This window comes from Arachis ipaensis, chromosome B7, assembly GCF_059453495.1.
Source record: "Arachis ipaensis isolate K30076 ecotype BB chromosome B7, ASM5945349v1, whole genome shotgun sequence".
NCBI classification, from domain to species: domain Eukaryota; kingdom Viridiplantae; phylum Streptophyta; class Magnoliopsida; order Fabales; family Fabaceae; genus Arachis; species Arachis ipaensis.
The window spans coordinates 22511703-22583791 of record NC_142442.1 but is presented as its reverse complement, the minus strand read 5'-3'; the positions used below and the strand labels follow the sequence as shown (position 1 = coordinate 22583791).

At 37.0% G+C, this 72089-nt stretch overlaps 2 non-coding genes across 2 annotated transcripts; one reads left to right on the top strand and one right to left on the bottom strand.

The window, feature by feature from the left end:
• Positions 1-39623: 39623 nt before the first annotated feature.
• Positions 39624-39731, bottom strand: LOC148550572 (small nucleolar RNA R71). Its single transcript, XR_015893113.1, has one exon. It is a non-coding gene; the product is annotated as a small nucleolar RNA R71 (small nucleolar RNA).
• A 28203-nt stretch (positions 39732-67934) lies between these two features.
• LOC148550571 (small nucleolar RNA R71) lies at positions 67935-68042 on the top strand. Its single transcript, XR_015893166.1, has one exon. It is a non-coding gene; the product is annotated as a small nucleolar RNA R71 (small nucleolar RNA).
• Positions 68043-72089: the final 4047 nt, after the last annotated feature.

Below are 72089 nucleotides of genomic sequence, written 5' to 3'. Positions count from 1 at the left end.
TATACACAATAAGCTTAGTCAAAATAATGAAATTTTCCAAGGCTTTCTATCTATAGGGCACCAATTGATTTGAGTGGAAAACTTTTCATAGAACTTGCTTGAATTATATATTTTGTGGAACATGATTTATGAGCTAAGAACACAAGCTTGTGAGATTTGAGCCTAACGGTGTGGTTACATCTTATAACCACTTATTTTTCCTTCTTGTGTGCATTATTCTCTTCCTATGATTGTAATCTTTGATTTGTTTGATTCTTTATATCCATTATTTTGTGTATTCATGCAGTTATATGATTGAGGCCATCATTTTATTAGCTCACTTACCCAAATAGCCTTACCTTTTATCTTCCTTTGTTAGCCAAATTTGAGCCTACGCTTAACCCACTTATTCTTATTTTAGCACATTACAAGCCTTTAAGCGAAAAACAATAATTGTCCCTTAATTTGGATCTTTGATTAGCTTAGGCTAGTGTGTGTGAGTATCATTCAAGTGTGGGAACCTTGGGACATTGGGTGAATAAAAGGGTAGTTTTGTAATGTTATTGGAAATATTGGGAATTGGGTACATACTCATGTATTGATCAAATGTAAAACCTTATGCATTGAGGTTCTTGTATATAAAAAGAAAAAAAATAAGAAAAACAAAAGAAAAAGAAAAGAAAAATAATATGGAAAATAAAAAAAAATAGAAAAAAAAGAAGAAAAAAATAATAAAAGGGGACAAAATGCCCCAAGGCAAGGTCCAATAAAATCAATGCATAAGTGTTGTGAAATGAAAAAGAAAATGCATGAGTATGTGAAAAAGTGAAGAATGGGTAGCTAGATTAGAACTTAATTGTATAGGATGTCATAGGTTAGGTGGGAAGTTTAAGCTTATCAAAGATTCAAATTTCAAGCTCACTTGACCAAATATGCATCCTACCTTGACCCTAGCCCCATTACAACCAATGAAAAGACCTCATGATACTTGTATGCATGCATGAAATAAATGTTGATTGTTAGAAGAAAAACAAATCTTGGAAAGCATGAAATAGAGGAGAATTGAGTGAATCAACCCTAACACTTGAGCGAATAGAGTGCAAACACATCCGGTGAGGGTTTGATGCTCAATTACATGTTTTCACCTATGATCATCATTCTTCATGCAAGTTTGTAAAAATATTTAATAACTCAATTCAATTGTGGATTAGACTTGCTAGTCCTTAGCCCTTGTGCATATATGTTTCTTGGGAATTGATTTATTTTGACCAAGCACTTGCATTCATTTAGATAGTTGCATATAAGTAGATTGCATTTAGTTAGTTTCCATTGAATAAATGCCATACCCTTACTTCATTCTTAGTTTAAGCATGAGGACATGCTTGGTTTAAGTGTGGGGAGGTTGACAAACCCCAATTTGACGGTTTGTTTTGTATTGATTTTTGGGGATTTTATCACCTTTTACCTATATTTATTCAAGAAATAGCATGGTTTTGTATATTCTCCTTTAATTGTGCTTGAATGTGAAAACATGCTTTTTAGGACTCAAAATAGCTAAATTTAATTCACCTTGATTCTATTAGATGCCTTGATATGTTTGTTAAGTGATTTAAGGTTTAGGAGGCAAAGATTGGATCAAGGGAATGAAGAAAGAAAGCATGAAAAGTTGGAGAACTCATGAAGAAATGGAAGAACCGGAAAGCTGTCAAGCCGACCTCTTCGCACTTAATCGGCCATAACTTGAGCTACAGAGGTCCAAATGATGCGGTTCCAGTTGGGTTGGAAAGCTAACATCCGGGGCTTCGAAACAATATAAGATTTGCTATGGTTGAACCGCGCATGGTGACGCGTACGCGCATAGTACGCGCACGCGCCGTTGCTGCCACCTGGTTCACTTAAAACAAAACGTGGCCAGCGAATTCTAAAGCCTTGTGGGCCCAATCCAACTCATTTCTGATGCTATTTAAGCCAAGGATTGAAGGGGGAATGAATATACTTTTCATACTTTAGATGTTAGTTATCATTAGTTTAGTTTTAGCTTAGTTTAGTAGTGAGAATTAGTTTCTAGAGAGAGAAGCTCTCACTTCTCTCTAGAATTAGGATTAGGTTTAGTTCAATAACCTTAGATCTAGATTTTAATTCATGCTTTCATCTCCTTCTACCTTTCAATTCCTTGTTGTTACATTCATTCTTCTTCTATTCTTTTGTTGTAATTTCCTTTATGTTGTTCTTATGTTTTGTTGTAGATCTACTTTTGCTCCTTCTATTTTCTTTCAATTCAATTAGAGGTAATTCATAATAATTGTGTTCCTTTTGATTGTTGTTGTTAATTCATTGCCATAATTGTTGTTAGATTCTATTTTTGTTATCAATTTACTTTGCTTTTCTTTTATGCCTTCCAAGTGTTTGATGAAATGCTTGGTTGGATTTTAGTATAGATTTTGTTCCTCTTGGCTATGGTAGAGTAATTAGTGACGCTTGAGTTATCTAATGTCTTTGTTGATTGATAATTAGAAGTTGCTAATTGATTTAGATACCACTAAAGCTAGTCTTTCCCTTGGGAGTTGGCTAGGACTTGTGGAATCAAGTTGATTCATCCACTTGACTTTCCTCCATTATTAGAGGTTAACTAAGTGGTAGCAATGGACAATTGTGGTCACAATCGAGGAGGATAACTAGGATAGGACTTCTAATTCTCACAACCTTGCCAAGTGCTTTTTAGTTGTTAGTTTATTTTCATTGTCATTTACATTTCATGTCTCTTATCCCAAACCCCAAAATACAATCCATAACCAATAACAAGACACTTCATTGTAATTCCTAGGGAGAACGACCCGAGGTTTAAATACTTCGGTTTATAGAATTTAGGGGTTTGTTACTTGTGACAAACAAATTTTTGTATGAAAGGATTATTATTGGATTAGAAGCTATACTTTACAACGAGATTTTATTTGAGAAATTCTATACCATCAAAAATCCATTCGTCACCCTTCCACCGGGATTTCAGTTTCCCAGGGAATAGCCTGAGCCTAGAGTTAAACAACAGAACTTTCTGTCCTGGTTCAAAGACTCTAGATGACAGCTTTCTGTCATGCCACCTTTTTGCTTTCTCTTTGTAAAGCTTGGCATTTTCGAAAGCAGTGAGTCTGAATTCCTCTAGCTCATTCAGCTGGAGCAATCTTTTTTCTCCAGCTAATTTGGCATCAAAGTTTAAGAATCTGGTTGCCTAGTAGGCCTTATGCTTCAGTTCCACGAGCAGATGAAAGGCCTTACCATACACAAGCTGGTATGGAGAGGTCCCTATAGGAGTCTTGAATGCTGTTCTATAAGCCCACAGAGCATCATCCAAGCTTCTTGCCCAATCCTTTCTACGGGTACTTACAGTTCGTTCCATGATTCCTTTTAGTTCTCTATTAGAGACTTCAGCTTGCCCGTTTGTCTGTGGATGATATGGAGTTGCCACCTTGTGACTAATTCCATACCGGACTATAGCAGAGTAAAGTTGTTTGTTGCAGAAGTGAGTGCCCCCATCACTAATTAGTGCTCTAGGGACACCAAATCTATTGAAGATATTTTTCTAGAGGAACTTCAGCACTGTCTTAGTATCATTAGTGGGTGTGACAATGGCCTCTACCCATTTGGATACATAGTCTACTGCCACCAGAATATAAGTGTTTAAGTATGATGGTGGGAAAGGCCCCATGAAGTCAATACCCTATACATCAAACAACTCAATCTCCAAGATTCTTTGTTGAGGCATGGCGTAACCATGAGACAGATTACCAGATCTCTGGCAACTGTCACAGTTACGTACAAACTCTCGGGAATCTCTATAGAGGGTAGGCCAGTAGAAGCCACATTGGAGAACCTTGGTGGCTGTTCGCTCACCTCCGAAATGGCCTCCATATTGTGACCCATGGCAATGCCAAAAGATTTTCTGTGCTTCTTCTCTAGGCACACACCTACGGATTATTCTGTTTGCACATCTCTTAAAGAGATAGGGTTCATCCTACAAGTAGTACTTTGCATCAGTAATTAATTTTTTCTTTTGTTGCCTGCTGTACTCTTTGGGTATGAACCTTGCAGCTTTATAGTTTGTAATGTCTACAAACTATGGTGTTTCCTGAATGGCGAACAAATGCTTATCCGGAAAGGTCTCAGAGATCTCAATAGAGGGAAAGGACGCCCCTTCTACTGGTTCTATCCGGAACAGATGATCAGCCACTTGGTTTTCTGTCCCTTTTCTGTCTCTTATTTCTATATCAAACTCTTGCAGAAGCAACACCCATCTTATGAGCCTCGGTTTTGAATCCTGCTTTGTAAGTAGATATTTAAGAGCAGCATGGTCAGTGTACACAATCACTTTTGATCCTACTAAGTATGATCTAAACTTGTAAATGGCATAAACCACTGCAAGCAATTCTTTTTCTGTGGTTGTGTAATTTTTCTAGGCATCATTTAAAACACGGCTAGCATAATAAATGACATGCAGAAGCTTGTCATGCCTCTGCCCCCAATACTACACCAATGGCATGGTCACTGGCATCACACATTAGTTCGAATGGTAATGTCCAGTCTGGTGTAGAAATAACTGGTGCTGTGACCAGCTTAGCTTTTAGAATTTCGAACGCTTGCAGACACTCTGTGCCAAACACAAATGGCGTGTCAGCAGCTAGCAGATTGCTCAGAGGTTTTGCAATTTTTGAAAAATCCTTTATAAACCTCCTATAGAATCATGCATGCCACAGAAAGCTTCTGATTGCCTTGACATTGGCATGTGGTGGTAATTTTTCAATTACCTCTACCTTAGCTTGATCCACCTCTATTCCCTTGTTCGAAATCTTATGCCCAAGGACAATCCCTTCAGTCACCATAAAGTGACATTTTTCCCAGTTTAAAACCAGGTTAGTCTCTTTGCATCTTTTCAGAACCAGTGTCAGGTGATCAAGACAGGAGCTGAATGAGTCTCCATATACTGAGAAGTCATCCATGAAGACTTCCAGAAATTTTTCTACCATATCAGAGAAAATAGAGAGCATGTATCTCTGAAAGGTTGCAGATGTATTACACAACCCAAATGGCATCCTTCTGTAGGCAAATACTCCAGATAGACATGTGAATGCTGTTTTCTCTTGATCCTGGGGATCTACTGCAATTTGGTTGTAGCCTGAATAGCCATCCAAAAAGCAGTAATAATCATGACTTGCTAGTCTTTCTAGCATCTGGTCTATAAATGGTAAAGAAAAATGATCCTTTCTGGTGGCTGTATTGAGCCTTCTGTAGTCAATACACATGCGCCACCCTGTAACTGTTCTTGTAGGAACCAGTTCATTTTTTTCATTATGAACCACTGTCATGCCTCCCTTTTTGGGGACAACTTGGACAGGGCTCACCCAGGGGCTATCAGAAATAGGATAAATAATCCCAGCCTCCAGTAACTTGGTGACCTCTTTTTGCACCACTTTCTTCATGGCTGGATTTAGCCGCCTCTGTGGTTGAACCACTGGCTTAGCATCGTCCTCCAATAGGATCTTGTGCATGCATCTTGCTGGGCTGATGCCCTTAAGATCACTTATGGACCACCCAAGAGCTGTCTTGTGTGTCCTTAGCACTTGAAGTAGCGCTTCCTCTTCCATGGGATTTAAAGCAGAGCTTATGATCACCGAAAAAGTGTCACCTTCTCCTAGAAATACATATTTCAGGGATGGTGGTAATGATTTGAGCTCGGATTTAGGAGATTTTTCCTCTTCCTGAGGGAGTTTCAGAGGCTCTTTCAATTCCTCTGATTCCTCCAGATCAGGCTGAACATCTTTAAAGATGTCTTCCAGCTCTGATTCGAGACTCTCAGCCATGCTCATCTCCTCTACTAAAGAGTCAATAAGATCAACTTTCATGCAGTATTTTGGTGTATCTGGATGCTGCATGGCTTTGACAGCATTTAACTTAAACTCATCCTCATTGACTCTCAGGGTTACTTTCCCCTTTTGGACATCAATGAGAGTTTGTCCAATTGCTAGGAAAGGTCTTCCTAGAATAAGAGTAGCACTCTTGTGCTCCTCTATTTCCAGCACTACAAAGTCAGTGGAAAAGGCGAATGGCCCAACCCTGACAATCATGTCTTCAATCACGCCTGATGGGTATTTAATGGAGCCATCAGCAAGTTGGAGACATATCCGAGTTGGTTTGACTTCTTCAGTTAAACCAAGCTTTCTAATAGTGGATGCAGGTATTAGGTTGATACTTGCCCCAAGATCACATAAAGCTGTCTTGGTGCAATTACCCTCTAATATGCATCGTATCATAAAGCTCCCGGGATCTTTAAGCTTTTCTGGGAAGCTTTTCAGAATGACTGCACTGCATTCTTCAGTGAGGAGAACTCTTTCAGTTTCTCTCCAATCCTTCTTATGACTCAAGATCTCTTTCATGAACTTGGCATAAGAGGGTATTTGCTCAAGTGCCTCTGCAAACGGAATCTTTATTTCAAGAGTCCTGAGATAGTCTGCAAAGCGGGCAAATTGCTTATCCTGCTCCTCTTGGCGGAGTTTTTGAGGATAAGGCATCTTGGCTTTGTATTCCTCAACCTTATTTGCTGCAGGTTTATTTCCTACAGAGGTGGTTGGAGAAGCCTTTTTAGAGGGGTTGCTACTAGCACTTGTGTGTGTCTGATCCCTCACTGGCGTTTGAATGCCAGGGTTAGAAGCTGGATTGGCGTTGGACGCCAACTTCTTACCTGTTTCTGGCGTTTGAACGCCAGCACTGAGCTTCCATTGGGCGTTTGACGCCAGCTCCTTGCCTGTTTTTGGCGTTTGAACGCCAGAACTGCGCGTGGGTTGGGCGTTAAACGCCAACCTTGCATCCTTTTCTGGCGTCTGAACGCCAGAGTTATTCCTCTCTGGGCTCTTACTGTCCTCAGAGGGATTTTGGATAATATTTTGCTCATCCTCTGTCAGTTGTTCTTTTCTTGGCTTTCTGCTGCTCTGAAGTGAGGCATTTAATGTTTTTCCACTTCTTAATTGAACTGCTTGGCACTCTTCTGTTATCTATTTTGATAACTGCTGTTTTGTCTGATTCAATTGTGCTTCCATATTTTTATTAGCATTTTTATTGTCTTGTATCATCTCCTTGAATTCTGCTAGCTGTTTTGTTAGAAAACACAATTGTTGATTGAGTTCAGCAACTTGTTCTGGAGGACCAAGTTCAGTAGACACTGCTTTGGCTTCTTCTTTTATGGAGGACCCACTACTTATGTATAGATGCTGATTTCTAGCAACTATATCAATAAGCTCTTGAGCCTTTTCAATAATTTTTCTCATGTGTATAGATCCACCAGCTGAGTGGTCTAGAGATGTCTGAGCTCTTTCTGTAAGCCCATAGTAGAAGATGTCTAATTGCACTCACTCTGAAAACATTTCAAAGGGGCATTTCCTTAGCATCCCTCTGTACCTCTCCCAGGCATTATAAAGGGATTCATCATCCTCTTGTTTAAAGCCTTGGATGTCCCGCTTTAGCTGTGTCATCCTTTTTGGAGGGAAATATTGATTCAGGAATTTGTTTGATAACTGTTTCCATGTTCTTATGCTTGCTGTGGGTTGGTTATTTAACCACATTTTAGCTTGATCTTTTACAGCAAACGGAAACAGTAACAGCCTGTATACATCTTGATCTACCTCCTTGTCACGTACTGTGTCAGCAATTTCCAAGAATTATGCCAGAAACTCAGTAGGTTCTTCTTGTGGAAGACCGGAATACTGGCAATTTTGCTGCACCATGACAATGAGCTGAGGATTTAGCTCAAAACTGCTTGCCTTGATAGGAGGTATACAGATACTACTCCCGTATGCAGCAGTAATGGGGTTAGCATATGACCCCAGAGTCTTTCTGGACTGTTCATTTCCACTTTTGTCCATGATGGAGAAAGGGAGATGATGCGGATTGCAAATAAAATATTTTTTTTGAAAACCGAAATTAAAATAAAATAAGTAAAAAATTGACTAAAATTTCAAAAATTTGAAGAAAAAGAAATAAAAGAAAATTGAAAACTAAATTAATTAATTAAAAATATTTGAAAAAGATGTGGCTGAGAATTTTCGAAAAAGAAATGAAGAGAGAGAAATTGGTTAGGAAGTTTTAAAAAAGGTATGTCTTAAAATTAAAGATACTTGTAAAAAAATAAAATAAAATAAAAAAGAAAAGATATGAAAAAGATTTGATTTTAAGATTTGAGATTAGAAAAGATAAGATAAGCTAGGTAAGAGAAGATAAGGAATTTAAATTAAAAAGTTTTGAAATTTGAATTTTGAAATTTGAATTTTGAAATTTGATTTTTGAATTTTGGAAGTTGAAATTTGAAATTTGAAATAAGATAAGATAAGATTTTGAAAAAGATATGATTTTTTGAAAAAGATTTGAATTTTGAAGTTTTAAAACTAAGATAAGATAAAATAAAAAAAATTAAAATAAAATCTGAAATTTTAAAAGGAAAATTCAAAAAATCAATTAAAATAAAGGAAAAAGATATTTTTGAATTCAATGAGGAAAGAGAAAAACAATAAAAAGACAAAACTTAAAATTTTTAGATCTAATGCTCCTTATTTTCGAAAATTTGAAGGAAAAACGCCAAGGAACACCAAACATAAAAATTTTAAGATCAAAACGCAAGAAAGACTCAAGAACACCTTGAAGATTCACAAGAACACGAAGAACAAAAATTCAAAGACTCAAAGGACTCAAGAACATAAAAAAAGAACACCAAACTTAAAACTTTTAGAAAACTAAAAATAAGTTTTCGAAAATAATAAAAAAAATAATAAGAGAACACCAAACTTAAAAGTTTGACATGAGATTTAATCAAAGAAAAATTTTTTTTTTTTTTGAAAAAGTTTTAAAAGGAAAATTCCCAATTACCAAGAACATAAACACAACGCTCTAGCCAATTGAGTTATAAATTTAAAGTGTTTTAATAAAGGTCTTTAATGTATAAAATATTTTATTATTTTTTTTGGATACTAATAATTCGAAAATGCACAAGAAAAACAAGAAAAATCACAAAACAAAAAAAACTAAAGATCAAACAAGGAAAATAAACAAGAACAACTTGAAGATTAAGATAGAACAATGAACACAAATTCGAAAATTTAAAAGAAAATAAAAACATGCAATTGACACCAAACTTAAAATATGAAACTAAACTCAAACAGAAAAACTTAATTATCAGTTTATAAAATTTTTGAAAAAATTAAAAAGAGAAAATAAGGATTTAAAAAAAAATTCAACCAAAAACAATAATAGAATACTCTAAACCAAAAAGAAAAATTTTTCCTAATCTAAGCAACAAAATAAACCGTCAGTTGTCCAAACTCGAACAATCCCCGGCAACGGCACTAAAAACTTGGTGCACGAATTGTAAATCACACTTTTCACAACTCGTACCACTAACCAGCAAGTGCACTGGGTCGTCCAAGTAATACCTTACGTGAGTAAGGGTCGAATCCCACGGAGATTGTTGGCTTGAAGCAATCTATGGTTATCTTGTAATTCTTAGTCAGGATATCAATTATAATTATCAGTTTGGATTGCGAAAAATAAAAGAGCATGAATTAAATACTTGTTATGTAGTAATGGAGAATATGTTGGAGTTTTGGAGATGCTTTGTCTTCTGAATCTCTGCTTTCCCCCTGTCTTCTTCTTCACGCACGCAAGGTTCCTCCTATGGCAAGCTGTGTGTTGGTGGATCACCGTTGTCAATGGCTACCATCCGTCCTCTCAGTGAAAATGGTCCAGGTGCGCTGTCACCGCACAACTAATCATCTGTCGGTTCTCACTCATGCTGGAATAGGATCCATTGATCCTTTTGCGTCTGTCACTATGCCCAACCCTTGTGAGTTTGAAGCTCGTCACAGTCATTCAATCCTTGAATCCTACTCGGAATACCACAGACAAGGTTTAGACTTTTCAGATTCTCAAGAATGCTGCCAATGGATTCTAGCTTATACCACGAAGATTCTGATTAAGGAATCCAAGAGATACTCATTCAATCGAAGGTAGAACGGAGGTGGTTGTCAGGCACGCATTCATAGGTTGAGAATGGTGATGAATGTCACGGATCATCACATCCATCATATTGAAGTGCGAATGAACATCTTAGATAGAAACAAGCGTGTTTGAATAGAAAACAGAAATAATTGCATTAATTCATGAGACACAGCAGAGCTCCTCACCCCAACAATGGAGTTTAGAGACTCATGCCGTCAAAGAGTACAAAGTTTAGATCTAAAAATGTCATGAAGTGCAAAATAAATCTCTAAAAGTTGTTTAAATATTAAACTAGTAACCTAGGTTTACAGTAAATGAGTAAACTAAGATAGATAGTGCATAATTCCACTTCTGGGGCCCACTTGGTGTGCGCTGGGACTGAGACTTGAGCTTTACACGTGCCTAGGCTGTTTCTAGAGTTAAACGCCAGGTTGTAACCTGTTTCTGGTGTTTAACTCCAACTTGTAACCTGTTTCTGGCGTTTAATGCCAGAATGCAACATAGATCTGGCGTTGAACGCCAGTTTATGTCATCTATCCTTGAGCAAAGTATGAACTATTATATATTGCTGGAAAGCTCTGAATGTCTACTTTCCAACGCAATTGAGAGCGTGCCAATTGGAATCCTGTAGCTCCAAAAAATCCACTTTGAGTGCAGGGAGGTCAGAATCCAACAGCATCTGCAGTCCTTTTTCAGCCTCTGAATCAGATTTTTGCTCAGGTCCCTCAATTTCAGCCAGAAAATACCTGAAATCACAGAAAAATACACAAACTCATATTAAAGTCCAGAAATGTGATTTTTATTTAAAAACTAATAAAAATATAATAAAAAGTGACTAAAACATATTAAAAGCTACCTAAAAACAATGCCAAAAAGCGTATAAACTATCCGCTCATCAAGCGCCCACAACTTGCTGACAGCCTACTCCATCCTGCAAAAAGGAGACATCACGTATCAATAGGAGATATAAGGAGAAGGAATATCTATATATCTATATGAAGTTACATCTGTACACTAGCGTGACCCTAAAATTCTCTAGCACAAGTACGTTTAGGCTTATAGGTCGTAATGTAAATAGATTTTTTTTTTGTTGGATCTTGACCTAGTGAATTATTTTGATTTGAAGAAAATATTTAAAGAGTTTGGCTACCATGCATACAAGAAGATGTATTGGTATGATCCAAAAACTCTTAATATGGAAGTAGACTTACATCCTATATATGGAGACAAGAAAATTAGAGAGATGTGTAACAAGAAAACATACTTGTGTTAGGAAATTCTAATATGGCTTAAACATATTTGTATTGTTATGATTATATTTGCACTTGTTGTGATTATATTTTCATTATTTATGTTTATATTGTTGTGATTATATTTGTATTACTGTGATTATATTTGTAGTTTTGTGACATAATTGCATACCTGGCACTCACTACAAGAAAAATGCTGAATATCATCAGATTTAGTGTCGGATTTAGCGTCGGACATTAGCGGCGAATTTACTGGCAGATTTTGGGTCGAATACAAGGTAGCTTAGATTTTCCAAAAATGTTTACCGTCGAATTTTATATTCCAACTATGATTAGTGGCGCGAAATATGATTTTGTTGGCACTACAATTACCTATGAGTTTACTGTCGATTTTAGCCGACGGTAAATGGATTTAATGAAATGCTGCATTTCACCAATTTACCCTCGGATTAATCTGACGGTAAATCCGACAGTAAAGTGGTATAAGATTCAAATGCGAACCCTTCCTCCCTCACTTGTCCAAGTTCACTCTTTCTCTCTCCTCTGGCTCTCTCTCTCTCTCTCTCTCTCTCTCTCTCTCTCTCTCTCTCTCTCTCATGTTCCACTGTTGGTGGAGGTGCTGCCGTCATGTCGGCATCGCTGTCACTGCCAAAGCCTCTGGTGTTACCATCGCTGGATGTTGTCACCCATAGAGCTGTTAGTAACGGCTTGAGAGGTTTATTTAATTTTTATAATTTATAAAATCGCAAATCAAATCCAACCTAAATCACTTAAAATTGGATCAGATCGGATTGAATTTTTTTAAAAAAATTATCTAATCCAAACCACACCGCAAATAAAATTAGTGTTCTGATCGGATGAATTTTTGACTCAAAACTAGGCCTGGCAGCATAGACCCTACCCGCGGATACCCAACCCGATCCGCTGTGAGTAAAGTTAGACGCAGAGCGGGTTGGCTATAATTTTGATGTAGGACATAAATAAAAAATTTATAATTTATTGATATAGAATTATAGATTATGTATTTATGTATCTATTATTTGAGCCAACTCGTGAGCTTTTGGTGAGCCGAGTTTGAGCTTAAGAAATAGGCTCGATTGTTAATGAGTCAAGCCATGAGCCAAGCTCAATTTTTGTGAGCCGAGCTTGAGCTTGGTCTAACTCGACTCAACTCGGCTCACTTCCAGCCCTAGATGTCGGCATCACTGTCACTGCCAAAGCCTCTGATGTTACCATCGCTGGATGTTGTCACCCATGGAGCTGTTAGTAACGGCTGGAGAGGTTTATTTAATTTTTATAATTTATAAAATCGCAAATCAAATCCAACCTAAATCACTTGAAATTGGATCAGATCGGATTGAATTTTTTTAAAAAAAATTATCTAATCCAAACCACACTGCAAATAAAATTAGTGTTCTGATCGGATGAATTTTTGACTCAAAACTAGGCCTGGCAGCATAAATCCTACCCGCGGATACCCAACCCGATCCGCTGCGAGTAAGGTTAGACGCGGAGCGGGTTGGCTGCAGAGCGAATAGGGTAGGGTTGAGCCATAACCCTACCCGCACCACATATATATATGTGTGTGTGTGTGTGTGTGTGTGTGTGTGTGTGTGTGTGTGTGTGTGTAATATTAACACTTTTATTTCTATAAAATTCATTTATCATTTAATGAGATATAAATACAAATTTAACAACCCTACTTGGCCTCAATCCATTCATATTGCAAACCCTATTTCACATCCCTCAGCGGCTCAGCCCCTCAAGAACCCTAATCAATATAAATCTCTCTGCAATCTGACCGCATCTACCTCCACACTCGTCGCTGCGCTACTCATCTTACCCGCGTCTGCATCAACTCACGTTGCCGACGGTGTTGCAGTCTCCCTTCACTCTCGTCGCTGGCTCTACTGCACCGTACCCACGTCGCTAGCTTGCTCGCGTGCTTCGTTCTCCATTCAACTTGCTCGCGTTGTGTTGTTGACTCTGCTGCACCCTACCCTGTGCTTCGTTCCTCCGTTCAGCGCCAACTCGTGCTGAAACTCTGAAAGTATATTTATCTGCCTTCAAAATTGAAATTCAATTATTATTTAATTTGATTTTAATTTTATTTTAATTAGATATTTGATTATGTAATTTGATTTTTATTTGTGTTTATGCTTGTATGATTTTAAATAACCTTGTGATTGAAAATTTTTATTTGGACTTGTTGGAACAGATGCTGAGAATTTTTTTAAGTTTATATGAAGATGAATGAATTAGAGATTTTGGCTTATGAAAATTCTCAATAAATAGAGATAAATAAACAAATTAATGTTAAATTTCGTTAAGTTCATATATGTAGATTTTAATTTGATTTTAATTTTAATTTGAGTTCATAGTTTAATGGTGTTTAAGTACATATGCAGATTTTAATGATTTTAATTTGACTTCATGGCTTTATGTTGTTTCGTTTATATACATATAAATTATTTGTCATCAATTTTTATTTCTCTAAAAAATTTATTTAAACTTTAAGAAATTAGAGAGAGGAATTTATTGGTAAGTGTTGTTTCTGTTTCTGTTACATTAATATATTTGTATATCTATAGAAAGCGCATTTGAACATGTTATATTTGTATATATTTGTAGGAAATTCACTTCGAAATGTTAAGTACCAACATGGATATAGTGGCATAAGATGTGGTTGCAGAAGAACAACAACAAAAATCCCCGGTAAAAACAACCGCTAATTTTGTTCTAGATGAGTCCACTTCAATTGAAAATAGCAACAAATCAAGCTTGAAGAGTGTTTATTGACAATAATTTAGTCACTTTCAAGAGAAAAAAGAGTAAAAGGCAAAATGCAGCCATTGCAAATTTGTTCTTGGAACTAATCCAAGAAATGGGACTACAAATTTGAAGAATCATGTACTCCACTATTGTAAAAAGATCAAATTAGCAAACTCTAAGCAATCAATAATTGCTTATTCATTGTCTAAACATCCAAGGAGTGGTGCGGATGCTTTTTGTATTTGATCCATCTTATTCAAGAAGGTGTATTTCCAAGGCCATTTTTCATGCATGAGTACCCTTTATCTTTTGTGAAACATGCTGGAATGAAGAAAGTATATACATCAATGCAACCAACCTTTAAGGTGTCTAACCGAAACACAATTAAGAAAGACATTTTTGAAATGTATGAGTTGGATAAGTTTAACATGACTAAGCTAATGGATGGAAATGATAGTCGAGTAGCAGTTACAACTAACGGGTGGACTTCCAACCAAGAAAAAAGATACATGGTTGTTACGACATACTTCATTGATAGTTTATGAATTTTGCAAATGTGCGTATTAAGGTAATCTTCTAAATTATACTTCTAGTATTTGATATGACTTTTAATATTTTTTAAGTAAAATTAATTTTTTAGATAATAATTGAAATATTTTTTTGAATGATTTTCAGTTTTACTTATGTTCCCTCTCCTCATACGAGTGAAGTGCTCTCTAATGTATTAATAAAAATTTTGTTAAAATGGAATATAGATAGAAAATTGTCAACTATTATATTAGATAATTGCTCTACTAATGATGCTATGGTTGATGAGTTGTTGGGGCGTTTAGAGTCAAAATATTTGTTGTTGGGATTCCATGTTGCATATGTGTTGTGGTGCTCATATCTTGAAGCTAATTGTGAAAGATGCTTTAAATTTAGTTAAGAAAAGTGTGGAAAAAATTCATGGTAGTGTGGTGTATTGAACTTTAACCCATAAGGGTGTGTGGTTGGAAAAATTATAAATAATTTCTAAAAATTTTAAGATAAAAATATCATATTCCCATGTTTGGTTCAAAATTTGAAAAGTTATTCTCAAATAAGTTTGATTTCAGGAAATCAAAATACCATCATTTCAGTTCCCACCTTCCTCCTGGGTTATTTGATTCACATGGAAATAGAATCTGAGTAGCAAAGTAATACTTGAACCACACACCCCCTAAAAGACATGAAACCTTTGTGAGTTGGTGTAGTAAGTCAAATGTTCAATTTACAAAAAAGATAACTTTTGATTGTCCAACTAGATGAAATTCCACTTATGTGATGCTAGATACTACATGGTTGTATCGAAATACGTTTTCTCAATTAAGATAGAAAAATCCTAATTACAAAAGTTTGCCAAGCAATGAGAAGTGGAGCGCCTTGCTAAAGAAATTTATGGTAAATTAAAATTATTTTATGATGTGACAATTATTTTCTGGTACTCAAGTTTCAACAGCCAATATTTATTTTAACAAAGTATGTGATATAAATATTGTCTTGAAAAATGGTCTACTTTTTTAAATCTACTGATTAGTAATATAACATGTAGTATAAAGGTAAAATTTGATAAGTATTGAGAAGAAATTTATGGCATGATAGGTGTTGCTGTCATTCTAAACCCTAGGTATAAGCTTGCTAGGCTTAAGTATAAATTCTCAATGTTATGTCAAAATCAAGATGAGTGCTCAAATAAGATTGAGAGGATCAAACAGATATGCTATGACTTGCTTCATGAGTAACAACAGAATCTGTCTAATTCAAGTAATGCATTTGAGGATTCTACATAAGGGCTACATATCACTACAAAAAAACTTGGTAATTACGACGGTTTTTTAGGGTTATTACGGCGATTTGAACTGCCATTATTACCTTGAATGGCGCTCAAGAAAAACCGCCATAATTTGAAGCGCCATTTGGTTATTACGGCGGTTTTCGAAAAACCGCCACAATTACCTAGTTAAAACGGCGGTTTTTGGGTTGGGTTAAAACGGCGGTTCAAACTGCCGTTATTTCAAGATAAAATGGCATTTTTATCGGTTAAAATGGCGGTTCAAACCGCCGTTATTTACAGGAAAAAACGGCATTTTTGGTTGGTTAAAACGACGTTTATGAACCGCTATTTTTACCTTGACAGAATGGCATTTTTGGTTGGTTAAAATGGCATTTGAAATCGCCATTTTTACCGGATTAAAATGGCATTTTTAGTTGGTTAAAACGGCATTTTGAACTGCCATTTTTACCCTAATAGTGGCATTTTTATTGGTTAAAATGGCGTTTAAAACTGCCATTTTTACCATGTTAAAATGACTTTTTATGTTGTTTAAAATGACAATTACAAGCCGTCGTTTTTACCGGATAAAAGTGACACTTTTTATCGTTTAAAAAGATAGTTTTAACCGTCGTTTTTACCATGTTAAACAAATAATTTTTTGTTTAAAATTTCACAATAACAAGAAATCATAGCCTATAAACACAATATTACGTAATTCATAAATAAAGTATTAAATATAATATAAAATTTTTTAGTATTGAAAATCAAAAGTAATAACTTCAATACAAATAAAATATAAAATATAACATGATTTTTTAATTCTAAATGTCTTCACTTAGATTGGCTCCAATTTCTAACGGGTATCTTCTTTCTAGCTGGCTGACAAACCCCAATTTGAGGGTTTATCTTGTGCTGATTTCAGGGGTTTTATCAATGATTCCACACACTTTCTATATGAAAATACAAGATTTTGCATTCCTTTCCTAGTTTTGCCTCATGAATGAAAACATGCTTATTTCGCACTAAAATAGATACATTTCTAATCTTCTATTGATGCCATTCGATGCCGTGACTTGTGTGTTAAGTGGTTTCAGGATATAGAGTAGGAATGGACTGAAAGAGAGAAGGAAGACGGGTACAAAGGAAGGAAGCATGAGGATTAAGCTTTGGAAATTTCCGCATGGGCGCGTGCGCGCACTTGGCGCGCCCGCGCGGATAGGGCAACGTGAAGCCAAAGCCAAGAGCCGGCTTGAGAAGCGGCTAAGCCAGAATCTTCATGGGTGCGCACGCGTACATCACGCCTCCGCGCACATTACAAGACGTCTCGACGGCGCGTGCGCGTACCTTGCGCGTGCGCGCCGATTTGCGAACATAATTTTTTAAGAAGTCACGTGACTTAGGCGTGGAGGTAGTTAAGGATCCCACTTTTGGGAAACACCTTGGCGGGAAAAGCTTAAGAAGACCAAAGGAGCAAGGGTTAAGGACAATTTTTAGTTCATTTTCTAGATCTAGATATTTTTGGGAGAGGAGAGTTAGTTACACTTTTGGGAGAAGAAGAGGGAGATTCCAAGCTTTTCACTAGGGTTCATCCTCATCTAATTTCTGAATTTTCAATGACTTTTTGGTGAGATCCATTACAATTCTCACTCCACTTTGTTCATGTCATAGATTTTCTTCTCCAATTTCAAGTATTAGATGCAATTGATCAATTCTCATAGATCTAGAATTCAACTTTGTAATTTTGGATTTCGTCCCTATTTTGAGAATTCGATTTTCATTGCTACTCTTTGAGACTTGTTGTTAGATCTTTGTGTTGCAATACTTTCAATTCGAATTTTCTTCTCATTTTACTATGACTTTCCTTCTTGCTCATCACATGTTTGATAAAATGACAACACTAGTTATGGAGTAGAATTTTCACACTTGGCATAGGGTTTGGTCCTTGGAAGAAGTTGAATAGTTGTATCAATAGTTGATTTGGAATTAGGGATTGCTAGTTGGCTTGGAGTGCACTAAAGCTAGATTCCCATAAGGTGAAGCTAGGACTTGTGACTCAAGTTGATTGCTTTCATTTGACCTCCCTCTATACCTAGGGGATAACTAAATGAAGCAAGGCCTAATTGTTGTCAACATTGAATGGACTATAAGGATAGAATTTCTAATGCCAACCCTAAGCCAAGTCTTTTGATAATTGATTGTTTGTTTCTCATTACTTTGCTAAAACCTTCAAAGAATTCCAACAAGGCTTACTAAATCAATAAGATGCACACTTTGGCAATTCCAAGGGAGAACGACTCGGGAGACTAGTACTCTGGGATATAGATTGTAGATTTGTTTGATGAAGGATTTTGCGTCGGTTTAGACTATACTACGATTGATCATTTGATAATTTCTATACCGGCAAAAATTCATTTGTCAAAATGGCGCCGTTGCCGGGGATTTTGCTTAGTGTGCCATGCTATTGTTTTGGATTAAGCGTGTATATATGTACATAGTTGCACTTCATTGTAAACTGCTCAATTGACTAACTCCTCATCGTTACAATGAATTCCATTTCCCCTTCATTGCATGACGCATTCACAACCGAATCCGAGCTTAGCCCCTTTTGATCCGGAAATAGAACGAACTTTGTTTCATATTAGACAAGCTCGGAAGCGGCTAAGATTTGGAAAAGGTGAAGAGGTTTTCACCACCTCAACCACCTTACTAGAAGTGAACATTGAACCGTCACTCAAAGAAGGCATTAATCATACTCCCATCAATCTCACTAACAATTCTTCTTTTATTTTAGGTACTAATACCATGGACGCTCCGAGGAGAGTTACCATCAAGGAAGCGGGTGCACCGGATTATGTCCTTCAACCTTTTCATGTAACTCACCCCAATTTGAATGCGAACTTTGAATTGAAGACCGCTTTGATCAACCTCCTACCCAAGTTTCACGGGCTTCCCGCACAAGACCCTATTCGACATCTCAAGGACTTCCATCGCATATGCTCGACTACTAGACGGGAAGGGTCCGATGAAGTTGCTATATGGTTGTTTGCTTTCCCTTTCTCTCTTGAGGACAAGGCCAAAGAATGGTTCTACACCCTCTCTAGTGAAGTTACCTCCGATTGGGACCTACTTAGAAGGGGGTTCTTGGATAAATTCTTGCCCCCGGAAAAGATGGATAGGCTAAGAAAGGAAATGTCTTGTATTGTGCAAGGTGAGACGGAACCACTCTATGAGTATTGGGAACGGTTTCGCAAACTACTAGATGCATGCCCTAATCACATGATCGACACTCAAGTATTGCTTGGATACATATGTCAAGGGATGCGAGAGCAAGATAGAACCCTCTTGGACACTTCTAGTAATGGTTCTTTGTCCAAATATAAAACCGCGGAGGAGGCATGGCAACTTATTATTGACTTAGCCGAATCCAATCAACATATGAGGCGAAGAGTCAACCGTCCAAGGACCGTGAACGAGGTATCAACTAGTAGTGAAGCCACCGCTCTAACTCAATCCTTGAATGAGATGACATCCGTCTTGAGGCAACTCCAATTGAACCAACAACAACCACAACAACCTCAATCATATCAACAACACCCTCCACCACCTCAACAACACAACCAACAATTGGTCCCTCAAAGAGTATGTGGCATTTGCTCTTGCTACTCTCACTACACGGATGAGTGCCCAAGCCTTCAAGAAGACAACACCTTGGCGGCTACCCATAATTTCTATGACCGCCCTAATCAAGGGTACTACCAAGGAGGTAATCCTAACCAAGGGCACCCTTATCAAGGAGGAGGCTACAACCAAGGAAGTGGACACAATAATCAAAATTGGAAAGACAATCATCAACAAGGGAATAGGGACAACAACAACAATGGAGGAGGTCAAAGATGGAATAACAACTCGCAAAATTTCTCACAAAACCGACCATACAACTTACAAAATCAACCATACACTCAACAAAACCCACAAAGAAACTACCAAACATATCAACCACCACATCAAAGACCACCACCCAACCAATCACAAACTCCTCAACTCACATATGCAACCACCCCCTCCAACCAAGACGAAACACTCCGGACCATTATCCAAGGCCAAAAGGAATTACAAAACAACTTGCTTCCGGCCTCACCGGCCTCACCTCTACACTACAAGCTCTTCTTGCACGCATGGACACACCATCGACCCCCACTCCTCAACCCCCAATCCAAAGTGTCATTCCCTCTCAACCTCAACCAAATCAAAAAGGGGGCATCAATGCCATCACCCTTAGATCCGGTACACAACTAAAAGAGAAGGAAGTAAAGGACCCAAGTCCTATCACAACCGCCCAAGAGGAAGAGAGAATAGATATAGAAGAGGTAGTGGAAGAGGAGACACCACAAGCCATAGTTGAGGATGAAGCCCAACCAACAAGGGAGACAACCAAGGCCAAAAGAACCTTGGAAGAAGAAATTGCTCAACCACTTCCATTTCCAACACTTGCAAAGAAAGCTAAAAAGCGCATAGAACTCGACCCCAAAATGGTAGAAATGTTCAAGAAAGTTGAGGTAACCATCCCTCTCTTTGATGCCATCCATCAAGTTCCTAGATATGCCAAATTCCTCAAAGATTTATGCATAAACAAGGATAGAATTCTTGAATTGGAAACCATCCCATTGGGGAGTTCTATTTCCGCTTTAATGGGAACATTGCCAGAGAAGTGTGATGACCCGGGCCCTTGTATGGTCACTTGCACCGTCAATGGAGTTCAATTTAGAGATTGTATGTGTGACCTCGGAGCATGTGTTAGCATCATGCCGCTCTCCGTTTACCGGGTATTGAAGTTGCCACCACTAAAAAGGTCGACGGCAAGATTTGTCCTAGCGGATAAAAGCATAATAACCGTAGCAGGTGTTGCGGAAGATGTATTGGTGAATATAAAGGGGTTGGTGTTTCCGATTGACTTCTATGTCCTTGAAATGCCGTCAAGCGAAACCGAGAGAGCATCATCTATCCTACTTGGAAGGCCATTCTTGAGAACTTCTAGATTTAAGCTTGATGCTTACTCGGGGAACTACTCATTTGAAATAGATGGGAGAATTGTAAGCTTTAGCCTAGAGGAAGCAATGAAGCATCCACCGGAGAACCACTCTCTATTTCGGTGTGACCCAATCGATAACATAGTAGCCGAAGTGCATCTTGCAAGATTAGATGAGAAGTGCATGGTCGAAGAAGCAAATGAAAAGTCAAGCGAACTAAATACCACACATCATACAAACCATCCGGAAACTCAAACTTCAAGGAATGACAAGAAGATGGAATTGAAGCCACTACCACCTCACTTAAGGTATTCATACCTTGATGAAGCCCAAAAGCTACCCGTGATAATTGCACAAGAGTTAACTCCTCAACAAGAAGAAAAATTGCTGAATGTATTGAGGAAAAACAAAAGGGCAATTGGGTGGAGTTTGGCGGATCTAGTGGGAATAAGCCCCCAAGTATGCGAGCACCGCATATTTCTTGAAAAAGGAGCAAGACCGGTCCGACAACCTCAAAGGAGACTTAACCCAACCATTCTTGAGGTGGTGAAGAAAGAAGTCACTAAGCTACTTGAAGCGGACATCATCTATCCTATCTCGGATAGCGAATGGGTAAGCCCGGTCCAAGTAGTGCCAAAGAAGTCCGGAGTGACAACAATCAAAAACGAAAGTGGTGAACTTATAGAAACAAGAGTGCAGAATTCTTGGAGAGTATGCATAGACTACCGAAGATTGAATGCGACCACAAGAAAATATCACTTTCCACTACCATTTATCGATCAAATGCTTGATCGGTTAGCCAGTAAATCATACTATTGTTTTCTTGATGGCTACTCCGGATACTTCCAAATTCATATTGCTCTAGAAGACCAAGAAAAAACCACATTTACTTGCCCCTTTGGAACGTATGCTTACAAGCGTATGCCATTTGGCCTATGCAATGCACCGGCAACGTTTCAAAGATGCATGATGAGCCTATTTGCGGACTTTCTAGAGCAATCGATGGAAGTTTTCATGGATGATTTTAGTGTGTATGGTGAGTCATTTGAGCATTGCTTAGGTAACCTTGAAAAAGTCTTAGAAAGATGCACCAAAACAAACCTTGTCTTAAATTTTGAAAAATGTCATTTCATGGTCAAACAAGGCATTGTTTTGGGACACATAGTATCAAAGGAAGGCATCTCCGTAGATTCGGCAAAGATAAATGTCATATCCAGTTTACCTTACCCCTCCTCCGAGAGGGAAGTTCGTTCTTTTCTTGGACATGCAGGATTCTACCGGAGATTCATCAAGGACTTTAGCAAGGTGGCCTTACCTCTCTCTCGATTACTACAAAAAGACACCGAATTTGAGATGAGCAAGGAATGTATGGAAGCATATGACAAACTCAAGGTAGCATTGACACAAGCCCCTATTGTACGAGGACCCAATTGGATTCAACCCTTTGAAATCATGTGTGATGCTTCGAATTATGCGATAGGAGCCGCGTTAGCACAACGCGAGGGTAAGATTCCCTATGTCATAGCTTATGCTTCCAAAACATTAGACGGAGCCCAATCCAACTACACTACTACCGAAAAGGAACTCCTAGCTATTGTTTTTGCTTTGGACAAGTTCCGAGCCTATCTTCTTGGTTCCAAGGTAGTAGTGTACTCGGATCACGCGGCACTAAAGTACTTGTTGGAAAAAAAGAAATCAAAACCGAGATTAATTCGTTGGGTGCTCTTATTACAAGAATTTGACTTGGAAATCAAAGATAGGAGCGGTTCCCAAAACCTAGTAGCAGACCATTTAAGTCGCCTTGAACACACAAAAGGCGACACCACTCCTATCAATGATTCCTTTCCTTTAGATGCTTTGCATGCAATCTCGGAAGTGGTTCCTTGGTATGCCCCAATAGCAAACTATTTGGTTTCACGCACTTTCCCTCCCAATCTCGACAAAAACAAAAAGGATAAGCTGAAAAGCGAATCCAAATACTATATTTGGGATGATCCCTATTTGTGGAGGTGTGGAGCGGACCAAATAATGCGACGGTGCATACCTCAAACCGAATTCCAAGCAATCTTGGACGCTTGCCATGCTTCCGAAGGAGGTGGTCACTACGGGCCCCAAAGAACGGCAAGAAAAATCCTTGATTGCGGATTTTGGTGGCCAACTCTTCTCAAAGATGCTTCTCTCTATTGCAAATCTTGTCCCCAATGTATTAGGTTTGGAGATATTTCCAAGAAGGACGAAATTCCCCAACAAAATATGCTTTTTTGCGAAATCTTTGACGTATGGGGAATCGACTTCATGGGACCATTTCCAAATTCCAATGGCTTTCTCTACATCTTGTTAGCCGTCGATTATGTGTCAAAATGGGTGGAGGCAATCCCCACCCGAACGGATGACGCTAATGTTGTGTATTCTTTTGTGAGGAACAATATCATTTGTCGCTTTGGCGCCCCAAGAGCAATCATAAGTGACCAAGGATCCCACTTTTGCAACAAAAGAATAGACGGCCTCATGAGAAAATATGGCATCATCCACAAAGTCGCCATGGCTTACCACCCTCAGACAAACGGCCAAGCCGAAGTCTCTAACCGAGAAATCAAGCATGTGTTAGAAAGGATTGTAAAGCCGAATAGGAAAGATTGGAGCATTAAACTCTCCGATGCACTGTGGGCCTATCGAACGGCTTACAAGACACCCATTGGCATGAGCCCCTTCCGGCTTGTATATGGTAAAGCATGTCACTTACCGGTGGAGATTGAACACAAAGCTTATTGGGCCGTAAAGGAGTGTAATATGAGCTTGGGTGGGGCCGGAGTAGAGAGAAAGCTTCAATTGGCAGAATTAGAATGTTTGAGATTGGAAGCTTACGACAACTCTAGACTTTATAAGGAAAAGTTGAAAGCCATCCATGACAAGAACATTAGGAGAAGAGAATTCCGACCCGGTGAACTAGTCCTTCTCTACAATTCAAGGTTGAGGTTACTACCCGGAAAGCTTAGATCAAGGTGGGATGGGCCCTACCAAGTGAAAAAAGTAGAACCTTATGGAGTCTACCACTTGCGCCACCCATCAAGCCCGGACATCTTCAAGGTAAACGGGCACCGTCTCAAATTGTATCATGGTGAGCAAAGAAAGAACGCCAAGGAATTTGAAGTGTTCCTCTTGCGGGATGCAACTCTTGAACAAACACTATAAGCTACTGAAAGTCCAACTTAAGGACGTTAAACAAAAGTGCTAGGTGGGAGACACCCAACCATGGTAAGATCTTCCTTTGAGATTTGTACATAGACACTTGACTTCATGTTTGTTAGCTAGATTTTAATGACAACTCCCCTTCATTTGTTGACTTCATTGATAGTTTACCAAGTAAAATGCCCTGCTATAGTGCTTAAGTGGCTGTATGGGGGGGTTTTTTTGAAATGTCAAAAGTGGTGTAAACACTTGCAAATTTAGAAAAACCACCCCTCTGCGCATGCGCGCACATGGCGCGTCCGCGCACATGGGCGAAATCTGCCAATCGACGCGCAAGCGCACTGTGCGCGTCCGCGCCGATTGCCTTGCTGCCCTCCTAGTACATCCTACAGAGAGTTAAGCCACTCTCAAGCCTACACTAAGCCACCGGCCCAGCACCTTTGCCGCGTGCGCGCACCTGGCGTGCACGCGTCCATACAAGGCGAGCACGAAATGCGCGCGCGTGCCGCAGCCGCACACGCGCCCTTTTATTCTGCACTCCTCTCTGAGCCACTTCACAGAGAGTTGAGCCCCCTCCAGGCCCTTCTCATGCCTGGGGCACAACCACGTGGACGCGTGCGCGCGCGCGCCAAAAAACGCTGAAGCAATCTCTGGTACTTCGTTCAAAGAGTTATGCCACCCCTGTGCCTCTCCTGTGCCGCCAGCCCAAGCGCATGGACGCGCACGCAAAATGTGCATGCGCGCGCCCCTAGTCCACCTCACTCCCTGCGCGAGCGCGCACCGCGCGCGCACGCGCCGGTGATCGACGCCATCTTTAAAAAGGGCACACTTACCCCTCCATTCTCATTCCACTTCTCTTCTTCTTCCATATCCTTCTCCATCTCACAAGGTATTATACTAGGCTCCCTCTTAGTCCAATAATCTCTTGTGGTTCTTATTCATTTAATTGCACCATCTTTTAGGTAGCTTCTTTCTTCTTTTTTTTTCTCTTCCTTCTTTCTCTAGTTACTTCCTTGGGATGTCTTTGCTCTCTCCTCTCTTTCAATCCAATTCTTCATGGGCATTTGGGTCTCAAACTCACTTACATGAATAGATGAATGGTGTTGCTTAATTTTATTGCAATCAATATGCACTATAATCATTAATAATGGATTGTGGAATGTTACATTGCTCTCATTTTCACATAATCACATACTACTTCAAGAATTCACGCCAAGTGTTCGATGAAAGGCACACTTGAATTTTGGACTCATTGTGACTACCTTGCCTCTCAACCAATCACTTTTGAGTGCATCCCCACTTTCCACAAACCATTCATTCCCATTTTCTTAGCTTGCCTTCCATTTATGGTCCCTAAGGGTGTGTGCTTCTCATGCCTCTTCCTTGCATGCTTAAACTACCCTTGCACCACATGAAAATAATTTGCCTTGCTCTTCACACATTATCCTAGTTACATGTTGCAGCTGTCATGTAACAAAGATACCCATATTCTATGGCATAACTTTTCATTACATAGAGCTCATGTACCTCCACTTCTTTGGGTTTGATATTTTCCCTTTCTTGCTTCCATAGGATGGTCATCAAAAAGAACAAGGGGAAAGGCCCCAAGAAGCCAGCTTCCAATAAAGTGCGCCAAGAACTAACGGCCAGGCCCCTCCTGAAGAAGACCAAGGGCCCCGTTGACGTTCTAGAGAAGGACAACCCTCCTAAGGATTCAAACAAGTTTCCCAACCGTTACTGCGAACTTGTTTACTCCAGAATGATTGAAAGGAATTACCATCCGGAACCCCTCCTAGTCTTACCGGCTCACCTCAGTCCGATTGTGATGCCACACATTGACCGGAGGCAATGGAGGTTCCTCTTGAGGCAACCAACGGAGGCCAATCTCTCATGGGTGGTGGAATTCTACTCCAACTTCCACTCACCTCATCTCACATCAATATTTGTGCGCCGAAAACAAGTGTCGGTCACAGTGGAAACCATCCGAGAAGTCCTTGGGATTGAACCGTCAACGGATGCATATGACGCCTACCAAGAAGTCTTGGCTACATGCGTTGACCGCGCATTCGATTGGAGCGCGATCCTCCGCGTCATTGCTTTACCCGACGCATATTGGATTCGGGGGACCATAAAGCGAAGACCCAAGGGTTTAGATGTCCGCCACCTCACTCAAGAAGCCACGGAATGGGCCCAAATTCTAGCTCACTACGTGCTCCCAAGCACACATGGGTCATCCATCACCGCCGAGCTTGCCTTATTGATATGGTGCATCTTGACCGAGAAACCGGTCGACGTTCCGCATGCCATCCGCCAATCCATGGGGCGCATTCATGCCAAGGGAAATCTACCATTCCCCGCTTTAGTGACGGCATTAGTTGCGAAAGCCGGCGTCAACCGGGAGGCTAAAGATAGGCGAACCTCAATACCGGTCGATGGTGATATCATTCCGACCAAGAGATGCCTCAAGCCTCCGGAAGTCACCAAGGACATTGAACTGCCCACACCAACTGGCCACGCTACCACTTCATCTACATCACAAAAATCGGCCGCCCAACGCCTTGAGGACCTTCACAACAAATTAGACCGTTATGAGAGGCGTAACCAACGCCGCTATGCTCATGTGAAGAGGCTTCTAAGCATAATCACCCCACCTATGGAGGAACCCGATATCTCCACCTCCACCGCAACTTCAAGCGGAGATAGCAATGGCATTGGAGATGTGGCACACTCGGAGCTCAATCACCCAGTGCGCCTAACCTCTAGCACGGAGGACCGTGCTAAGTTTTAAGTGTGGGGAGGTCGGCCGACCGATCTCCGTAGGTAACATCTGAATAAATCTGAATAAATTAGGATAGGTTGCATGATTAGGTTTTAGTTGGCACCATTCGCATGATAAGTCTGCTTGGTTGGAACAATGAAATTCTCTCTTAGGAAACCAACACTTTGGGGCAACCATGGCATTGCAAATTTTAAATGCTTTGATGCCAAAGTTGCATGAAGAATTATATTTTGGAACATGGGTTTGAAGTTAAGAACACAAGCTTGTGAGATTTGAGCCTAATGGTGTGGTTACATCTTATAACCATCTATTCCCCTTCTTGTGTGCATTACTCTCTTCCTATGATTGTAATCCTTGATTTGTTTGATTCCTTATATCCATTATTTTGTGTATTCATGCACTTGTATGATTGAGGCCATCATTTCATTAGCTCACTTACCCAAATGGCCTTACCTTTTATCCTCCTTTGTTAGCCAACTTTGAGCCTACGCTTAACCCACTTATTCTTATTTTAGCACATTACAAGCCTTAAAGCGGAAAACAATGAATGTCCTTTATTTGGATCTTTGACTGGCTTAGGCTAGTGAGTGTGAGTGTCATCCAAGAGTGGGAAGACTTTAGGACGACGGTTGAGATAAAAGGGCGTTTGTGTTTTGTATTTTTATAATGGGGAATTGGGTACATGCTCATGTATCGATTAAATGTATAGACCTTATGCATTGGTGTTCTTGTATATGGATTGAAAAAAAAAAGAGAAATAAAAGTTAAAAAAAAAAAAAAGAAAAGAGAATGTATATAGAAAAGAAGAAAGAAAAAAAAAGAAAAGCAATAAAGGGGACAAAATGCCCCAAAGTGAAGCTCAAGAGGAATCAATGCATAAGTATTGTGAAACGAAAAGAAAATGCATGAGTATGTGGAAAAGTGAGGAATGGGTAGTTAGGTTAGTACTTAATTGTATAGGTCATTATATAGGTTAGGTGGGAAAGTTTAAGTTAATCAAAGATTCAAATCCTAAGTCCACTAGCCATATATGACCCTACCTTGACCCTAACCCCATTACAACCTAAGGAAAAGACCTCATGATAATTGTATGCATGCATTGAATAATTGTTGATTGTTAGATGAAAAACAAATCTTGGAAAGCATGATTAGGGGAGAATTGAGAGAATAAACCCCAAACACCGAGTGATTAGAGTGCAAACACTTCCGACGAGGGTTCGATGCTCAATCTTTTGATTCCCGGCTCTCGCGAGCATTCCTCATGCAAGGTTGCACATATTGCATTTGATGCTTAGAAAGTGGCAAGTCCTATGCTTTGACCACCATCGTATCCCATGTGCTCGCATATGTCCTAAGAAGGCTAATTTGCTCCCAACCAAGTGGATAGTGGCACTAGTCATAGTTGCATGCATATAAGTAGGTTGCACTTCATGAGTCTTATATTTTTGCAATTCCTCGGTCTTCTGTGTTTCTTTGCATTTCTCTAAGCATGAGGACATGCTAGAATCTAAGTGTGGGGAGGTTGACAAACCCCAATTTGAGGGTTTATCTTGTGCTGATTTCAGGGGTTTTATCAATGATTCCACACACTTTCTATATGAAAATACAAGATTTTGCATTCCTTTCCTAGTTTTGCCTCATGAATGAAAACATGCTTATTTCGCACTAAAATAGATACATTTCTAATCTTCTCTTGATGCCATTCGATGCCGTGACTTGTGTGTTAAGTGGTTTCAGGATATAGAGTAGGAATGGACCGAAAGAGAGAAGGAAGACGGGTACAAAGGAAGGAAGCATGAGGATTAAGCTTTGGAAATTTCCGCATGGGGGCGTGCGCGCACTTGGCGCGCCCGCGCGGATAGGGCAACGTGAAGCCAAAGCCAAGAGCCGGCTTGAGAAGCGGCTAAGCCAGGATCTTCATGGGTGCGCACGCGTACATCACGCCTCCGCGCACATTACAAGACGTCTCGACGGCGCGTGCGCGTACCTTGCGCGTGCGCGCTGATTTGCGAACATGATTTTTTAAGAAGTCACGTGACTTAGGCGTGGAGGTAGTTAAGGATCCCACTTTTGGGAAACACCTTGGCGGGAAAAGCTTAAGAAGACCAAAGGAGCAAGGGTTAAGGACAATTTTTAGTTCATTTTCTAGATCTAGATATTTTTGGGAGAGGAGAGTTAGTTACACTTTTGGGAGAAGAAGAGGGAGATTCCAAGCTTTTCACTAGGGTTCATCCTCATCTAATTTCTGAATTTTCAATGACTTTTTGGTGAGATCCATTACAATTCTCACTCCACTTTGTTCATGTCATAGATTTTCTTCTCCAATTTCAAGTATTAGATGCAATTGATCAATTCTCATAGATCTAGAATTCAACTTTGTAATTTTGGATTTCGTCCCTATTTTGAGAATTCGATTTTCATTGCTACTCTTTGAGACTTGTTGTTAGATCTTTGTGTTGCAATACTTTCAATTCGACTTTTCTTCTCATTTTACTATGACTTTCCTTCTTGCTCATCACATGTTTGATAAAATGACAACACTAGTTATGGAGTAGAATTTTCACACTTGGCATAGGGTTTGGTCCTTGGAAGAAGTTGAATAGTTGTATCAATAGTTGATTTGGAATTAGGGATTGCTAGTTGGCTTGGAGTGCACTAAAGCTAGATTCCCATAAGGTGAAGCTAGGACTTGTGACTCAAGTTGATTGCTTTCATTTGACCTCCCTCTATACCTAGGGGATAACTAAATGAAGCAAGGCCTAATTGTTGTCAACATTGAATGGACTATAAGGATAGAATTTCTAATGCCAACCCTAAGCCAAGTCTTTTGATAATTGATTGTTTGTTTCTCATTACTTTGCTAAAACCTTCAAAGAATTCCAACAAGGCTTACTAAATCAATAAGATGCACACTTTGGCAATTCCAAGGGAGAACGACTCGGGAGACTAGTACTCTCGGATATAGATTGTAGATTTGTTTGATGAAGGATTTTGCGTCGGTTTAGACTATACTACGATTGATCATTTGATAATTTCTATACCGGAAAAAATTCATTTGTCACTGCCCAATTTCAAAATATCTTTCGCCAAAATATCTTTAAACACCTGCTTTTATATGCTCTTTTCCAGAAATAGAGCTTGATACATGTAACTCTTGAAGCAACTTTTCGAGTCTTGTCACAGCTTCTTCAACACTTTTCAATGCCTGAGAATCCTGTGAAGAAACACCCTTGTGCGCCTGCTGTCCACTCTCGAATCCACCCAAGCCGCCCATGTCTTCAGTGCTTTCCTTAATGCTTCCGAAACTTGTAGTCTATCATACACATGATTCCCTTCTTGAAAGTAATTTATGCTGAAACAAGAACAAATAATTATGAATGTTAATGAATTATATATATGAGTAGAATTATAAATTATTCTCCTAACTTAATTAATTACCCGTTTCTGGTTTTGTAGTGATTCCACCAGTGGCCTGTGTTGAAAATGATGATATCAACATTATTGTATTGAGACTTAGAAGCTTGGATCATGTCAAGCCTCAGAGTCTCTCTTTGACCCGTATTTCGTGACACTTTCCATTCTTGAACTAGAAATGGGGATTTCACAAACTCTATCAAACATGCATAGTCCTATTATTATCATCATCATCACAATAACATACATTATTAATTAAACATCAAAGCATACAATACAATTGTATATCGTACTGCGATTCTTATATATAACTTACTCTGAATTTGAGAGAAAAAAAAACCTTGAGTCCTGAATTCACGGTGCCCTGAAACTTCATAGATTATGGTCTTATCTTTGACAGAAGCTCTCAGAGAACACGCGAGGGATTGCCACATGTTCCTGTTCAAGGAGTCTCCTACAAACACCACCTTCTTACCTCTTAGCATCCGCAACATTTTCAACCCATCAAACCTATATAATAAGATCAAGGAACAAGGTTAAGAAGCTAAACTATATATTCTTTTGATTTCTTAAGCTACAAGTTACTAATACAAGCTACAAGTCATACAGTACTAAATATTAACTATGGAAGCACAAACATTAGAATATTTATAGTCCCTTCTAAACAGATCAACTTAAAATATCTAAATTTGCTTCCTAATCTTTACCATTGTAAAATGAAATAAATGTACAAATTTTACTTTTGGAATAACAGATAAATCAAATATAACACACACACACACACATACACACACACACACACACACACACACACACACACACACACACACACACACACACACACACACACACACACACACACTAAGTAAAAGGTAAAGTCATCTGGATAAGTTGACACTGCCTTATCACTGACAGCATAGAAGGCTAGGAAGATAGCTCAACCTACCCTGTTAAAACCAAATAAATCCTAACAATAAATTATCAAAAAACCATATTAACCCTCAAAATCTAGCTTTGCAGACTCAGCTGATTGGAAGCAGCATACATTGATAAAATAATTTTGAAGCAGGGAAACATACCTCATCAAATGAATCTGAATCTTTTGCAATTGACTTAACTGCAGATCTCTGTCTGTCAACTATTTTCTTGATCTCTTTTTCTAATGTCTTCTTCCTACATTTTACATTTTTACAAAGATAAAAATGAAACAATTTTTGGATTAAGAAAATCTAGGTAAAAAATTAGCTTCACAACCCCTGCAACTATACAGTCTCTTTCAGTTGTTCTTACAAAGCTTTCAGCTACAAATGATTCCAATATCCATAGTTTACCCCAAACATTTAATTGAAATTTAAATGGCTGAATTTTTTTCAATGAATATGCTATGCATCTACTGGAACACAATTGGAAAAGCAGACAGACAGACACAGGAAAAAAAACTGAAATATGTAGAATTTTTCTTGCAGCTTACATTTTCATCCCAAGTTCTTCCATGGACTGCATCAACTTCTTGTGTCTAACATAGAAGATAAATAATAAACATCTTAAATAAGAACCTAATGTATTTAAATTATATTGAATGGTGGTTCATTTACCCTATTGACAAAAATTCAGCTGCTTTCACATTTGACGGGCTTTCTAGCCATGTACTATATTTGATAAAGCTCTGAATCCAATGAGAACAAACATAAAATGCCTGGGGTACTGCTTCAGCATTTGGGGGACCTTCATCTTGACTTTTATGTGTGTGTGTCTGTTTTGTAATGCTGGTGATACCCGGATAAAAAGGAAGCCAGTCCAGCTCTTCATAAACTACCTATGCACTTAAAGAGCTTTTGCCAAGTTAAATTAACTAATAAGCAAATCTGCCATATGCAGTGAATTTAAATACCAACCTCCACATACAATTGGTGTGAACTAATGGATGAGAGCTGAAGGTAGTATAAAACGCTGCCTCCTATAAGGTACCTATAAGAATAAAATGATTTGCCACCTTCTTCAGAGTCAAAAGGATTTGTATATTGGCAATGCTCAACTGCAACAGTGATGAGCGGATAATTTATACCCTTTTTGGCATTGTTTTTACATAGTTTTTAGTATGTTTTAGTTACTTTTATTATATTCTTATTAGTTTTTATGCAAAAATCATATTTCTGGACTTTACTATGAGTTTGTGTGTTTTTCTATAATTTCAAGTATTTTCTGGCTGAAATTGAGGGATCTGAGCAAAAATCTGATTCAGAGGCCGAAAAAGGACTACAGATGCTATTTGATTCTGACCCTCCTGCACTCGAAGTGGATTTTATGGAGCTACAGAAGCCCAATTGGCGCACTCTCAATTGTGTTAAAAAGTAGACATCTTGGGCTTTCCAGCAATATATAATAGTCCATACTTTGCCCGAGATTTGATGGCTCAAACTGGCGTTCAAACGCCCACCAAAGACCATTTTCTGGAGTAAAACGCCGGAACTGGCACCAGAACTAGAGTTAAACGCCCAAACTGGCACCCAAGCTGGTGTTTAACTCCAAGAATGGCCTATGCACGTGAAAGCTTCAACACTCAACCCAAGCACACACCAAGTGGGCCCCAGAAGTGGATTTCTGCACTATCTGCACTTAGATACTTATTTTCTACAATCCCTAGTAGTTAGTTTAGTATAAATAGCACTTTTTAATATTGTATTGGGGAGCTTATGCCATTATTCACGTTTGGAGGCTGGCCATTCGGCCATGCCTAGACTATTTTTACTTATGTATTTTCTACGGTGGAGTTTCTACACCCCATAGATCAAGGTGTGGAGCTCTGCTGTTCTTCATGAATTAATGCAAGTACTATTGTTTTTCTTTTAATTCACGCCTACTTATTCTCCAAGATTTACTCTTGTACTTAATTCAGTTAAGTCATAATGAAGGGGTGACCCGTGACAATCACCCAATCTTCGTTACTCGCTTAGCCAAGATCCGCGTGCCTGATAACCACAAAGCGGTCTACATGATGTTCAACGTAGTCATTGGACGACAGCCGGAGTATATTCTCTTGGGTCTCTAATCCGTGATTTGCATCGTTTCTCCTGACAACAGAGCATCCGAATCTAAGATTAGAACCTTCGTGGTATAGGCTAGAACCAATTGGCAGCCAATCCTGAGATCCGGAACGTCTAAACCTTGTCTGTGGTATTCCGAGTAGGATATGGGAAGGGATGACTGTGATGAACTTCAAACTTGCGAATGTTGGGCGCAGTGACAGTGTGTAAAAGGATAAGGGTCCTATTCCGATGCTAGCGGAAACCGACAGATGATTAGTCGTGCGGTAGCTATACCTGGTATTTTTCATCTGAGACGAGAAATCCAACAATTGATTAGCCGTGTAGAGATCGTACCTGGTATTTTTCATCCGAGAGGATCATACAGCTTGCCATGGAAGGGAGTACACATGGTTGGAAGAAGACAATAGGAAAGCAGAGGTTCAGAAGCAACAAAGCATCTCCAAACACTTATCTGAAATTCCCACCGATGAATTACATAAGTACCTTTATTTTATTTTATTATTTAATTTATCTTTTAATTATCAAAACCTCATAACCAATTGAATCCGCCTGACTGAGATTTACAAGATGACCATAGCTTGCTTCAAGCCGACAATCTCCGTGGGATCGACCCTTACTCACGTAAGGTTTATTACTTGGACAACCTAGTGCACTTGCTGGTTAGTTGTGCAGAGTTGTGAAAAGTGTGAATCACGATTTCCCACACCAAGTTTTTGGCACCGTTGCCGGGGATTATTCGAGTTTGGACAACTGATGGTTCATCTTGTTGCTTAGATTGGGTAATTTTATTTTATGTTTAAGCTTTTTATTTTTAATTTCAAAAAAAATAAAAAAAAATTTAATAAAATCATAAAAACCAAAAAATTTTGTGTTTCTTGTTTGAGTCGTGTCAAATTTTAAGTTTGGTGTCAATTGCATGTTTTAATTTTTCTTTAATTTTCGAAAATATATGCATTGTGTTCTTCATTGATCTTCAAGTTGTTCTTGATGATTTTCCTTGTTGGATCTTTAAATTTTCTTGTTTTGTATCTTTTCTTATTTTTCTTGTGCATTTTCGAATTCATTGTGTTTAAAAGTAAAAAAATTTTAAGTTTGGTGTCTTGCATGTCTTTCTTTTCTTAAAATTTTTCAAAAATATGTTCTTGATGTTCATCATGATCTTCAAAGTGTTCTTAGTGTTCATCTTGACATTCAAAGTGTTCTTTCATGCATTATTTGTTTTGATCTTAAATTTTCATGTTTTGTGTCATTTTGTTGTTTTTCTCTTTCTTCATTAATTCAAAAAAATAAAAAATAATATATTTCCCTTATTCTACTCATAAATTTTTGAAATTTTGAGTTGACTTGGTCAACAATTTTTAAAATTTAGTTGTTTCTTGTTCGTCAAGTCAAAATTTCAATTTAAAAATTCTATCTTTCCAAATCTTTTTCATTTTTCTTTTAATATTTTCGAATTCTTTCTTAAAATTTTTTAAAACATTTTTCATTTTTTCTTTTAATGTTTTCGAAAATTTTAAAATTAATTTTCAAAATTTTTTTCTTATTTTTACTTCATAATTTTCGAAATTATTGCTAACATTTAATGTTTTGATTCAAAAATTTCAAGTTTGTTACTTTCCTGTTAAGAAAGGTTCAACCTTTAAATTCTAGAATCATATCTTTTAGTTTCTTGTTAGTCAAGTCATCAACTTAATTTTAAAAATCAAATCTTTTTAATTTCCTTTTCAATCTTTTTCAAAACTCTAATTTCAAAATCTTCTTCTAACTTCTTATGTTCTCAAAATTTATTTTCAAATCTTTTTCAACTAATTACTTATTTGATTTGTTTGTTTTACTTTTAAAAACTTACTATTTCTCAAATCTTTTTAATTTCTCTTTCAAATCTTTTTCAAAATAAATTTCAATAATATTTTTTTCAAAATTTAATTTCAAAATCTTTTTCTAACTTCTTATCTTTTCAAAATTTATTTTCAAATCTTTTTCAATTAACCACTTGACTTTTTGTTTGATTTTAAAAGTTTACTATTTCTTATCTTTTTCAAAACCACCTAACTACCTCTCTCTCTCTAATTTTCGAAAATCACTAACCACTTTTTCAAAATTCTTTTTATTTAACTAATTATTTTAAATTCTAAATTTTATTTCTTTTAATAATTTTGAATTCTAACTAATAATTAAAATAAAAACAAAAATATTTTTATTCTATTTTAATTAATATTCGAATGCTCTTTCTCTCTCATCTCTTTCTATTTATTTTATTTATTCACTAACACTTCTCTTCTTAAAATTCGAACCCTCTCTCTCTATGTGTTCGAATTCTTCTTCTTCTCCCTTATTCATTCTATTCTTCTATTCTTCTACTCACATAAAGGAATCTCTATACTGTGACACAGAGAATTCCTCTTCTTTTCTATTCTCTTTTTTTTTTTCATATGAGCAGGAACAAGGATAAGAACATTCTTGTTGAAGCTGATCCTGAACCTGAAAGGACTCTAAAGAGGAAGCTAAGAGAAGTTAAAGCACAAAACTCTGGAGATGACTGATGAGCGGATAATTTATACGCTTTTTGGCATTGTTTTTAGTATGTTTTTAGTATATTTTAATTAGTTTTTATTATATTTTAATTAGTTTTTAAATAAAAATCACTCTTCTGGACTTTACTATGAGTTTGTGTATTTTTCTGTGATTTCAGGTATTTTCTGGCTGAAATTGAGGGACCTGAGCAAAAATCTGATTCAGAGGCTGAAAAAAGATTGCAGATGCTGTTGGATTCTGACCTCCCTGCACTCAAAGTGGATTCTCTGGAGCTACAAAAGCCCAATTGATGCGCTCTCAATTGCGTTGGAACGTAGACATCCTGGGCTTTCCAGCAATATATAATAGTTTATATTTTGCCTGAGATTTGATGGCCCAAACAGGCGTTCCAAGTTAGCTCAAGAATTCTGGCGTTTAACGCCAGAACTGGCACAAAAGCTGGAGTTAAACGCCCAAACTCGCACAAAAGCTGGCGTTTAAATCCAAGAAAAGTCTCTACACATGGAAGCTTCAATGCTCAACCCAAGCACACACCAAGTGGGCCCGGAAGAAGATTTCTGCATTAATTACTGATTTCTGTAAACCCTAGGCTACTAGTCTCTATAAATAGGACCTTATACTATTGTATTTTTAATCTTTTGATCATCTTGGAATCATGTTTTGATGATTGAACCCTTTTTGGGAGGCTGGCCATTCGGCCATGCCTAGACCTTTTGTTCTTATGTATTTTCAACGGTGGAGTTTCTACACACCATAGATTAAGGTGTGGAGCTCTGCTGTTCTTCATGAATCAATACAAAGTACTATTATTTTTCTATTCAACTCAAGTCTATTTCTTCTCCAAGATATTCATTCACACCCAAGAACATGATGAATGTGATGATTATGTGACACTCATCACCATTCTCACCTATGAACGCGTGACTGACAACCACTTCCGTTCTACATGCAAACAAGCTTGAATGTGTATCTCTTGGGTTTCTAATCTCAGATTGGAACCTTCGTGGTATAGACTAGAATTATTGGCGACCATTCCTGAGATCCAGAATGTCTAAACCTTGTCTGTGGTATTCTGAGTAGGATCTGGGAAGGGATGACTGTGACGAGCTTCAAACTCGCGATTGTTGGGCGTGTGACAGACGCAAAAGGATCAATGGATCCAATTCTAGCATGATCGAGAACCGACAGATGATTAGCCGTGCGGTGACAGCGCATTTGGAACGTTTTTGAGGGGACGGGAAGTAGCCATTGACAACGGTGATGCCCAACATAAAGCTTGCCATGGAAAGGAGTATGAATGATTGGAAGAAGGCAATAGAAAAGCAGAGGTTCAGGAGGAACAAAGCATCTTCATATGCTTATCTGAAATTCCTACCAATGAATTACATAAGTATCTCTATCTTTATCTTATTTTATGTTTTATTTATCTTTTAATTATCAATTCTCCATCACCATCTGAATTCGCCTGACTGAGATTTACAAGGTGACCATAGCTTGCTTCAAGCCGACAATCTCCGTGGGATCGACCCTTACTCACGTAAGGTATTACTTGGACGACCCAGTGCACTTGCTGGTTAGTTGTGCGGAATTGTGACAAAGTGTGATTCACGTTTAAGAGCTCCAAGTCCTTTGGCGCCATTGTTGATGATCACAATTTCGTGCACCAAGTTTTTGGCGCCGTTGCCAGGGATTGTTCGAGTTTGGACAACTGACGGTTCATCTTGTTACTTAGATTATGTACTTTTCAGAATTTTTAAGAATGGATTCTAGAGTTTCAAGGTGATGTTCTTATCATCACAAAAGCTGATTGATTCTCATCAATTTAGCTGCTGAATGTAATGTCCTGCTGAAGCTTGGCCAACCATGTCTAATCTTTTTATACTGAAGCTTTAGACTAACATTGCATGATTCCTGGAATTCTTATTAAAAGTTTTGAATCTCTTTATTTTCTTTTCCATATAAGTTTCGAAAATCACAAAAAAAAATTTTATAAAACCATAAAAATAAAAAATATTTTATGTTTCTTGTTTGAGTCTAGTATCAATTTTTAAGTTTGGTGTCAATTGCATGACTTTCTTCTTCTTGCATTTTTCGAATTTATACATATTGTCCTTCATTGATTTTCAAGTTATTTTTTATGATTTCATTGATCTGATCTTTAAATTCTCTTGTTTTGTGTGTTTTGTTGTTTCTCATATGCAATCTCAATTTGTTAGTGTCTCCTATATGAAAATTTTTAAGTTTGGTGTCCTGCATGCATTGTTTATTTGATCTTAGTTGCATTTTTTATTGTTGTTTCTCATCATCAAAAATTCAAAAATATTTTCAAAACTATGTCTTTTTAAGTCAATAATACAGAGAATTGAAGATTCAGAACATTCAGCAGAGGAATCAAACAAAAAAAGCTGGGCGTTCAAAATGCCCAGTGAAGAAGGAAAACTGGCGTTTAAACGCCAGCCAGGGTACCTGGCTGGGCGTTTAATGCCCAAAAAGGTAGCATTTTGGGCGTTAAACGCCAGAATGGATGCCATTCTGGGCGTTTAACGCCAAAAGGACACAAGAGAGAAGATTTTGTTTTTAATTCAAATTTTTTTCAAATCTTCATAATTTTTCAAAATCAAATCTTTTTCAAATTATATTTTTTCAATCATATCTCTTCAAAATCAATTTCTTTCCATTTTTTATTTATTACTATTTTCGAAAATCCTTGCTAAAATTAATGATTTACTTCAAAATTTTCAGGTTGTTACTTGCCTATTAAGAAAGGATCAAAAGTTTTAATTCTAGAATCATATCTTCTAATTTCTTGTTAGTCAAGTAATCAACTTTAATTTTAAAACTTTCTTTTTCTAAATTGATTTTCAATCATATCTTCTCAATCATATCTTTTCAATCACATCTTTTTCAAAATTAACTCTCAATCATATCTTTTTAATTTCTAATTGCAAGCTCTTTTCAAAAATCACTTAATTTCTTTCCCAATTTGAGTTTTCGAAAATCATCAATCAAATTTTCAAAATTTATTTTAATTATTTCAAAATCTTTTACTTTAATGTTCGAAAATTCTTCCCCTCTTCTCACATCCTTCTATTTAAAGGACTAACACTCCTCCTCAAGGTACAATTCGAACTCCCTCCTTCTTTATATGTTCGAATTCTCTTCCATCTACCTCCTCCTTCTATTCTTCTTTTCTTCTGACACCTCAAGGATTCTCTATACTGTGACATAGATGATTCCCTACGTTCTTGTTCTCTTCTCTTTTATATGAGCAGAAGCAAAGATAAAGACATACTTGTTCAAGCTGATCCTGAACCTGAAAGGACCTTGAAGGGAAAGCTAAGAGAAGCTAAAGCACAATTCTCTTTAGAGGGCTTAACAGAGCTTTTCAAGGAAGAAGAAACCATGGCAGCCGAAAACAACGATGCCAACAATGCAAGGAAGGTGCTTGGTGACTTTACTGCACCTACTTCCAACTTCTATGGGAGAAGCATCTCAATCCCTGCCATTGGAGCAAACAACTTTGAGCTTAAGCCTCAATTAGTTTCTCTAATGCAACAGAATTGCAAGTTTCATGGACTTCTATTGGAAGATCCTCATCAGTTCTTAGCTAAATTCTTGCAAATCTGTGACACTGTCAAGACCAATGGGATTGACCCTGAAGTCTACAGACTTATGCTTTTTCCTTTTTCTGTAAGAGACAGAGCTAGGACATGGTTGGATTCACAACCTAAAGAAAGCCTGAACTCTTGGGAAAAGCTAGTTAATGCCTTCTTGGCAAAGTTCTTTCCACCTCAAAAATTGAGCAAGCTTAGAGTGGAAGTCCAAACCTTCAGACAAAAGGAAGGTGAATCCCTCTATGAAGCTTGGGAAAGATACAAGCAATTGATCAGAAGATGCCCTTCTGACATGCTTTCTGAATGAAGCATCATAGGTATTTTCTATGATGGTCTGTCTGAACTATCCAAGATGTCATTGGATAGCTCTGCTGGAAGATCTCTTCATCTGAAGAAGACGCCTGCAGAAGCTCAGAAACTCATTGAAATGGTTGCAAATAACCAATTCATGTACACTTCTGAAAGGAATCCTGTGAATAATGGGATAGCTCAGAAGAAAGGAGTTCTTGAGATTGATACTCTGAATGCCATATTGGCTCAGAATAAAATATTGACCCAACAAGTCAATATGATTTCTCAGAGTCTGTCTGGAATGCAAGCAGCAACAGGCAGTACTCAGGAAGCTTCCTCTGAAGAAGAAGCTTATGATCCTGAGAACCCAGCAATGGAAGAGGTGAATTACATGGGAGAACCCTATAGAAACACCTATAACCCTTCATGGAGAAATCATCCAAATCTCTCATGGAAGGATCAACAGAGACCTCAACAAGGTTTCAACAACAATAATGATGGAAGAAATAGGTTTAGCAATAGCAAACCTTTTCCATCACCTTCTCAGCAACAGACAGAGAATTCTAAGCAAAGCCACTCTGACTTAGCAACCATTATCTCTGATCTAATCAAAACCACTCAAAGTTTTATGACTGAAACAAGGTCCTCCATTAGAAATTTGGAGGCACAAGTGGGTCAGGTGAGTAAGAAAATTACTGAGCTCCCTCCCAGTACTCTCCCAAGCAATACAGAAGAGAATCCAAAGAGAGAGTGCAAGGCCATAAACACGTCTCACATGGCCGAACCTGGAGAGGAGGAAGAGGCAGTGATCTCCACTGAGGAAGACCTCAATGGACACCCACTGGCCTCCAAGGAGTTCCCTAATGAGGAACCATGGGAATCTGAGGCCCACACTGAGACCATAGAGATTCCATTGAATTTACTTCTGCCATTCATGAGCTCTGATGAGTATTCTTCCTTTGAATAGAATGAAGATGTTACTGAAGAGCAAGTTGCTAAGTACCTTGGAGCAATCATGAAGCTAAATGCCAAGTTGTTTGATAATGAGACTTGGGAGGATGAACCTCCATTTCTCATCAAAAAACTGGATTACTTGACTAGGCAGAAATTACCTCTGAAGAGACAAGACCCTGGAAAATTCTCAATCCCTTGTACCATAGACACCATGACCTTTGAGAAGGCTCTGTGTGACCTAGGGTCAAGTATAAACCTCATGCCTCTCTCTGTAATGGAGAAGCTAGGGATCATTGAGGTACAAGCTGCAAGAATCTCACTGGAGATGGCAGACAATTCAAAGAAACAGGCTTATGGACTTGTAGAGGATGTCTTGGTAAAGGTTAAAGGCCACTACATCCCTGCTGACTTCATAATCCTAGAGACTGGGAAGTGTATGGATGAATCTATCATCCATGGCAGACCCTTCCTAGCCACAGCAAAAGCTGTGATTGATGTTGACAGAGGAGAATTGATCATTCAAGTGAATGGAGACTCCCTTGTGTTTAAAGCTCAAGGATATCCCTCTGTCACCATGGAGAGGAAGCATGAAGAGCTTCTCTTAATACAGAGTCAAACAGAGCCCCCACAATCAAACTCTAAGTTTGGTGTTGGGAGGTTCCAACATTGCTCTGAACATCTGTGAGGCTCCATGAGAGCCACTGTCAAGCTATTGATATTAAAGAAGCGCTTGTTGGGAGGCAACCCAATTTTTACTTATCTATGTTAAATTTCTATTTTCTTTTGTTATTTTATGTTTTCTGTAGGTTGATGATCATGTAAAGTCACAAAAACAATTGAAAAAGCAAAAATAGAAGGAAAAACAGAATGAAAAACAGAACACCCTGGAGGAGAAACTTACTGGCGTTTAAACGCCAGTAAGGGTAGCAGAATGGGCGTTAAATGCCCAGTCTGGCACCATTCTGGGCGTTTAACGCCAGAAATGGGCACCAGACTGGCGTTTAACGCCAGGAATGGGCAAGAAGCTGGTGTTAAACGCCAGAAATGGGCAGCAGCCTGGCGTTTAACGCCAGGATTAGCATCAAGGGGCGTTTTGCACGCCACATGGTGCAGGGATGAAGAATCCTTCACACCTCAGGATCTGTGGACCCCACAGGATCCCCACCAACCCCACCTCTTTCTCTCTTCTTCACCCATTCACCAATCACCTCAATACCTCTTCCTCAAAAACCCCTCACCTATCAAATCCCACCATTCTCTTCACCACTCACATCCATCCTTCATAAAACCCCACCTACCTCACTTTTCAAATTCAAACCACTTTCCCACCCAAACTTACCCATAATGACCGAACCATACCCCCCTCTCCACTCCTATATAAACCCATCTTCACTCCTTCATTTTCACACAACCTAAACACTACTTCTCCCCCTTGGCCGAAACACAAAGCCCCCTCCATCTCCTCTATTTCTTCTTCTACTACTCTCTTTTTTCTTCTTTTGCTCGAGGACGAGAAACCTTCTAAGTTTGGTGTGGTAAAAGCTAAAACTTTTTTTGTTTTTCCATAACCATTAATGGCACCAAAGGCCAGAGAAACCTCTAGAAAGAGGAAAGGGAAGGCAAAAGCTTCCACCTCCGAGTCATGGGAAATGGAGAGATTCCTCTCAAGGGTGCATCAAGACCACTTCTATGAAGTTGTGGCCAAGAAGAAGGTGATCCCCGAGGTCCCTTTTAAGCTCAAAAAGAGCGAATATCCAGAGATCCGACATGAGATCCGAAGAAGAGGTTGGAAAGTTTTCACCAACCCCATTCAACAAGTCAGAATCTTAATGGTTCAAGAGTTCTATGCCAATGCATGGATCACCAAGAACTATGATCAAAGTGTGAACCCAAACCCCAAGAATTGGCTTACAATGGTCCGAGGGAAATACTTAGATTTTAGTCCGGAAAATGTAAGGTTGGCATTCAACTTGCCCATGATGCAAGGAGATGCACACCCATACACTAGAAGGGTCAACTTTGATCAAAGGTTGGACCAAGTCCTCATGGACATCTGTGAAAAGGGCGTTCAATGGAAGAGAGATTCAAGAGGGAAGCCGGTTCAACTAAGAAGGCATGACCTCAAGTCCGTGGCTAGGGGATGGTTGGAGTTCATCCAACGCTCAATCATTCCTACTAGCAACCGATCTGAAGTTACTATAGACCGGGCTATCATGATTCATAGCATCATGATTAGAGAGGAAGTAGAAGTTCATGAGGTTATATCCCAAGAACTCTACAAGGTGGCGGACAAGTCCTCCACTGTGGAAAGGTTAGCCTTCCCTCATCTCATTTGTCACCTCTGCAATTCAGCTGGAATTGACATAGAGGAAGACATCCTCATTGATGAGGACAAGCCATCACTAAGAAAAGGATGGAGCAAACAAGAGATCCCACTCATGGACAAGAGCATGAGGAAACTCCTCATGAAATCCCTGAGATGCCTCAAGGGATGCATTTTCCTCCACAAAACTATTGGGAGCAAATCAACACCTCCCTAGGAGAATTAAGTTCCAACATGGGACAACTAAGGGTGGACCACCAAGAGCATTCCATCCTCCTCCATGAAATTAGAGAAGACCAAAGAACCATGAGAGAGGAACAACAAAGGTAAGGAAGAGACATTGAGGAGCTCAAACACTCTATAAGATCTTCAAGAGGAAGAACAAGCCGCCATCACTAAGGTGGACCCGTTCTTTAATTTCCTTGTTCTTTATTTTCTGTTTTTTGAATTTTTATGCTTTATGTTTATTTATGTTTGTGTCTTATTACATGATTATTAGTGTCTAAGTGTATATGCCTTAAAGCTATGAGAATGAATCCATCACCTTTCTTAAATGAAAAATGTTTTTAATTGAAAAAGAAAAAGAAGTACATGAATTTCGAATTTTAAACAGTTTAATTATTTTGATGTGGTGGCAATACTATTGTTTTTCTGAATGAATGCTTGAACAGTGCATATTTTTGAATTTGTTGTTTAAAGAATGCTAAAATTGTTGGCTCTTGAAAGAATGATGGGAAAAGGAGAAATGTTATCTGATGATCTGAAAAATCATAAAATTGATTCTTGAAGCAAGAAAAAGTAGTGAAAAGCTTGCAAAAAAAAAAGAGAGAGAGAAAAGAAAAAGAAATAAAAAGAAAAGCAAGCAGAAAAAGTCAATACCCCTTTAAACCAAAAGGCAAGGGTGATAAAAAGGATCCAATGCTTTGAGCATCAGTGGATAGGAGGGCCACAGGAATAAAATCCTAGCCTAAGCGGCTAAACCAAGCTGTCCCTAACCATGTGCTTGTGGCGTGAAGGTGTCAAGTGAAAACTTGAGACTGAGCGGTTAAAGTCGAGGTCCAAAGCAAAAAGAAGAGTGTGCTTAAGAACCCTGGACACCTCTAATTGGGGACTCTAGCAAAGCTGAGTCACAATCTGAAAAGGTTCACCCAGTTATGTGTCTGTGGCATTTATGTATCCGGTGGTAATACTGGAAAACAAAGTGCTTAGGGCCACGGCCAAGACTCATAAAGTAGCTGTGTTCAAGAATCAACATACTTAACTAGGAGAATCAATAACACTATCTAGATTCTGAGTTCCTATAGATGCCAATCATTCTGAACTTCAAGGAATAAAGTGAGATGCCAAAACTGTTCAGAAGCTCCCTGTTCTGTGCCTCCTTGAATGGCTTGTTCAGTTCATCTTCTGTTCCTCTTTCCACCATTTTCTGGTGTATCTTTTTCTCTATTCTGCCTTCACCCACTTGTTTATCCTTTTTCCTTGCTAACATGAGCCTTTTTAATTCCTGGCCTATAGTTTTTTTTTTTCTCTCTTATCCTCCTGGCCCAACTTCCAGTCTTTAATTTTATAGCTGTTAATCTCCATATCTTCTCTTGGATATTTACTCAGCCCACATCCTTCAATGTCCCTTACTTGCGCAGGATTATCATCTAAGTTGGGCCCAGTATTTTTTCTTAGTCCATTTCCATTTAACTCCTGAGCCTCTTTCCCCTTATCCCTCTTTTGGGCCTTTGTTTTGTTGGCCCATTCCATATTCCTTTCTCTTATCTCCTTAATAAAATTTTTGAATTTAAAGGCTACACCTAGGTCAAACTGCATATCCCTGTCATCTTGAAATTTAGGGATTTTCGGTGCTTCCTCTACCTGCTCTTCTGCATCTGGCATCTCTTCCTCTCTCCTTGTTAGGTTTTTCCGTACGCTTTCTTCCTTAATTTTCTGCTGCGGTACCTGTTCAGCCCTTATCCTGCTCTCCTCAGTGCTCTGTTCATCACTACTATCTCGTCCAGTTCCCAGATGCTCACACGCCTGCTCCTCCGCTGCCTCTTTCCATCCGTGTTGTCTAGAAATTCCTCCTCTCATGATTAGACCTGGTTTAATCTGAGTTACTCCCAAACCTGGTGAGTACTTCTTCTTGGATGGATCCCAGCATGCCATAGTTGTTGGGTTTTTGCACATTTTCTTCTCGTGTCCTAATATACCACAATTGAAACAATAACTGTCTGGCAGCCTTTCATAATTGAAGAAGACCCACAGTGGTGGCATTTCATCTCTGTCCAGCCAGAATCCTGTTGGCAGAGCCTTGGTAATGTTGATGCTAACCCTTATCCTCAGATATGATCTCTTGAGAATGCCATCCACTTTTGGATCTTCAGCCTCAGCCAGTACTCCCAGCATCTCTCCTATAACAGTGTCCGTCTCCTTTTCCATGAGGTCATGTGGGATACCATGCACTTGAATCCAAAATTCCATGAAGTCATGGTCCACTTCAAATACAGATTTCCCCTCTCTCCATAGTCTGAGGTTGACCATGTTTCCCTTAACATTCCAGGGACCGTTCTGAATAATCTGCAGCCCTCTCTTCTTATCTTTAAAGCTGAACAACATCTTTTTTAAACCAATATCAATAACTGCCACTTCTTGTGAGTTTTCCCACATTCCTAGTAAAGCATTTTTGTATGTTTTGAAATTTTTCTCCTTCTCGCTTATTACCTTCCCCACTACATTTAAGCAGTCGCTCTTATACTCCAGTTCTCCAGGTTTGTTAAACTTGATGACTTTTCCTTCAATGCTATTCATAATGTGAGTTTCTGTCTAAAATAGATGTATATTTCAGGTTTTGCAGTGTTTTAGGAAGCTCGGCTTGATGTTGTATGTGTGTGGATATGGTTATGGGTATTGTGAGAAGAAAGGCTCCTTGATGGAGAAGAACTTGGTAGTTCTCAGCAGACTCTCCTATTGAGAGAAGAAGAACTCTCTATAGGAGTAAATTATTGATCTGTTGCTATTACTTACTCTACTCCATTTGTCCGGTGGTCCAACTCATTAGAAATAGAGAACGTGCTTATTTGTTGAGAGAGTTAAAACTTATAACTCTAACAATGAATTATTAAAGCCTTAAGAAAAGGAATTTATTTAATTTAAGCAAATAAATATAAGTTAATATTATTATTAATTTGTATTATATATATTTTAGTTTCAATAAATAAAATTGAGTTATAATAAATAATGATAGAATACGATAATTTTCTCTGTCTGTGTAAACAAAATAACTATTTTTAAATCTATCTGGTATAGTGTGTGAAATTAAAATGAAAAGTTATTGTGCTATTTCACTCATATTAACAGTAAAATTGTAGTATAATACACAAAGACATAAAATTTATTAGGAATGCATGAGAGATGTTAAAATGATATTTTTTTTTTATTTGTAAAATATATATATATTTTTTATAATTTTTAAAATTTTTTTAATTTATTTTAATTTTTTTGGTTAACTAACGTTAATTTTACTTTTTAAAAAAATATATTTTTTACAAAATACTCTTTATTAAAATATTTTTTTATTTAATTTTATTTACCAAAATATTTTTTAACAAATTAGATAGTATAGGTTCCATAACGTAAATCATCTATTTCAGTTTTTTGGACAAACTTTTAATCTTTCATTTCGTCCAAAAACATTATTATTATGGACTTCCAAAGTGGAGAGAGAAGGCTGATAATGCCAAATTTCTTAGAGCTCAAAACCACGTGTGGAATCATATCTTTAGTTTCATAAACTCTATAAGTGTGCCAAATTTCTTTACTCTTTTAAATATAAAATCATAAGTGTTATTTTCTAGTACGATCAAATCATTTTTATTAATCAAATAAAGATATTTTAGTCCTTGTTTTGGCGCTATTATTCTGTTAAAAAAAAAGATTTTTTTTTTAATGAAAAAAAAATTTTTTTTATTTTTTAGCGTGTTTGGCAAATTTCTAGTAGTAAAAGTAAAAGGATTAGAAAAATAAAAAAAATATCTTTTTTGAGAAATTGTAATTTACATCTTTTTTTAAAAGATCTTTTTTTCTTAAAAAAAAGATGTTTTTCATGTAATAAATAAACAAAAAAGTACTTTTATATTGTTATACCCAAACATAATTGATAGATAAAAAAGATCTTTTTGCATGATATATCCAAACATAAAATTACTTTTACTTCTCTATAAGATCTTTTAAAAAAAAATAACTAAAAAAAAATCTTTTTTAGAACCTCACCCAAACAAGCTCTTAGTCTCTTTACAATGAATAATAAAAGGTATTTACTAGTTTTAGTCCTTTAAAAATGAACTATATATAATCATGAACTATATATAATCATATTTTAATATTTTTAAGATTAATACTAAAAGAATATTTTAGTCTCTTATAATAAATTGTGTAGATATTTTAGTCTTTTTGAGCCAATTTCAAATTTTTGTCATAATTTAATAATATATAATTTGTTTATTTATTAATAATATGTTATTAAAAAGTTAAAATTTGTGTTATTTAACATTTATTAAAATTTCAAGAACTTGTCACTCTTCAAGAATATTATTATAAAGAATCTTTCATCATTTTGGATCTCACCATAACTTGTGCCGTTTGAGTAATAAAGCTCTTGGATTTGTGATTCTATGGTGGGAAAAAAATTTTACGGTTCTTTAAGAATCCGTTGATAAGATTTCTAACTTGTGGCTAGTATTGCAGTCATACAATATTTATATGTATTCGTAGTGTGACCCAAAATATTTTTCAATCACAAATGGATCCCCTATAAATTAAGGCAAGTAAGTAGATTTGTTGGCCTATGTTTTTTATTGATAGCTGTACATTGTTAATTTGTCGTTCAAAATTCAAAAGAAAGATTTTATGAATGAATATTTTTTTGTTTAATAATTTTTTAGTATAACTCTGATGAATATTTTTATTGCTTTGTTATATTTGTTAGTGAGTAATAATGATTTTTTTTTTTGCTTTGTTATGTTTATTTTATTTTTTTGGATTTTACAAAATAAATATAGTAATTATTTTAAAATTTTAATATTTTAGACATTTTCTTTGAATTATAAAAATATCTTTAATTTAAATTCAAAGAGATCAGATTAGCAAACTCCACAGTCCAGAATATATAAAAGAACACATTAATGTTTTATAATTCCAAAAAAAAAAAATCAAAAGACTAAAATTTTAACAATCATTTAAATAACAAATTTTTTTGCAAAATGATAAAATTCAAAAATGTCAAATCTAAAATATAATATGAAAGGAATACGAAATAACTTTGTATTATTTCATGTGAAGAGAGTTTTATTTCCTACAAAAATTTATTAGAACACTTGTCAACAAATAACTTATATCTATGTATGTTTAAATAAGTTTCTGAACCAAATACGGAAGTACTAGGATATGAAAATAGATGGATTTTTTCAACAAAATGGGGCTTTTTCCCCAAAATCGGTAGTGACAAAACAACACTTCACACTTTTTCATAAAAGCATTAATATCTTTAAGGTAGTGTTTGGTAGAGAGATAGACACAGAAAAATTGAAACTGAGAAATAGAGACTAAGAGATAGAGATTGAAATAAATTTTAGTATTCTGTTTGGTGTAAAATGGAAGATAGAAATTGAAATAAAAATGAAACTCTAATTTAATTTACACAAAAGATAAAATTAGAATTAATTAATTAAAATAAGGGTAATTTATGTATAAAATGTCATTAAAGTTTTAGTCTTTATCTTTAAAAATTTTAGTTTCCTATATCTCTACTTTTTAGAGGTACTGAAATACTGAAATTTTAGAAATAGAGACAAAAATTTTAGTACCAATCTTTAAACCAACAAACATAATATTGAGTCTCAATCTTTCTATCTCTATTTCAGTACCTCAAAACAAACGCTAACTAAAGAACCCAAAAATACTTTTGTTTTGTCTAGTTCTTATCTTCGATGTGTGGCCATTAGTTAGCCCATATTCTTTCACTGGGGCCGCCAGCTCATTAATTAGTAATAGAGAACATGCTTTTCTGTTGAGCGAGATACACCATCTTCAATAAAATATCCATCTCAATTCTTATTTATAATTTATATATTATAAATAATAAATAAAAATTTAAAATATTCTGCTTTTTTCTATTAAAAATAACTAATTTTAATTTTTATTATAATTTTATTTAATTAATTAATTAAAATAATTAAAATTAATATAATTATTATTTTTTTATAATAATATTATTTAAATTTATACATTAAAATATAATTTATTATTAAAAAATATTAATATTTAAAAATTTATATATAATAATAATACATAATATATAATTATTAAAAATTAAATTAATTTATACAATTACTTAATATAAAAAATATAATTAAATGTTATAGTTAATAATAAATATTATAAAATTATTATATGTACTCAATTAAATCTTCTTTTAACTATTAAAATTATTTTGTAAAGTGTCAAAATTAAATTTATTTTTTATGTAAAGAAATTTAATTAATTATAATTTAATATAACAATATAAATAATATTTAATATTAATTTAATATAATTATTTATATTAATTATGATTTAAATAATTAATATAAATTATTAATTAAATAAATATATAATTATTTAATATAATTATTTAATTAATTATAATTTAATTATTTAATAAATTATCATATGTGAAATTATAAAATTATTTAATATAAATATACATGTAATATAATATATATAATATTTTTTTATTTTTTTAATAACTTACCACATAGGAAAACATTATTAATTATTAAAATTTTTTTAAAAAAAATTCTCAATCGCGGTAAAGACTCTTTCTACTATTTTCTCTAATAATTTTTCTATTCTTATATGTCAGAATAAAGCCTCCATTTACTATCCTTAGAGTTGCTCTCATAACTTATAATTCGAACGATGAATTATTACGTTACCAAACTTGATTAGATGTCTATTTCATTCAGGATTACGTTGAGTGATATATTAGAGACAGATGAACCACAAACCTAATTGATGTTGAAAGTGTTTTCTTTTTATGTTATAATAATCATATATAATTCAACTTTATTTGTCTCTTGATGTTATAATTTATTCAACTTGTGTGACCGACAATTTCAATATCATCATTGCAGACCTATATATATTTAGTAATATAATGAAAAATGTTAATATTTATCAGGATTTAAAATTAATTAAATATTAATTAAAAATAATAAATTTTGTTAACGATATAATAATATTTTTTTAATTAGCCAAATTATAGTATACTCTACGTATATGTATATTCTATAACAAGATTAAATACATAAATTTAAAATGCATAAACAATTTATTAAATACATACAATTTAGTCACTTATTAAAATAATATTTATTTTAATTATTTTTATTACGTTTTATAATATTTTAAGAAATTTTTTTCTTATCTAACGTAGGAATATTTCCGTTAGTGTTTTTAAAAATTTTGTTGTGATGATCTTATGTTCGAAATTTATTTAATAGTTCTGATTTTGAATTTTGTTTCGATGATTTTGTATTGTTTATTATGATTTTTGTTTATTGTTTTGATATCATGAAGAATGAAAGTGATTGTTTCTGTATTGTTAAGGGTTTATTACTTGAGTTTGCATTAAAAATATTATTGATGTATTGAATGTTTAAAAAGTACAAATCAGTTTGGGACTTTTAAAAATTCTGACTAGGATTATAAGATTGGTGTGGTTTTAAAAATTCTGACTAGGATTTAGGGCTGCACACGGATCGGATCGGATCGGATATAGGCTAAAATTCTATCCGATCCGCACTGCTCCCATCGGATCGGATCGGATACCATATCCGCATTTTTTTAGGTCGGATCGGATATCGGATATATCCGTGTAATAAAAGATTTGTTTTAAGGCCCTGTTTTTTTTCTGTTTTTGAAAAAAATGTCCATAAATATCATAAAATTAAAAATTAAAAATAAAACAGCAACTTAGCAATTAAAAATTAAAAATACAATAATTTATGACAACACTTGGTGAAACAACACATCAAATCAATAATTTAACATACTAAAACAGCAACTCAACAATTCAGCACACTAAATCATACTAAAACAGCAATCCCAGCATACTAAAAACACTAAAACAGCAACTCAACAAGTTTCAATTGACACATCTCTTCCAGTCTTCCAATTGACACTATCAGCAAGCATTCATTCCTATTAAGAAATAACAAGTGAGAAAAATTAGTAAAACATGTTAGAATAATAAATTATTATATACCAATACAATACAAGCACCATTGAATACCTAAGATGGTTGATGAGATTGCATTCCACTTTGAACTTCAGGATCTCCGACACTAGTAACTCCAGAAAATTCTATTCAATTCAACAATAACAAAATATGTCATGGTATGTCAATGCTCTAAAATGAAAGACAAAAAATGAATAATAATTAATAAAATACAAATGAACTAATTCATTATATACCTGAATCAACAGCGGCATCTCCTTCATCAAGATCAACCAATATCTTAGCAGGCTTCAACCAATTTTGAGTGCAAATTAACGCCTCTATAGTGGTGGGACTCAAACAACTGCGATAAGGGTCAAGGACACGACCTCCTGTGCTAAAAACTGACTCAGATGCCACAGTAGAAACAGGAATGGCTAATATATCTCTAGCCATGCAAGAGAGAACACGATACCTCAAAGTCTTTCCTCTCCACCACCTCAATATATCAAATCCACTAAAATCTTCCGCCACTTCATCTTCCAAATACCTATCCATTTCATTTTTCTTCAACTCACTTAATTTTATCCTTTGAGTTTGCTTCCACTTGCTCATAGGATCTTCAATTGTAATACTATCATTCTCACTCATCTCTACACTAGGATTTGTTGTAGTATCCGAAGAAATGCTAGCATCTTGAGTATCTTCAGGGGGTCGCGGATTCCATATGCTATATTGCTCAAACAATTTAGCAATGATATCCTTTAATTTTCTAAAGATCCTTGAAGATTTCTCACCTTGACCATACATCTCAGACAAAGTAAACTGAATATATTCCAATTTATACCGCGGATCAAGAAAAACAGCAACAAGTAATAGATAGTTCAGAGATGGCTTGTTCACTAAAGTCAAAGGAGTAGAAGTATAAGAATGTTCAGAATCATCCCAATACTTATCAAATTTATCCTTCATCGTTGTTGCCATTCCATTCAACACTAAATCATCACTCATAATCCATTTATTCAAAGTGCATAAAATCTTACACAATACATGGAAAAAAGTATTTAAAGTGACATTCAAAGAACTAGAGAATGAAAGCGTTGCATGATAGAAGATTTGTAAAAAACGTATAAAGATACGAGCTCTACTCCAATCCTCATCACTAGGAGGCCCCCCATCATCTTCAAGGTATCTTTCAAAATGAGCATCTTCCCTAGCAAGACGAGCAAATGCCTTTTCAAATTTTTCGGCCACTTCCAACATCATATAAGTAGAATTCCACCTCGTCGGCACATCAAGAACAATCATTTGTCGACTTGTAATGTTTGCCTCATGTGCACACCTCCTAAAGGTTGCTAACCTAGATGGAGATGACTTCACAAACTTACAAGAAGTTCTAATCCTAGCAATAGATGACTGTAGATCTTTCAAACCATCACAAACAATCAGGTTTAAAATATGGGCAGCACATCTCAAATGAACGAATTCCCCACCCAACATAGTACAACCATTCCATTCTCGCATGATTTTAACCAAAGTATTTACAGCAACAAAGTTTGCACTAGCATTATCCACAGTTACAGTACAAAGTTTTCGAATACCCCAATCTTTTAAACATTTCTCTAGAGCTTTTCCTATGGTAACACCAGTATGATCAGCAATCAAATTAAAGGACATGATCTTCTTATTCAATGCCCACCCATCATCAATATAATGAGCTGTTACACACATATAGTTGAGGTTTTGAACAGACGTCCAAGTATCAGTAGTTAAAGAAACTATTTGATGATTCCGCTCCAAAAGAGACTTAAGTTTGGTTTTTTCCTCTACATACAACTGCATACAATCCCTAGCAACTGTCATACGACTCGGAATCTTAAATTGAGGTTGCATTTCACCACAAAATCCCCTAAAACCAGTATTTTCCACAAACCTAAATGGAAGCTCATCAATTATCACCATCTTACAAAGTGCAAGCCTATACCGATCTTGATTAAAGTCTACTGCCTTTAATGTTGGTGGTTCCTCTAAATTAGAATTTGTGAACACAAGAGTTTTCTGTTTTTTATCAACATGATTTTCTGGGTTCTTCGCACAAGTTCCAATATGTTTTTTTAGGTTAGAGGTCCCATCCCTACGACTATGACATTGTAACCATTTCAAACAATGCTTACATTGAGCCTTAGTTTCCTCATCATTTTTTTTGAAGTGATCCCAAACAATAGAAGGGGGTCTAGTAGACTTTCTTTTACCTGACTGGCCAGATTGTGCTGCTGTCGCCAAAGAAGGAGCATCACTTGAAGCTGGATTGGTATTTGTTTCTCCTCCCCTTGTTGATTCTTCTGGTGTAGATCCAGCGACACTAGGTGGAGTAGGAATGCTCCCAACTTCAGACCCACTTGCATTAGTTGTAAGCGCTTGTTTATCAGCCATTCTAATTTTCCAACAGAATCCTACAGTTAAATAAGCCATAACACTATATCAGTTTACAAACAACAGACCCTCAGTGCCATATGACTTCAATTAAATAAACCATTTTAATTTTCAAACAATTAAACCTTTAAACCATATAAACCCTCAGTGCCATATCTGTTTACAGTTGAATAAACCATTTAAATTTACAGATTTTATTACATAATAACAGTATAACACAATGATTCAAGTACTTTAAAATAAGCCATAACACTGTATCAGTTTACAAATATTAATATTATTATCATTATAAGAACAAACAATGAAATCAAACCATATCCTTCATAGGGTCTATGGATAGAGACAGCAAATGGGAAATCACATGGTATTGTCTTCAAGGATTACTTAATTACTTGACATTTGAGATATGAATCCAACATTTTTCCCACCATCGGAAATAAAGTTTACAAATTACATCCCATAGCTAATAACTAAATTGAAAATATTAGAATTCAGGCCACCATAGTTGACACCTTCAGAAAGAGACTTTACAAGGAATAAGTTAATAATTATGTAGCCAAAGTAATGCTTAATTTCTATCTTCCAGATTGGCTCAAAACATATCATTGGTTCTCTATTCTCTGATGCAATACTTCTTCGATCTATTGATCATGAAATGAAGTTGATTGCTCTTAAATAAGGGACTACATTTTGTGAAAATCACTAGTAATTTGAAGTCATGAAATATTTTCCTAAAAATAGCCAACAATTTCATCAATTATTAAAACAATTTTAAAAAGAGAAAATAAAATAAAATTAATTTACCCATAATACCTGATCAGTTGAAGAGCCGAGAGCAAAAACGATGGAGAAGAAGGACGGCTGGTCTGACTCTGACAGATTCACGAAGCTGCTTGGAGAGAACAAGAAATGATGAACGCGACCGTGAGCGCTGGAGGAGGTGACCGCACTACTGGAGGAGACCACCGACCGTGAGCGCTGCGCCAGTGAAGAACGCGACCTATGAAGAACGCCTATGGAGAACGACGCGACCGCCGTCCACCGCGTCGATGGAGGAGGCGACGACCGTGCAGCTGGAGCCTGGAAGAATAGTAAATAATGACCTTAGGAGACGGTGATGGACAGCGAACACTAGTGATAGAGCAAGGCAGAGCCGATCAGAGAGGAGAAGGAGAGCCAGAGTTTGAGAGTCTGAGTAAGTGAGTGAGGATCTGAGATTGAGAGGAGAGTGAGTCCAGAGTTCAGACTTCAGAGAGTGAAAGAGGTGAGGAGCGCCGTAATGAGGGATTTAGGGTTAGGTCACAACTCACAATAACATAACATTAGCTATTTATATGATGGGTCATGTGCGGATCTGTGCGGATCTGCGGATCGGATCCGCGGGTATCACTGCCAAATCCGCGATCCGATCCTACCACAGTGCGGATCGGATCTGATCCGATCCGATGACTCTGCGGATCGGATAATATCCGCGAAATTCGGATCGGATGCGGATAATTACCGCGGATCTGCGGATATTATCCGATCCATGTGCAGCCCTACTAGGATTATAAGATTGGTGTGGTTGATTTCTTTGTGTAATTGAATTTTCAATCTAAAAATAATGAGGATCATATCAGGTAGAGTTAGAAATGTCTTTACTTATTTGTTAAAATGTGTCAATTGAGTTGAGTACTTAGAAATTTAGAATACTTTCTTTGAAAAAATACAAGAAAAAACCCTATTGTTTTTGTTTGCAATTTATTTGAAAAAAAAAAAAACCTATTAGCTTATTGTTGTTGTGTGTTGCATTGATTGTGCCGAATCTGGTATTGTTTATGAGTAATTTATTATTGTCGATGTATTATCTCGAGTTTTGTACATTTGTTTGATGGAATTTTTTTATGTAGTTACTGTACGAGTGGGAACAAAGGAGTAATTTGGTATTTGGATATTTAAAACATTTAAATTTTGGTTTTCTTTAGCTTCTTATAACGATATAGGACCAAGCTTTCTTTTGTAATTTTGATGAATGAATTTTTTAAAATTATTTAGGGTTGTATTCATTACAGTGTATTGTGATAGAGAAGATGGCTCCTTTGGTATTGATTGTTGGTGAATTTTATGCAGCAACAATAAACATGATGCAGTTTATTTATATTGCTTAAAAGACCGATTTAGATTTTTTTTTTTCCTGAACTGAGAAATTCCTTTACTTTTTTGTAGGTTTTATACAGCTTGAGTTTAGTCAATTCATATTTTGATTGACGAAGATAGTAGATACGGATAAAATGGATGCTCCTTTTTTAAGGGAGCGTGCCCAACGCCTTTTTGATAAGGTACTGCTCTCCTCTCACCATTGTTACTGTGAGCTTGATTCCTGAGCAGGATATTTTTCTAAATCTTTTATCATTTATCAAAAAAAATATTTCATCAATCTGGTTACTTAGGGTTTGTTTGGGTGAGTTTCTAAAAAAAATCATTTTTCGAGTTATCTTTCTTTAAAAGATCTTATGGAAAAGTAAAAGTAATTATATGTTTGGGTATCTCATGCAAAAAGATCTTTTATCTATCAATTATGTTTGGGTATAACAATATGAAAGTACTTGTTTGTTTATTTATTACACGAAAATCATATTTTTTTTAAGGAAAAAATATCTTTTATAAAAAAATATGTAAATTATAATTCTCAAAAAATATATTTTTTATTTTTCTAATACTTTTACTTTTACTATTAGAAATTTGTCAAACACACTAAAAAATAAAAAAAAGATCTTTTTTCATTGAAAAAATATCTTTTTTTTTAATCAAAATAATGGCGCCCAAACAAGCACTTATATTTAGCTTATTTGTGTTATCTTAATATATAATGTATTTGTATAATGATAACATTTATAATGATTTTGTGTTATAGGATGAATTTGTGTGAATTGATAATTGGTTGTGTTATTTCTTGTTGTTTCATGCTTTTGCACGCCAAGGATTTGATGATATGCCTCTATGTCTATTATGTGTTTTAAATTGTATGTTGTAGTTACCATGTGATTTAGGATATTTGATTTTGTTTAAAATTTGTTATTTGAAATGATTGTTATTTGAAATTGGATCAAATGGATCGGATTATTTAAAAAAAATTAAAATTAAAGTTTATCGACGGATTTATCTTAGGATAAATTCACCGGAAGTTAATATTTAATTATTAGTAAATATCATGTTACCGTCGGATTCATCGGAAGATAAATCCAATGAAAAAAATTACTAGCGAATTTTTTCTGACAATAATTAGCGGCGGACAAAAAAATCCAACGGTAAATAATTACCGACAAGGTTTATACTGTCAAGTTTTTTTTGCCACTAATTCTGGCGGTAAACAGATTACCAGTGGATTTATCCGACAGTATCCAGTGAATTTCTTATAGTAACAATCCCCCAATATTTATTTCGTTAGATAATACAGTCCCATTCATTAGTTACTAACGGTGACTACTGATGTGGAATATTAACTCGTACATAAAACCGTTAAAGGTTTACAAGTGTGATCTAGATAAATCAGTCCCTAGGATGAAGTACAAAACATTCTCCGAAAAATTTAAAAAATATTAAAACAATTCCTAAAAATTTTTAAAAATTCCAAAACAATCGCTTTGAAAGTTTTTAATCTTTTCAAAAGTCAATGTCTTATAATATTTTTATTAATCAAAAATAAAATATTATTGAAAAAGACACTAGTTTTAAAAAAATTAAATAAATATACCCATATTTATTTTTTACCATTCAAGATATTGATTTAGTTTTATCCAATTTATAGGTATCATACTCTATGATCATTCTTTAATGATAAAATAGAAAATGATCTAGTATTGTTTGAAGAGATAAAAAAAATTTCATTTAACATAAAATTTTTCACATAAACAATTAGGAATGTTTGAAACTTTTTTTTGCAATGCGAACCAAATCATATATGAAGTTAAATTTGTAAATTTTGATTAACCATGAGGTTAATGTGAATGGTTTATAAAATTTCAATGTGAAGCTCGTAATACTTTGCAACACTTGAAGAAGAAATGTCTTAGCAAATTCAAGTGTTCTGTTCATATTTCTTAGAAACGTTTAGGATTTAATAGTTGTAATATTGCATAAAATAGGCTTGTAAAATTATTTGTGCTACCACAGTTAGCAATTATTCTAGGTTTTTACATCACCTCGATGTAGGTACACTACAAAAAATTTCTGAGTACCGTCAGATTTACTGTCGAAAAAACGAAAAAAATCCAACAGTATAAACCTCGCCGATAACCATTTATCGTTAGATTTTTTCATCTAACGGTAATTACCGTCGGATTCTACGATGGATTACCTGCCCAAAAAATCATTTGGTTACCAGTGGATTTTTCCGACGGTAGTATTGGCGCTACAATATCTTGTTTTTCGCACTATTACCGTCAAATTATTCTCTCGGTAAATCTAACGGTAATCTCAATTTTACTTAAAAAAAAGATATTGTGACACAATTTTTTTAATTTTAATTTTTTATTTAAATTTATTTTCACACAATTAGTAGTCAATTTATAAATAATAGAAACTATTTAGGTAATATTAAATATCAAATGCTCAAATAAATTAAAAGTCAAATAAATCAAATAAATACAATGAAACAGTAAAACAAAGCCCTAATCACTAAGAATTTTGGTAATCGTCGTCGTCGTTCCCGTAGTCCTGTTGAGGCGGCGGAGAAGGTGGTGATATTTGTGTCTCATCAGCAGCACCGCTGCCACCAGCAGGGCTGATACTAGCGGCACGCATCTGAGCCCGGTATACCTCCAACTGAGCCTTTATCTATTGAAGCCGCTCCAGCTTCTACCTCAACCCTATCCTGAGGTTATCAGTGGTTATCACACATGTGAGGATCTCCTAATACCTTTCCCGAGTCTCCGTCAACTCCTGAGCTTGTTTATGAAGGCTGCAGGTGAGCTCCTGCACATGTAGCCTCAAATCAATGCCTTCTTCGGAATCGACGGCTTGACTGGTGGCAGAGGCGGACGATGGCCTCAACATGGAGGTGCCGAGGCTACTGGTGAAGAGCAACCCCAGTCCATATATGCAGTTCTTGTATAGTGCTGAGGTGGTCTCGCACCAAACTGCATTAGGATCGACAACTGAAGCAGCAGAATCATTGGTGTCATCCCCACTTTGCTAAGATTGCTGAGTCGCGACCTCTAGTCTCTGCGTGTAGGACTCTTGTGTAACACATGTTATTATGATTTGGAAAACAGCTGTACAGTTAATCTCTAATTTTATATCACAAGATCAGATGTTTACTCACATAATGATCCTGAGACCGCTGATCAGCAAATCTCTCTTTGTTCGCCTTCAACGTGTGGGTGTACTTGAAGGTCTTCGCGAATGTCGCATTGCGATCTAACGAATTTGATTACACATGTTGTATTGAAACAAGTTATTAGGATTCCTACTAATGATATGCCAAAGAATATAACTAAGTTAATATCAAAATTAGAGAAGCTACATACCAGCCTAGCCTTAGTCTTCATGAAGGTGTCTAAGTCGACGGTATACTTGGACGACCTGGCCGATACCCTATTAGCTCTATTTGTGAGACACCAATTCCTGAACCCCTCATTAGTCTCGCAATGAACGTATAGAGCCTTCTTGATTTTCTGGCAGAGCCAGGAAGTGAGGCGGTCGCGCTGCTCACGTATATCCTGCAGCATCTGTTGCAGCCGCATTCCCATACAATTGTCGTATATCTTCCTGATGATTAGATCATACTCCTTGTCCCATATAAAGTTCAGCTACACAAAGTAACTTTAAAATTAGTTAATCAAAATATATTGTATTAAATAAAATAGAAGATATAAACTAGCTAAGAAGGTTCATTAAGTTCTTACCGCTCACTTCTGAAACCATCGTTCTCTGGTCTCAGAGGGGGATCCTTTTGTAGTTCGGCCATGGATGGTCATACATCAACTTGATGACGTTGGTCATCTCCTGAGTACATGCGTTATTGTTTGGTGCAAACTTATCATTAATTTACAAGCAAACCAATATGACAATATAAATTAAAACTTCTGAAGCAAATAACCAAAATATATAGAGATTTTCTTAGAAATTTTGGTAGAGTTTCATCTATAACTGAAATGCGCCACAAACTCTATCTATCAACAGAAACCTTAAACAACACCAAATGTCAACAATCAATGAACAACAGGCAATAATCAAGAAGCAACACCCATAAATCCACTAAATCCACTAAATTAAAATCAATAATCAGACACTTTTAACATATAGAAGACTTAAAGTAGTACCTACACTGTTCTGCCATCAGGCAAATCGTCAATCATACAATGGGAGGTGGTGGAAGGGCATCAGCTGGCTCACTTCCATGAGAGGATTCTGGGACTGCAATGTCCGTCGCAGGAGGTGGCGTCACTGAGACATTGGACTGCTGAGCAGATGGAGGCCCATCATCGTCGCCGTAGATGCAGGGATGTAGTTGGAGTTAGAGACCATGTTGAATGGATGATCTTGATGCACCCACAACCTGTGACGTCACCGGAGTAGTTAGACTAGAGGGAGAGGATCCAGAATTCCCAGGGGTACCAACAGAAACGCTGCCTCTACCACGACCATGACCCTTATCTGCAACACCACTACTTGTCGTCATGTTTGCTGAACACCCCGTTACCCTAAACCTTACCTCTAGCCATAAAACAAAGGATAACAAAGTGCCACGACAGTTCTAAAGCTTATAATATATATATATATATATATATATATATATATATATATATATATATATATATATGTCCAAGAATTTATATAACTAGAAGCTTGATGAAGGAATAAAGCTCAAAGTCGCATAAAGCGGAATTACAAAACGCGAAGCGTCCACACACGGTAACTAAATGCGCAAGTACGAACAGAACAAGACATAATACATATAAAACCTTGTAGATAGCTCCAGGATACACAAGGTAATAATTAAATTAACAAGATATCTATATATAAGTATTATGTACCAAAAAGAGGACTAGTCATAGCCTGTGGAGTTTAGGTCGGCTAGTCAAACTGAAATACAAAAGAGTTTTAGAAGTTTAAAACAGCTTATACAACTTATCTCTCAAATCAAGCCTCTAAGGCCATAAAGTTATAAAAATACAAAGGATGAGAGAGTGACTATATCAAAATAAAGCAGAATAAAATAAAGATGAAACTATACTCTACTCTGTCACCATCTCGCAACTCACTGAGGTGGGTTACGACCTGCATCTGAAAAACAACAACAACATATGGTATGAGAACCGGAGGTTCTCAGTATGGCAACAGTGCCAATTATGTAAAATGTAAGGTTTCGGGATGCCAAAGGCAATCCTAGAACTTCGCACAAAACAAATATTCAAGCTTAACCAAAAATAAATAATTTAAACCAAGCACCATAAACAGGGTTATCTAAACCTAGCGAAATTTCTATCTAATACTAATCACACCACCGTTGGTGCACGAAATAGTGATGTCCAGGCTCGAACAATCCCTGGCAACGTGAGCAACTTGGTACGCGTAATCGTGATTATAGTTTAATGATGTAAAATTCATGGCTCTTTCTTTCCCTGGCAATGGCGCCAAGAACATGGTGCCAATACCATGGTTCACAACTTCGATACAACTAACAAGCAAGTGCACTGGGTCGTCCAAGTAATACCTTACGTGAGTAAGGGTCGAATCCCACGGAGATTGTTGGTATGAAGCAAGCTATGGTCACCTTGTAAATCTCAGTCAGGCGGATATAAATTGATAATGGAGTTTTCGAATATTAAATAATAAAAGAGGGATAGAAATACTTATGTAAATCATTGGTGAGAATTTCAGATAAGCGTATAGAGATGCATTCGTTCCTCTGAACCTCTGTTTTCCTGCTATCTTCATCCAATCAGTCTTACTCCTTTCCATGGCTGGCTTTATGTGATACATCACCACTGTCAATGGCTACTTTCGGTCATCTCTCGGGAAATGATCCAATGCCCTGTCACGGCACAGCTAATCGTCTGGAGGCATCACCCTTGTCAATGGCTTCATCTTATCCTCTCAGTGAATAATATGCTCATGCACCCTGTCACGGCACGGCTATTCATCTGTCGGTTCTCGATCATGCTGGAATAGGATTTACTATCCTTTTGCGTCTGTCACTAACACCCTGCAATCGCGAGTTTGGAGCTCGTCATAGTCATCCAATCATTGAATCCTACTCGGAATACCACATACAAGGTTTAGACCTTCCGGATTCTCTTGAATGCCGCCATCATTCTAGCTTACACCACGAAGATTCTGGTTAGGAGATCTAAGAGATATTCATTCTAGCTTATTTCAAGTAGAACGGAAGTGTTTGTCAGGCACGTGTTCATAGGGGAGAATGGTGATGAGCGTCACACATAATCATCACCTTCATCACGTTCTTGGGTGCGAATGGATATCTTAGAAGCGAAATAAGATGAATTGAATAGAAAACAGAAGTACTTGCATTAATCTTTGAGGAACAGCAGAGCTCCACACCTTAATCTATGGAGTGTAGAAACTCTACCGTATGAAAATACATAAGTGACGGTCCAGGCATGGCCGAGATGGCCAGCCCCCTAAAACGTGATCAATAGTCTCCTAATGTGAACAATGGATTAAAACTGAGACCAAAGATGGTCAAAAAATCTAGTAAAATGTCCTATTTATAATAAACTAGCTACTAGGGTTTACATGAGTAAGTAATTGATGCATAAATCCACTTCCGGGGCCCACTTGGTGTGTGCTTGGGCTGAGCTTGAGTGTTGCATGTGTAGAGGTCCTTCTTGGAGTTGGACGCCAGTTTTTATGCCAGTTTGGGCGTTCAACTCTGGTTTTGGATCCTTTTCTGGCGCTGGACGCCAGATTTGGGCAGAAAACTGGCGTTGAACGCCAGTTTACGTCGTCTATTCTTGGCCAAAGTATGGACTATTATAAATTTCTGGAAAACCCTGGATGTCTACTTTCCAACGCAATTGAAAGCACGCCATTTCGAGTTCTGTAGCTCCAGAAAATTCACTTTGAGTGCAGGGAGGTCAGAATCCAACAGCATCAGCAGTCCTTTTTCAACCTCTGAATCTGATTTCTGCTCAAGTCCCTCAATTTCAGCCAGAAAATACCTGAAATCACAGAAAAACACACAAACTCATAGTAAAGTCCAGAAATGTGAATTTAACATAAAAACTAATGAAAACATCCCTAAAAGTAACTAGATCCTACTAAAAACATACTAAAAACAATGTCAAAAAGCGTATAAATTATTCGCTCATCACAACACCAAACTTAAATTGTTGCTTGTCCCCAAGCAACTGAAAATCAAATAGGATAAAAAGAAGAGAATATACTATAAATTCCAAACTATCAATGAAACATAGCTGCAATCATATGAGCGGGACTTATAGCTTTTTGCCTCTTGAATAGTTTTGGCATCTCACTTTATCCATTGAGGTTCAGAATGATTGGCATCTATAGGAACTCAGAGTTCAGATATTGTTATTGATTCTCCTAGTTCAGTATGATGATTCTTGAACACATCTTCTTTATGAGTCTTGGCCGTGGCCCTAAGCACTTTGTTTTCCAGTATTACCACCGGATACATAAATGCCACAGACACATAATTGGGTGAACCTTTTCAGATTGTGACTCAGCTTTGCTAAAGTCCCCAATTAGAGGTGTCTAGGGTTTTTAAGCACACTCTTTTTTTTTGCTTTGGACCTTGACTTTAACCGCTCAGTCTCAAGTTTTCACTTGACACCTACACGCCACAAGCACATAGTTAGGGACAGCTTGGTTTAGCCGCTTAGACCAGGATTTTATTCCTTTAGGCCCTCCTATCCACTGATGCTCAAAGCCTTGGGATCCTTTTTATTTACCCTTGCCTTTTGGTTTTAAGGGTTATTGGCTTTTTGCTCTTGCCTCTTGGTTTTAAGAGCTTTGGCTTTTTCTGCTTGCTTTTTCTTTTTCTTTCTATTTTTTTTTTGCCTATTTTTTTTTCTGCAAGCCTTGTTCTTTGCTGCTTTTTCTTGCTTCAAGAATCATTTTTATGATTTTTCAGATTATCAAATAACATGTCTCCTAGTCATCATTCTTTCAAGAGCCAACATATTTAACATTCTTAAACAACAACTTCAAAAGACATATGCACTGTTCAAGCATACATTCAGAAAACAAGAAGCATTGTCACCACATCAATATAATTAAGCTAAGTTCAAGGATAAATTCGAAACTCATGTACTTCTTGTTCTTTTGAATTAAAACATTTTTCATTTAAGAGAGGTGATGGATTCATAGGACATTTATAACTTTAAGACACAGTTACTAACTACTAATGATCATGTAATGAAGACACAAACACAGATAAGCACATAACATAGAAACGAAAAACAGAAGAAATAAGAACAAGGAATGAATCCACCTTAGTGATGGTGGCGTTTCCTTCTTGAGGAACCAATGATGTCCTTGAGCTCTTCTATGTCTCTTCCTTGTCTTTGTTGCTCCTCCCTCATTGCTTCTTGATCTTCTCTTATTTCATGAAGCATGATGGAGTGCTCTTGATGTTCCACCCTTAGTTGTCCCATATTGGAACTCAATTCTCCTAGGGATGTGTTGATTTGCTCCCAATAGTTTTGTGGAGGAAAGTGCATTTGAGGCATCTCCGGGATCTCATGGTGATGAGCTTCATACGCCTCTTGAACTCCATGAATGGGCTCTCTTGCTTGCTCCATCTTTTTCTTAGTGATGGGCTTGTCCTCTTTAATTAGGATATCTTCCTCTATGTCAATCCCAGCTGAATTGCATAGGTGGCAAATGAGGTGAGGAAAGGCTAACCTTGCCATAGTGGAGGACTTGTCAGCCACCTTGTAGAGTTCTTGAGGTATAATCTCATGAACTTCCACCTCTTCTCCAATCATGATGCTATGGATCATGATGGCCCGGTCTATAGTAACTTCAGACCGGTTGCTAGTGGGAATGATTGAGCATTGAATGAACTCCAACCACCCTCTAGCTACAGGCTTGAGGTCCAATCTTCTTAGTTGAACCGGCTTGCCTTTGGAGTCAATCTTTCATTGAGCTCCTTCCACGCATATGTCCATAAGGACTTGGTCCAACCTTTGATTAAAGTTGACCCTTCTAGTGTAGGGGCGTTCATCTCCTTGCATCATGGGCAAGTTAAACGCCAACCTCACATTTTCCGGACTAAAATCCAAGTATTTCCCCCGAACCATTGTAACATAGTTCTTTGGATCCGGGTTCTTACTTTGATCATGGTTCTTGGTGATCCATGCATTAGCATAGAACTCTTGAACCATTAGGATGCCGACTTGTTGGATGGGATTTGTTAGAACTTCCCAACCTCTTCTTTGAATTTCATGTCGGATCTCTGGATACTCATTTCTTTTGAGTTTGAAAGGGACCTCGGGGATCACCTTCTTCTTGGCCACAACATCATAGAAGTGGTCTTGATGGGTTTTGGAGATGAACCTTTCCATCTCCCATGACTCGGATGTGGAAGCTCTTGTCTTCCCTTTCCCCTTTCTAGAGGATTCTCCGGTCTTAGGTGCCATCAATGGTAATGGAAAAACAAAAAGCTTATGCTTTTACCACACCAAACTTAGAATATTGCTCGCCCTCGAGCAATAAACAAAAGAATAGAAGAAGAAGAAGAAGAAATATGGAGAGGGAGAGGGAGATGTGGTTTCGGCCAAGAGGAGTGTAGAGGGGTGTGTTGTGTGAATTTGATGAAGAATGGAGGGCTTTATATAGGGAAGGGAGGGGGGAAAGGTTTCGGCCATATGGGTGGGTTTGGGTGGGAAATTGGTTTTGAATTTTTGAAGGTAGGTGGAGTTTATGAGGTAGGTTTATGGGGAAGAGTGGATGGATGTGAGTGGTGAAGAGGTGATGGGGAAGAGAGTTTGAGGTGATTGGTGAAGGGTTTTTGGGGAAGAGTGTTTATGGGGTTGTGTGAAATAGAGTGGTGAGAAGAAGTGAGTGGAGGTAGGTGGGGATCCTGTGGGGTCCACAGGCCCTGAGTGGATCCTGTGGGGTCCACAGATCCTGAGTGGATCCTGTGGGGTCCACAGATCCTGAGGTGTTCAAGGATTTACATCTCTGCACCCATTAGGCATGTAAAAATGCCTTTACACACAACTCTGGGCGTTCAGCGCCAGGTTGGTGGCTATTTTGGGCGTTCAACGCCCATTTGTGTGCCATTTCTGGCGTTGAACGCCAGAACCATGCCTGTTCTGGCGTTCAGCGCCCAGATGCTGCCCATTTTGGGCGTTCAGCGCCAGCACCATGCTCTGTTCTGGCGCTGAACGCCAGACAGATGCTTCTCCAGGGTGTGATTTTTCTTCTGCTATTTTTGATTCTGTTTTCAATTTTTTATATTTATTTTGTGACTCCACATGATCATGAACCTATAAAGACATATAACTAAGAAGAATATAGTTAGATAAATAAACATTGGGTTGCCTCCCAACAAGCGCTTCTTTAATGTCAATAGCTTGACAGTGGGCTCTCATGGAGCCTCACAGATGTGCAGAGCTTTGTTGAGACTCTCCAACACCAAACTTAGAGTTTGGATATAGGAGTTCAACACCAAACTTAGAGTTTGGTTGTGGCCTCCCAACACCAAACTTAGAGTTTGACTGTGGGGGCTCTGGTTGACTCTGCTTTGAGAGAAGCTTTTTCTGCTTCCTCTCCATGGTTGCAGAGGGAGATCCTTGAGTTTTAAACACAAGGGAGTCCTCATTCCATTGAAGGACTATTTCACCTCTGTCAACATCAATCACAGCTCTTGCTGTGGCCAGGAAAGGTCTTCCTAGGATGATGGATTCATCCTCTTCCTTTCCAGTATCCAGGACTATGAAATCAGCAGGGATGTAAAGGCCTTCAACCTTTACTAACACGTCCTCTACTTGTCCATAAGCCTGTTTTCTTGAACTGTCTGCCATCTCTAATGAGATTTTAGCAGCTTGCACCCCATAGATTCTCAGTTTCTCTATTACAGAGAGGGGCATGAGGTTTATTCCTGAACCAAGGTCACACAGAGCCTTAAAGATCATGGTGCCTATGGTACAGGGTATTATGAACTTTCCAGGATCCTGTCTCTTCTGAGGCAATGTCAGTTGATCCAGATCACTTAGTTCGTTGATGAACAAGGGAGGTTCAACTTCCCAAGCATCAGTGCCAAATAATTTGGCATTCAGCTTCATGATTGCTCGAAGAAACTTGGCAGCTTGCTCTTCAGTAACATCCTCATTCTCTTCAGAAAAGGAATACTCATCGGAGCTCATGAAGGGCATAAGGAGGTTCAATGGAATCTCTATGGTCTCTAGATGAGCCTCAGAGTCCTTTGGCTCCTCAGAGGGAAGCTCCTTATTGATCATTGGACGTCCCAGGAGGTCTTCCTCCTTGGGATTCACGTCCTCTCCTCTCCTCACAGGTTCGGTCATGGTGCTTATGTCAATGGCCTTGCACTCTCCTTTTGGATTCTCTTCTGTATTGCTTGGGAGAGTACTTGGAAGGATTTCAGTGATCCTTTTACTCAGCTGGCCCACTTGTGCTTCCAAATTTCTAATGGAAGACCTGGTTTCATTCATGAAACTCACAGTGGCCTTAGATAGATCAGAGATTAGATTTGCTAAATTAGAAGCATTTTGTTCAGAGTTCTCTGTCTGTTGCTGAGTGGATGATGGAAAAGGTTTATTATTGTTAAACCTGTTTCTTCCACCATTATTAAAGCCTTGTTGAGGCTTTTGATCCTTCCATGAGAAATTTGGATGATTTCTCCATGATGAGTTATAGGTGTTTCCATAAGGTTCACCTAAGTAATTCACCTCTGCTATTGCAGGGTTCTCAGGATCATAAGCAGCTTCTTCAGAAGATGCCTCTTGAGTACTGTTGGATGCAGCTTGCATTCCATTCAGACTCTGAGAAATCATATTGACTTGCTGAGTCAATATTTTATTCTGAGCCAATATGGCATTCAGAGTATCAACTTCAAGAACTCCCTTCTTCATAGGCGTCCCATTACTCACAGGATTCCTTTCAGAAGTGTACATGAACTGGTTATTAGCAACCATGTCAATGAGTTCTTGAGCTTCTGCAGGCGTTTTCTTTAGGTGAATGGATCCACCTGCAGAAGTGTCCAGTGACATCTTTGATAGCTCAGATAAACCATCATAGAATATATCCAGGATGGTCCATTCTGAAAGCATGTCAGAAGGACACTTTTTGGTCAACTGTTTGTATCTTTCCCAAGCTTCATAGAGGGATTCACCTTCTTTCTGTCTGAAGGTTTGAACATCAGCTCTAAGCTTGCTCAGCTTTTGAGGAGGAAAGTACTTGGCTAAGAAAGCCGTGACCAGCTTATCCCAAGAGTTCAGGCTGTCTTTGAGTTGAGAATCCAACCATAATCTAGCTCTGTCTCTTACAGCAAAAGGAAAAAGCATGAGCCTGTAGACTTCAGGATCTACTCCATTAGTCTTAACAGTATCACATATCTGTAAGAATTCAGTTAAGAACTGAAAAGGATCTTCAGATGGAAGTCCATGAAACTTACAGTTTTGCTGCATCAGAGAAACTAATTGAGGTTTCAGCTCAAAGTTGTTTGTTCCAATGGCAGGAATAGAGATGCTTCTTCCATGTAAATTGGAATTAGGTGCAGTAAAGTCACCAAGCATCTTCTTTACATTATTATTATTTTCGGCTGCCATCTCCTCTTCCTGTTCGAAAATTTCTGAAAGGTTATCTCTGGATTGTTGTATTTTAGCTTCTCTTAGTTTCCTTTTCAGAGTCCTTTCAGGTTCTGGATCTGCTTCCACAAGAATGTTCTTATCCTTGCTCCTGCTCATATGACAAAGAAGAGGGCACAGAAAAATAATAATAATAATAGAGATCCTTTATACCACAGTATAGGGATCCCTGTGTGAGTAGAAGAAGAGGGGGAGACAAAGAATGTAATATAATGGAAGAAACACAACTGTGAGGATGGTTGAGATGTGAGATGAGATGTTAGTAGATGAATAAATAAATAGAATGAGATGAGAGAGGGAGAATTTTCGAAAAATATTTTTGAAAAAGAGTTAGTGATTTTCGAAAATTTTTAAAATCAAAAATAAAAATAAAAATAATTAGTTAATTAAAAAGAAATTTTTGAAAAAGAAGAAAGATATTTTCGAAAATTAGAGAGAGAGAGTTAGTTAGGTAGTTTTGAAAAAGTTAAGAAACAAACAAAAAGTTAGTTAGTTAGTTGAAACAAATTTTGAAAAGGTGAGAAGTTAGGAAGTTAGAAAAGATAATTTGAAATCAAATTTTTGAAAAAGATAAGATAAAAAGATATTTTTTTGAAAAGATATGATAGAAATTAGTTTTTTTGAAAAAGATTTGATTTTTAAAATCACAATTAATGACTTGATTCACAAAAAATCACAAGATATGATCCTAGAACTTAAAGTTTGAATCTTTCTTAACAAGCAAGTAACAAACTTCAAATTTTTTAATCAAAACATTAATTGATTATGTTATTTTCGAAAATTTGGTATAAAAATAGGAAAAAGGTTTTTGAAAAATATTTTTGAAATTTTCGAAAATAACTAAGAATTTTGAAAAAGATTTTATTTTTGAAAAAGATTTTGAAAAAGATAAGATTTTCAAATTGAAAATTTGATTTGACTCATAAGAAACAATTTGATTTAAAAATTTTTGAAAAAGTCAATCCAAATTTTCGAATTTGATGAGAGAAAAAGGGAAAGATATTTTTTTTATTTTTGAATTTTTATGATGAGAGAGAAAAACAACAAAAAGACTCAATGCATGAAAATTTTGAATCAAAACCATGAATGCATGCATGAATGATATGAATGTCAAGATGAACACCAAGAACACTTTGAATGTCAAGATGAACATCAAGAACATATTTTTAAAAAATTTTTGATGCAAAGAAAATATGTAAGACACCAAACTTAGAAATCTTTCATGTTTAGACTCTAAGAAACGAAAAATGCACATGTAAAACAAGAAAAGACACAAAACATGAAATCATCAAGATCAAATAATGCATGGAAATTTTCGAAAAAATGCAAGATGCATATGCAAGTGACACCAAACTTATGATATGACTCAAGACTCAAACAAGAAACAGAAAAATATTTTTGCTTTTTATGATTTTCTAATTTTTTTAGATTTTTTTTTTTGAAAATTAATTGAAAAAGAAAAAATAAGGATTCCAAAATTTTTAATATGAATTCCAAGAATCTTGCATTCTTAGTCTAAAGCTTCAGTCCAGGAATTAGACATGGCTCACTAGCCAGCCAAGCTTTCAAAGAAAGCTCCAGTCCAAAACACTAGACATGGCCAATGGCCAGCCAAGCTTCAGCATTTAACACCAGAGTATATTGCTCTTGATAACAAATTGCAAGCCTCAGTCCAAATAAATTTAGACATGGCTTTACAGCCAGCCAGTCTTCACATGCTTCATGAAACACTAGAATTCATTCTTAAAAATTTTGAATAAAAGAAATTTTTTTTTTTGAAAATATTTTTATTTTTTTCGAAAACAGATGAGAAAATTTTAGAAATATTTTTGAAAAATTTTTTGAAAATAAAACAAAAAGAAAATTACCTAATCTGAGCAACAAGATGAACCGTCAGTTGTCCAAACTCAAATAATCCCCTGCAACGGCGCCAAAAACTTGGTGCACGAAATTGTGATGTCCAGGCTCGAACAATCCCTGGCAACGTGAGCAACTTGGTACGCGTAATCGTGATTACACTTTAATGATGTAAAATTCATGGCTCTTTCTTTCCCTGGCAATGGCGCCAAGAACATGGTGCCAATACCATGGTTCACAACTTCGATACAACTAACCAGCAAGTGCACTGGGTCGTCCAAGTAATACCTTACATGAGTAAGGGTCGAATCCCACTGAGATTGTTGGTATGAAGCAAGCTATGGTCACCTTGTAAATCTCAGTCAGGCGGATATAAATTGATAATGGAGTTTTCGAATATTAAATAATAAAAGAGGGATAGAAATACTTATGTAAATCATTGGTGAGAATTTCAGATAAGCGTATGGAGATGCATTCGTTCCTCTGAACCTCTGTTTTCCTGCTATCTTCATCCAATCAGTCTTACTCCTTTCCATGGCTGGCTTTATGTGATACATCACCACTGTCAATGGCTACTTTCGGTCATCTCTCGGGAAAATGATCCAATGCCCTGTCACGGCACGGCTAATCGTCTGGAGGCATCACCCTTGTCAATGGCTTCATATTATCCTCTCAGTGAATAATATGCTCATGCACCCTGTCACGGCACGGCTATTCATCTGTCGGTTCTTGATCATGCTGGAATAGGATTTACTATCCTTTTGCGTCTGTCACTAACACCCTGCAATCGCGAGTTTGGAGCTCGTCACAGTCATCCAATTATTGAATCCTACTCGGAATACCACAGACAAGGTTTAGACCTTCCAGATTCTCTTGAATGCCGCCATCATTCTAGCTTACACCACAAAGATTCTGGTTAGGAGATCTAAGAGATATTCATTCTAGCTTATTTCAAGTAGAACGGAAGTGTTTGTCAGGCACGTGTTCATAGGGGAGAATGGTGATGAGCGTCACACATAATCATCACCTTAATCACGTTCTTGGGTGCGAATGGATATCTTAGAAGCGAAATAAGATGAATTGAATAGAAAACAGAAGTACTTGCATTAATCTTTGAGGAACAGCAGAGCTCCACACCTTAATCTATGGAGTGTAGAAACTCTACCGTATGAAAATACATAAGTGAAGGTCCAGGCATGGCCGAGATGGCCAGCCCCCTAAAACGTGATCAATAGTCTCCTAAGGTGAACAATGGATTAAAACTGAGACCAAAGATGGTCAAAAAGACTAGTAAAATGTCCTATTTATAATAAACTAGCTACTAGGGTCTACATGAGTAAGTAATTGATGCATAAATCCACTTTCGGGGCCCACTTGGTGTGTGCTTGGGCTGAGCTTGAGTGTTGCACGTGTAGAGGTCCTTCTTGGAGTTGGACGCCAGTTTTTATGCCAGTTTGGGCGTTCAACTCTGGTTTTGGATCCTTTTCTGGCGCTGGACGCCAGATTTGGGCAGAAAACCGGCGTTGAACGCCAGTTTACGTCATCTATTATTGGCCAAAGTGTGGACTATTATATATTGCTGGAAATCCCTGGATGTCTACTTTCCAACGCAATTGGAAGCACGCCATTTCGAGTTCTGTAGCTCCAGAAAATTCACTTTGAGTGGAGGGAGGTCAGAATCCAACAGCATCAGCAGTCCTTTTTCAACCTCTGAATCTGATTTCTGCTCAAGTCCCTCAATTTCAGCCAGAAAAT